The 67,913-nt window shown below is 30.7% G+C and overlaps 1 protein-coding gene across 5 annotated transcripts; it reads left to right on the top strand.

Annotated features, from left to right (window-relative positions):
• Nucleotides 1-13,560: 13,560 nt before the first annotated feature.
• Nucleotides 13,561-52,216, top strand: LOC143057736 (uncharacterized). 5 transcript variants are annotated; one of them, XM_076231112.1, is made up of 8 exons: nt 13,561-13,718; nt 39,768-39,800; nt 41,597-41,635; nt 43,637-43,762; nt 46,154-46,189; nt 47,807-47,833; nt 49,459-49,653; nt 51,553-52,216. In XM_076231112.1, the coding sequence occupies exons 1-8, from the start codon at nt 13,644-13,646 to the stop codon at nt 51,583-51,585; spliced, it is 564 nt and encodes a 187-aa protein (XP_076087227.1). In that variant the 5' UTR covers nt 13,561-13,643; the 3' UTR covers nt 51,586-52,216. The 5 variants fall into 5 exon arrangements, with proteins under 5 accessions (XP_076087227.1, XP_076087228.1, XP_076087229.1 ...); XM_076231113.1 differs by lacking the exon at nt 47,807-47,833; XM_076231114.1 differs by lacking the exon at nt 46,154-46,189.
• The last annotated feature ends 15,697 nt before the right edge of the window (nt 52,217-67,913 follow it).

Below are 67,913 nucleotides of genomic sequence, written 5' to 3' on the forward strand. Positions count from 1 at the left end.
TACACGAGCTAACGTTGTACCAAGGAAGGAAAATGTAAGTTGTTTTCCTTTCGTTTGATGATTTGAAGCTTTCGATTTTTTCCATTTGAATTGTCCTTGGAGTTTTGTTATTTGTTTTTTTACTCTTTATTTTTCTCTTTATATACAGTAATGTAACTTATATAAAGTTTATGATGAGTAATAACTAGAAATTCCTGTTCTGTATATATATGTTTGATTTGTAGAAATAGTGTACTTTTATTTGGTCCACGATAGTGTAATGAATTATTTTACATGAATAGAAGCGATTTTTTTACTTGTTGACAATCGTTACAGTTTAAACTACATTTTAAGATGCCTTCCTAATTAATCAACTATTTAAATTAGTACCGATAATGTTACATCATGGAATTAAAGGGTTTATTTACTGTATACTATTGCAAAGTCTTTTTAATTAGATATATACTACCTTTTACGCCACTAGTTATAATCCTTTTGTATACTATGCTTTAAAGAAAAATAACTTCTATCGATTGTTCGAATGTGCAATGTAATTTCAGTGAAGAATTGTTTACATTCCATATATTCAAATTTCATAAAAGTATAAATGATGTGTGATATAAATGCAATTAAGGCACCTTTACACCAGTGACCAAATGACGATAATGTTGACAACATTAGGTCACCTTTTGGTCTTCAACAATAAGCAAAACATATACAGTGCCATAAGCTTTAAAACATTGACATGACAAAATTTGTAGGAATTCAAAATAGCAAAAAAAAAAAAAAAAAGTAGCCTGATTAATGATATAAAATTTTTAAACATGTTTAAACTTCATGTTTTCCCCCACATACTCCCCCTTTTAAACTACAATAGGATTAACAGATGTTTGATTTCATTTCAAGGGAACAAAAGTGTACATACGAATATTTATAAATGTCATGTTTAATATTTGATCAACTACATGCCTTGAATAATTGCATTTGTGGAATTCTAGCACAGGGAATAAATATCATGAAATAAATGAATTTGAGTGTCTTTCATGATTAATTACATAAATAAGGTCAATGCCGAAACAATGACTAGAGAACAAAAGATTATTTAGCCCACATCGTTCGTACCAGTCAAAAGAAAACCAGTTAAACGTATTAAATATATGCGGGGTTAATTGAGATTAAAATTATCAGACACTCAGAGCTGTGTGTATACAGTCAATACCATAAGAGTGAATGAGATTGCTGCTGTGAACAAAAGTTAGACAAAATGAACACTTTCAAATTGGCACTGTACTATAATTTTAATTCTTCCCATACAACATGTACAACAGTTAAATAACTCATACTAGGTCTCCGTTTGTTAACTCATTTACAGTTATACCACTGCATAATTCTATTGTGGTGTTATATCGTAAAATATTGTTGTTATACTGTGTTGTTCTGTAAATTATTGTTATTATCCGTTGTTATTCCGTAGTTTACATGTTTTAATGTACTTTAATATTATCCAGGTATGTATGTCTCTGTTATGAGTGGTCTTGTATTGTACTGTATTCCTGTCAAGTAAAGTTGTCATTCTAGTGTATTGTTTTACATGCCATATAAGACGGATGTTTGGCTAGCCATGAAACAAATTACAACCCACCTCTTTTTCTTAAAATGTCAAATACCAAGTCAGGGATATGGCGATGTTATAAAATATTCCGTTTCTATGTATGTCATCGTTTGTTTTGGAGCAGATCAATGTTTATTTTGTTCCGTTGTTTTCGTCTTATAGTTGATGTGTTCCCTCGGATTCGCTTTTAACTCGGATTTGTTTTCGCTTTTTCGATTTATGACTATTGAATAGCTGTATACTACTGCTGTCTATATATACCAATGATACATATATAATCTTCATTATGTATACCATACATGTATTTGAAGCTGTAAATCGCATTTTTTTTTCTAATTGCATGGTTAATAAGATAGACGTCTAATATTTAACTTTTATAATTTACAAAGCAATCCGAACCTTTCATCAACCCAAGACTCACCAGACCGCTCAAACCACGTTGAAAGACTCAATCAATTATACAAATTGTTACAAATGTGAAGAGTATTGAAACGAAAACATGTATCAAATCTTCGGAATCCGATCTTTGCTTGAGGTCATAAATCCTTACTGATTGGAATAATAGAAGCATTATATGAATAGTTCAAGAGATGCGAAAGATACCAAAGGGACCATAAGACGAAAATAAACTAAGTGTCGAAGGCCGTATTTTGACCTTTAATTGTTTACTTTTACAAATTGTGACTTGGATTGAGAGTTGTCTCATTGGCACTCGAATCACATCTTCTTATACATTTTAACAACGCCATAGCTTAAACGAAACAGACAAACAGACATATAACATAACATAACACACAATATAGAAAACTAAAGACTTAGCAATACAAACCCTAGTACATAACACATAACATAGAAAGCTAAAGACTAAGCAACACGAACGCAATCAAAAACTTGGAGTTATCTCATGTCCACAATAAGCAGAGTAAGCAGATCTTGCACACCCGCAGTAAAACTCATGTAAGTTAAAACTTGGTTATAAGTCTAATCTAGTAGGTTGCATTGGACGAAAAGCTGGACTGATTTAACGGTACAGTTAACGAAGGGATGATTTTGACTTAACCTCTTGGAACTTTCGGTTTAATATCAGCCTTGTAAGCCGCAACCCTCTACCAAGGATATCTTGATATGAAATGCAGGTACCCCCTGGTATATTTATACTCCGTATGCAGATGCTGGTAGAATGCTGCTATTTAGAATGGGAAAATTCACAATCGGGAAGATGTAATAATCTCTTTTTTTTAAAGGTTTATTTCAACCGACCGTTGTAAATTTCTAAATGTAAGTCAATATATGAAGTAGACAAAGATGTACATGTTCGATGGTATAGATGCGTGCCGTATAGTCACCAAGTTTTGAATTATTAAGTGAGAGAATGTCATACAAATAGCGTAAAATGAAGTTAAAGGATATTACTATTACGTAAGGGAAGAAGGGAAGAAGTCGGCAAGACAATTGTTTGTTAAAAAAACACGTCCTCCAAACGTATCAAAAATCTTGTCAATCAAGAAATCAAACATATAGAAAACATCAGTTTCAGAGATTTTCTATTTGAATCAGAGGGATATTTTACAAAGTAAAATTTAATCCTTCCCCTATAAGACAAGATACGTGTAGTGACGTTGGTAATTCATTTTTATGAATTATTATAACTTTGGTTTAGAATGGAGAATACTTGTGTTAAGTGTAGAAAGGTCAAATGTTTCAATACTATAATAATGAAGATAAAGAAAGAAGTGAGGTTTTCTTAAGTGTTGATAACAACAGTTTTTTTTATATGACTATATATGTACGCTATAGATTTTTATCAGCAGATTTAAATTAAATAGTGTCAAAGATTTTTTAATAATGTTTTTTTTTCTATGGAAAGGAGAACTGATTTTCAATTGTATGAAATCATATACAATTGCTTTATCGATGATCATCATTATATAAAAATTGATCGATAACATGTTTTCTCAGAAGCACTGAATTCCACAAAGAAAATATGGATAAAACGATTGTCAATTTCAAAGACAAAAGGTCATTGAGTTCAATTTTAACAATATTTACCACTCTACTAAGGGTGATGTGTAGCTTTGTAGTTATAACAGGAGAATGACTTTCTGATTTTATTTGTGTTGTGGCTACATGGCAATGTCTTCTTGTACGTCATTTAAACGTCAAGTAATTATTGCTTATCATTCCCAAATCTCGTTAAATATCGCTTTAATCACCATCTAACTGCACACAGTGGTCATGTTTGTACAATGCGCATGAAATTAAAGGAAAGATCATATTGAAACTAGTAGTAGAAGATTAAGTGAATATCTTTGAAGGTTCAAACCGTTGAATTCGAAGCTTAACGATAAAGCCATATTTGAAATAATATCAAAAGCACGAGATCTCAAACATTTATGTTGATCATGTTCATTAAGAATTAACTGGTTTCTTCTAAATATATACATATTTATTTATTTGTAAATTTAGCATACGAAATTACATATATACATGATATATGTATATTTCGTTGTATGTTCTATAAATAAATCATTTTTGTAAGCTTTTTCAGTTCTGCAGGGTGTAAAATAATATAAAACCGAACTCCAAAGAAAAGTCAAAACAGGAAGTTAAATCACAAGATAAAAAAAAACCAAATGAAAACAACTGTCATATTCCTGACTTAGTACAGACATTACCTTATCCATACAATGTTGAATTAAACCTAGTCTATTAACCTAATAAACCTGGCACTAGTATGAACGTCATTCATGCTTAATGATATTTATAAAAAGTAAAATGAATATTATAAGAGAATGATACATAAATATTGTATTTAAAAAAAAAAAAACATCAAATGTCAAATATCAAAATATCAAAACTCAAGTTGTTATATGACTGCAGAGAGATGATGTGTACAACAGTCAATAGACGTCAACAAACATTCTAAGATATAGCAATATGGGACCAAAAACAAATTGCTTTACTTTTACAACAATACAATACAAAGAATAGAAAACAAGTGACTCGTCACTTATGCAAATTCCTGTCTGTTTTGTTTTAATCATGTTCGTATTATTTAACTACAGTTTGCTTTAGGATGAAAATAATTATTTTATCAATGAAATAAATCGCCGAAAAAAAATGATGCATTGGTGGTGCCTACAAGGGAGTAGGTCCAGTATGACCCCTTTTTGTCCTATATTTTGGTAGTTGTTCTAGATATGCAGACTAATACCTATGCCTCTTGATACCAACAACTTTCAGCTTTTTGATTGTCTGACACTTAACTCTTACCATTTGAGAATGTCTTACATTTATCAATAACCATATTCAATTAAACTCAAATATCAATTGCATGCTTTTTGATTGGCTGACACTTAACTCTTACCATTTGAGAATGTCTTACATTTATCAATAACCATATTCAATTAAACTCAAATATCAATTTCATGCTTTCCAAATATAGTTTCCAGTTAACACGTTTTAACAATGGAAAAGCTATATGCTGAATTCATGCTGTTTACTGTAGCTCTATTTTCTTTTACGCAGTTTAAAGTTTTTAACGTAGTTTTCAATCTTTTGGGACGTTTTTGTGTTTACTTGATAATATGACGATATAAATTATCTGTGTAACTGGTATATAATATTCAGTAAGTGAAAGATTAAACTTTATTTACCCGATAATGGATACTTATAATTAAGTCATCCCTAAATAAATATATTGTAAGTTTTGAAATCGAAGTACCATAAAGTTCTTATAACATGTACATTAATAATGATTTTCTGTACATTATAAATGTGTGTGGTGCTTATTTATGTAATTGGATTGTGCTGTCTCATGAACGTTACTCCCACATCTACTTTCATACAAAAATAAGATGAGACATTGTCAGTGCTGGTCAAATGTAAATGTATTTAATCAATCCGTCTCAGCATTAATTTTAGGCAATTCATATTGATAAAAACTGTTTAGAAAAGGAATATTGAATATTTAACCTAGACTTATCTTCCACAAATCGGTGGCATTTAGCAACAGTGATATTTTCTTCATAACAGAACATAATTACTGATAGAAAAGGGATAAATTCTTATTCAGTTTGTTACAATAAAATTTTTTTTGTTGTTTAAAAATATAAACCCTTTCTTAATATATGTATATATAATAATAAAAATAATAACAGTTTTTTAAAAGCTCAATGTTTGTAGAACAACGAAAACAAAATTATACACAATACACAAAGATTAAAAGAAATGAGAGAGTGTGGCTTCTCATTTACTGTTAAATAATGGACACTATTTCTGTAAGGAATACGATTTTCACATAGTTTTATTTCATTTTGTAGTTTATTTCATAGTATTGAGGAGCTGTTTATGAGTGATTCTTATTAGTATTAGGGTTCTTAGATTTCGGCTGTGTATGTTTATAATTGGACAACCGAGTTTTTTTTAAAGTAACTGGCTGCTTTAGTATTGAGAATTTCATTAACAGAATCTTTTTATGATAAGGAATTCTATATTCAATATTTAACCATTTCAGCTCTTAAAAAATACACACAGTAGGTCGTAGTATTGGTGCATCAAGTGTATTCCTGACAGCTCTTTTCTATACCTTAAAAAATCCTTGAATTCAATGTTTGTTATGATTTCCTAGATTAAGGAACAGAATCAAATATGGGCAGAATATAAACATTATATCATTCTAGATTAAAGTGCAATACAATAAATTATGCGTAAATGCAAACAATGTCAGTTTTAAATTTCCTAAATTTTGTCAATATAAATACTATAAGTTAGCAGTTATTGTGTTGCCACAGATGTTATTTGGGTGTCTTGTATTGTTACACGAAAGACACAATTTCTACCTTTTAAAGTCGTTTTTTTTTAAGTTTCATTTATTTTTAGAATATTAACAATAACATGAATAACATCAGTGTGAATTTTATGTAGGAAACAGTTATTCAATTTTAGCTTGAAATTTCATTTCAGTTATAATATATGTATTACCATTGTTGTAAAGTATGTGTTAGCACATATTTTATATATACTATCTGTCATGGTAGATTGAACTTCATTTTGAATCTTTGAGTTATGCTCAAATTTCATTAGATTTTCTGTTGATTTTGATATGTTTTGCACCACGAAAGAAAATTATTCTAGATCCCTTTGCTTACGTAAACAAAATTCTGAGCTTATTTCAACTCATATATACGCCCATCACGTGTTTTATTCTTTAAAATTAATTGGAGCATGTTTCTTAATCATTGGCAGAAATAATTGATACCACATGGCAGGTGGCTTATTGAATATCGCTAATTTGTTCTATTTGTGTAAAATTTGTTTTATTTGAGTCCTCCAAAAAAAGTTCTCATCACAGTTAGGAAAACATCGATATCTTATTTGTTTAACTTATTTAAAAGTCCATTCTTTTTTTTTGAAATTTAAGGAGTTAACACGTTTGCAATTACACCCCCTCAATGTTTGTATCTTGTTAAATTTCGATCTTTGTGTTCATTGAGAAGATCAAATCCTTTAATACAGATAAAGTTGTCCTCAATATTATTTATTAGAAATGTTTCCCCTATTCCCATAATATGCGTATTATTATTTTTATTCAGTTAATTAGTGCGGTTAGATGCACAACTACTTAATATTCTTGTAATTGTTATGAAATACATCATATAACAAAATTACAAACTACTCTCGATTTATAAATTATCTGTGACGTCACTTTTGATACATTTGTGTGACAGACACATAGTTCGTAATTCTATTATGCTGTTTTTGTGTACTGTACTAAATTAATTTTAGTTATTCGTTGTTATTCTGAGGTGAACATGTCGAAATGTACTATTATATTATTTATGTGTTTCTCTGTCCTTATTGTTCTTGTATTTATTTTAACAGTACTCGCGTCATGTAACGTTGTCATTTTAGCGGTATATCATAATTGTCATTCAGCACGCTGACTGGCTAGCCACAAAACCAGGTTAAGCCCACAATTAATTTCTTAAAATGTCCTGTACCAAGTCAAGAATATGGCAGTTGTTATTTAAAAGTACATTTCTATGAATGTTGCATTGTCGATTTTTTTATATTTTATTTTTTGTTGCACTTCAGTCTTCTGTTGTTACGTTGTTTTCCTCTTATACTTGATGTTTTCCCTCGGTTTTAGTTTGTAACCTGGATTTGTTTTCTCCCAGTCGATTTATGACTTTTGAACAGCGGTATACTACTATTGCCTTTATTTGAACTCAAATCAACTAATATGGTTCTCTACCCTAGAGGTTAAATGTAAACGTTTGTTTGTTATTATCATTAGAGATTGTTACATTTTTTGGTTAGTTGAGGATTGTTTTTGGACAGAACAATATTTCCGGATGTTCATTCTGTCATTATCATCAGTGTCAGATTTATGCTTACTACTTCCGCTTCCTCCATGAGTAGACAATTTTACATTGCAAGCTAATTAAGATATTGACAAAATAAGGTTCTGGAAGGATGGGCTTTGTGTTTTACACTCTAAGACCCGATCAGCTGCTCGCAGTAAAAGTCCAATAAGAGGAAACCACGCAGAAACGGTTTTTAAACATAAAGCTGTTGCAAGCAGTGCAAAACTGTGCACCTTATTAACTACGTTAAGATGACAATATTAACACAAAAAAAAACATCCTGCTTAAATAGACGCCACTTATTCAATTCAGACAAACGAGTACATAAAATTATACCAAATCTTAAATGTTGTAATGCAAAAAAAACCCTTTATTTAACAAAATTATACGTGTCAAATTAGAACTGGCCATATATACACGTTTACATCTAACTACCCCTGAATACTGAAGGTTTACTTTTATATGCTTTTTTAATAATCATTTTGTCTTGGGTCGCTGTCTTTTTAATATCTACCTGTATATATTTAAACAAAGACTGCCAGTGACCCTCGCAATTGAAAACAAACACTTGTACTTCCTAATATATGGCTTGCGTCAATACTGTTAATGCATACCCATTGAACTTAAAATATTAATTATATAAACGTTATCATTTTTTTAATTTTTACATAATACGTTCTTACAAGCACAATATACTCTAGTTAAAAACATATCCATATTACTTGGTCCATCTCCAGGAATGGAGGTAATTGACTCTATACCTTAGTCTAGTGATGACTGTATAATTAGATCATATAGTGAAGTAATTATATTATCGTCCATATGTTAAGGATAAACTAGTTAATACTAAACAAGAGCATTACACGGAAACCACAAAGCCAATTTGTTCTCTTTTATTACATGACATGAGACTAGAGTTATCGATAACCGTTCCTATAGCGTGTATATTACGATATTTCTATTGAGAATGCACCTATTGGAAGTGTAATAATTGAGAAAACTTTATATTTTAATTGATTTGGCAATGTTAATCTTTTTCTATCATGACAAATATTGCAAATATCAAAGAATGATATTTGTGTATCATGGCTTAGGCTTAATTAAGATACATGTGTGTTTTTTTTTATTGTAGTTTCTTGCTGATAAAAAAAAAACTCATCATACATGTAGATACCAGGATAAAAAAAAATAATTTACACAAGACGCGCTTTTCGTCTACAAAAGACTCATCAGTGACGCTCGAATAAAAAATTGTTAAAAAAGGCAAAATAAAGTACAGAGTGTAAGAGCATTGGGGACCAAAAATTCCTGAAAGTTTTGCCAAATACAGCTAAGGTAATATATTCCTGAGGTAGAAAAAGCCTTAGTATTTCAAAAATTCAAAATTTTGTTAACATTTAATTTATTATTAGGAACAATGATAACCCAAGAAACACAGAAGTGCTAACTTCTGGGCTGTTGATACCCATGGTGAATTAAAACTCCACCAGCAGTGGCATCGACCCAGTGCTTGTAAATAAACTCATCATAGATAACAGGATTGAAATTTTAAATCTTCGCCAGACGCGTGTTTCGTCTACAATAGACTCATCAGTGACGCTCGAATAAAAAACGTTAAAAAAACCTTTAAACACTAGTGTTCTCAAGAATTTAGACATCATTATTATGTTAAAAAGAAATACTTATTGATTGTAAGAAAGATGAACGAACGAATTACCCTGAACGTATTCTACATCCTTGCCATTTTCATAAAGTTTATCAATTTCTGTAGACCATTTTCAAATCATAGCTTCATATGCACTTTAGGGTTTCTTACAATATTATGGTCAATTTCTAAACGTAATCAAATTTCAAATACGTACTTTACTCTTTGAGCTTTACTCCAAAAGATTTCGGTTAATATTCAGTCTTAACTCAATCAAAACATAAGAAGAAAATTCTAAATGAGAAACTTTTTTTTTTTAAATTTTATTGAAAATCATTCTATGTTATTTTTAACATTTAAAAATAAATACATTGGTAACAAGTATCCTGCAAAAACAATTTTATCAAATCCTTTTATCAGCACTACGTAGCGCCGAATACCATTTTGGTTTGAGGAAATTAAGTAATATTGTTGAAAACTGAATGTGATACCTAGTATAATAAATCAGTGTTCCTTTTTTTACATTCTAATATTTTACATAGAGAGGGAAACAAATAAAGTTAAAATTACTGGAACCTCGTTAACAGCACTCAGTTATTCTTGTTAATCTAAATTTGTATTTAATTTATATTTCAACCTTCCCAATATAGTCTGTATGTTATCTTATTATGTATAACTGAACATACAGATATGTTTTATCTTCTTTGCTATCATTTGTCTGTTTGTCTGTTTATTTTTAGCGATGCCGTTGTCAGTTTATTTTCTATCTTTGAGTTTGACTCTCCCTCTGGTATCTTTCGTCCCTCCTTTAGTAATGTCAAACTTTTTTGTATATATATATATATATATATATATATATATATATATATATATAAAAGTCTATAAAAACGACCAACCAGCAAATTTACTATGTACCGGATCGTCTAGAATAGGCGATACTATGCAGATAAGGAAAAAATTATATCAGTCTAAAGATTTGCACAACGGTACTGATATAAGATGTTATAATACGAAAATGTTGTTATTAAATCGTGCTGACAAATATTTCGGCTCAACAAATGGCCTTCTTCAAGTGTCACAAGTTTTAACAATACTGATACACAATGTATAAGGTGTAAAAATAGATCAGTAATAATACAGGTAAGTTTTGGTCGATTGATTTTTAATCCAAAAGCCTGAATATCATAATATAAACAAAACACTATAAATCAATATACGTGACTGTGTATATTAACAATAAAAATGAGTGAAAAAACAAAAACGCTAGTATTTCTTATTGATGCCGTTTGGATGATGTACATTAAGTTCCTTTATCCAAAAGCTTTCCCGAACCTGTCGCTGGGCATCACTCCAGTGAATATTCTGTTCAATCACTAGAATTTTCATGCGGTTAAAGTCATCAGGTTTGTGACCCGACTGTCTGAAGTGCTGTGAAACTGGGAGAAGTGGCTTCTTAGAGATATCACTCCTATGGCCATTGAGGCGTTTGTGGAAAGGCTGCTTTGACTCACCAACATATTGGAGGCCACAAACCGAACATTCTAGTATGTAAACAACATTCATACTTTTGCAGGTAACATTGCAAAATATCTTATAGTTGTTTTCGGTTGCCTTACTGTGAAATGTTGATGAATGCTGCATCTGTAGGCAGCATTTGCAGCGTTTTTCTTCACACGAACGACATTCTCCAGAAGTACTTCTATTATCAGACACTTCAGCCCGCACCAGCAGGTTCCGCAGACTACTAGGTTGCCTAAAAGCTATCATTGGAGGCTCGGGAAAAATCTTGGATAGTTTGGAATTCTTTTCAACTGATTTCCAATGCTCACGAATGACACCAAAGCTGTTTTTGAGAGATGGGTGGTAAGTAAGAACACATGGAGTCCTTTTATTTTTCTTTTTAACTTTGTATTCCAATAGTTCACTCCTGGGAATTGATTCCGCTTTCTGAAAGCTTTTTTTGATATTTCTGTGTTTGTAGCCCCTTTTCTTCAAGCGAGTTTCAAGTTGACGTAGTTGTCTTTTAGTTGTTTCTGTGTTGGAACATATTCGCTTGACTCTAAGTGCCTGACTGTATGGAATACTCTTGGTAAGATGAGCAGGATGGCAACTTTTAGGGGACAAATATTGATGAGTGTCAGTGGGTTTAGAATATAAATCTGTAGATATGATGCCCTCTGTGAGCGAACTTGAAGTATCGAGGAAGGCGATTTTGGATTTAGACTTCTCATGAGTAAATTTGATACTAGGATGTATGTTGTTGGCATGAGTGATAAAAGTATCTAAATCCTCGTCGCTTTTATTCCATTTCATATCCACATCATCTATAAATCTAAACCAGGAAAGCGGTTTTTCGATGGAAGTTTCAAGGAGTTGTTTCTCTAATTTGCCCATAAATATGTTGGGATATGACGGAGCCATTTTGGTGCCCATGGCAGTTCCATTTACTTGCAAATAATGATCTCCATCAAAAGTGAAATTGTTTTTCTTAAGTACCAGCGTGAGCATTTTGACCAGGCATTCGGTAGGTGGATATTTCACTGGTCTGTTAATATACACAGTCACGTATATTGATTTATAGTGTTTTGTTTATATTATGATATTCAGGCTTTTGGATTAAAAATCAATCGACCAAAACTTACCTGTATTATTACTGATCTATTTTTACACCTTATACATTGTGTATCAGTATTGTTAAAACTTGTGACACTTGAAGAAGGCCATTTGTTGAGCCGAAATATTTGTCAGCACGATTTAATAACAACATTTTCGTATTATAACATCTTATATCAGTACCGTTGTGCAAATCTTTAGACTGATATATATATATATATATATATATATATATATATATATATATATATATATATATATATATTAACATTTATAACCGAAAATAGTTTATGTTTATAACTCTAGATTAATTGTAAACGTACACATATGTACTTCATTGTTCAGAGAAGAGACGAAATCTTTTCCATAGATTAAATGAATGAATGAAAGAATGAATAACTAAGTGAATGAGTGATAGACTTTATAATACATGATGTAACCTGCTAATGATATTAGTATTGCCGTGTTTCCGACATTATCAAGTCAATTTATTTTTTTATTTTTTTTTTTTATTTTGATTTAAATTAGTATAATTATAAAGAATTTAGCGTGGTTTTAAACGTTACATACATATATTTGAATTCAGAAATGGACCTACTTTTTGAAGTCTTTGAGATTACGGACAAGAATCAGTTAGATAGATAAGACCATTTAATTTATTTAGCACTCAGTGTCAACACAATATATACACCATCAATATTCTGTTTTATATAAATTAAAAGGGCACAATGTATTCACATATAATTGAGTGGAAGCAAAACATTTAGATAATTCTTATAAATCATCTTTACATGGGGAATGAATGAAATGTCAAATGTTATTTAAACCTTGCAAATGTCTGAATCTAGTTTTTGCGTCTAATGTATTTTTAGCTGATTGATATATACTTGAATTATATAATTTTGTTACATCAATTGAAATAGCCATGTAAGGGAATAATGAAGCATGATAAATGAAATTTCATTGTGTTTTTTTTTTTAAATTATCAGTTACTTAAACAAACTTTATTGAAGATTTTTCTTCGCGTTATACTGGATAAAATAACTACATTGATACGGCTGGAGCTAAAAGTAATTTCAGAGTGCAAATTGATTTCCACAAGAACAAATAAAGCATCTCATGCATCAATGACCTGTGTTCAGCATCTCCTATTGAAATATTTCGATCTACCTGCCAACATCAACATCGAACATAAAACAATGCCGTCCGCAGAGCGTTATTCCCTGACAAATATTTGTCAGATATTAGTATGAATTAATTATTAATATAATGATCTTTTTGAAACGTGGAACGTTAACTACGGGATGTCACGTGGTATGACGTAGATCTGGATAGTGGGTGTGTTTAAACGATACATATATAGGATAATATTAAGGACTTGGTCTTTTCAGTTTAAGTGGCATCAACAAGAGTGATACAGATAATTATGGCTTCGTTAACTTTTCCTGTTTTAGTTTTAGCAGCAGTGTGTATATTTCACACAGAAACGGGTGACGCAAAGGTAAGATTTTATCATTGTTTTTAAAATTAGTTTAGAACTTTTTTTTTAAATATTTTTTTCGTATTATGAATTTAACAGGATGGAAAATAGAAAATTAATTTATATGAGTAAACAGATTTTAAGAGAAAGAACACGATTTCCTGTAAACCAAGCATTTGATTATCCGAAAAGAATTGCATTCAAATTTGCAATGAAATAAATTTTCTAATTTCACTAAAAGCCAATTTACAGTTTTGGTTAAAATTGAGGCTAATCAAAACTGAGGATAAAGATTGTTTTTCTTCTCTGAAAATTGACAGCTTTCTATGTTTTATGTTCATTCAAATGTCATATTTATAAAATGAATGACGTGAAATAACCACTTAGCATGGCACATTAAATAAAAGTATGCTTTTGTTTACATAAAGAGATTCTTTTAGCTTAAAAGCAACAAATAAAGGCTGTAAATGCAGAATAGTCGAATGAAAATGTCAAATAAAGAGCAATAATCATTTAAATGATAGCTAACTACTAAAAGGCGTACCTGATTACTCTGACCAAATAAATCCTACAATATTTTACTAGTATTTATTTTTTGCGTCCACGGAATGAATAGGAAAATACTCGTTATTGTTCGAATTAGTTTTCTGTTGATGAAATAACATAAAAACAGAGCTGCAACAAAAGACTGAAGGAAGCAATTGCCTTTTTGAAATTAGATCATTAATTGTATAAAGTGTTAAGTGTCATTTCTCTTGCAAGTTCATCTAAGGATGAAAATACAAAACAATCTGCATCACAATTAAAGTAAAAAGATATTAAAGACGACCTTGCGAGCACTCACGAATGACATTGGTTGTAAAACTCGGTGTTAGAATATTTTGTAATGTACTCGAATGATGGTTATTTCAAAAGGTTTTCTCGGTTATTTCTCCGGTTTTTTTTTTTTATCGAATGAAAGACACATCACATGTTTCAATAAGACAATGCATTTACAACCTTGCTGTGAACAAGTACAATTAGTCATAGAAAAAGAGCCTTTTGCAAGCCACATATGTTTTAATGAAAAATCATCCCGTTCTAAAACACAACGACGGTGCCGGAAAGTAATTTCTAGGACATTTGAAACTGCATACATATATTTAATACTCGTCCGAAGATGCTTTTAATAGAATAACTATATATTTTCATAATTGAATGAATAAAGGTAATTCTCACAAACCAAATTACAAAGGTATAGAGATAGTTATACATATTTCAATACAATTACATAAATAAATAATGTACGAAAGTAGATAGAGGCATTCACATTTGTTCACCCAGAAAAGTTCAATATGTTATTGATCTCTTAATAAGTTTACATAATTCGTTCAGTTCTGTACATTTTTTGAATTCATCAAGTTATAAAACTTCAATGTGTTTGGTCTATTTCTATAGTAAAATGCAATACATTGTTTTCTACAGTTATCAAAAGCTGAACAATAAAAAATGTAATGGTATTCATCACCAATGGCATCTGAATTACACAATACACATTTTCTGTTTTCTCTTTCTATTTTTTGCCATCTTCCAGTTTCTATTGGAAATTTTATGTTCAAAGTTCGAAATTTAAGAAATAAGGATATTTGCCTGTCATCCAAAATATTTAAATATTTCTCAAACTCCAGAGTATCTTTAAATAAACGATAATTTAATGCTTTCGGTGATTCCTGTAGGCTTGCTAGCCATTTTTTGTTTGAATTGATCTATTAAATTCTGTTTGATGGTTACATGTAGCCATGTTTTATTTACAAAAAAAGATATTGTTCCATACATATGACAAGCCACACGTGTCTAAAATTGATTTGACTTGTTTTAACTATAAAATATTTGTACCATATTTGGCAGTTGCTAAGTTATACAAAATAAAAGACCATTTGTCAGGTTTTCCGGGTACCAACTTGAACTAATAGTTTATCATTCGTAACTTAATTGAAATATCTAATGGATATCTTCCCAATTCACCATAAATCATAAAATCAGGAGTAGACTTTTTTACTCCAAGTTATATTTTACAAAATTTAATATGAACCCTCTCGATTATTGAATTATTTCCAACAGACTTCACACCCATACAGAAGTATTCGTTTAACAATTTTGTCAAATAGATTAAGTTGGCATTCAATTGACAGATTATGTACTCTACCTTTTCGAATAATATCGTACATAGCATGTGTTGCTTTTTCACATTGCTTTTTTAGCTTTTGAAAAATTTCCTGTCCTATTCACTCACAATATCTAGTATTATATTATCATACTTAAGAACAATATTCTGTGGAAGTCTACCTTGTGAAAATATTACAATCTTACTTTTTTCCACATTTACTCTTAGTTTCCATAACTCACAATATTCATATAAGGAGTCCAGTTGTCTTTGTAAGTCTATCTGAGATTCTGCCATTAAGACAGTATCGTCAGCATATAAAATGACAAACAATTTTAAATAAACATTTAGCTCTATTTCTAACTCATCAGAGATAGTTCACAAACCTTCTATATTATTATTCTGTAAAAACAATTCCAGATCGTTGAGATATAAAATGAAAAAAAAAAACAAGGGAGAGAGATTCTCTCCCTGCCTAACACCAATGGAACAAGGGAAAAATTCAGAAAAGTCTAATCCAAAGTGAATACGTGATTTGATATTATTGTACATGTTGACAATAACGTTATACATCTTTCCGTATAATCGAATGTTTTAAAAGTTTTGACCAGAGACCAGACCGCCAAACAGTATCGAAAGATTTCGCAAAGTCAACGAAAGCACAATATAGTTTCTTCTTTTTCCTCTTTAGCAACTCAAATAATATGTGAATAACAAATATATTGTCTACTGTGGAATAAACCAGTCTGGTTTTCATTTAATAATAGATAATCCTCTAAGAAAGAACTCAATCTAAAATTTAAAACAAATGTGAAAAGTTTTCCCAGGCAGCTGAGTATAGTAATTGGTCTATAATTTTGGGGATCAGATTGGTCACCCTTGTTTTTAGAAGAGGTGTAATATTTTCCAGAAGCCATATTTCAAGCAAAGTACCGGAATCAAAAATCATAATAAAAAGTTTCACATAAACGGGTATAAATATGTGTGATGTGCTTTAAATAAATTCATTGATTATTAATTCATCGCCACTGGTCTTTCCGTTTTTCAATTCTCGTATACAGACGATTAGTTCTGATTGATTAAAATCGTCATAAACAGTAACTGTTGATAACCAACCATATAAGTTTCGTGTACATGCACGAACAATTGAATTCTTCTCAATCCTTCGAACTAACACACCGAAAGTTTTGTGGTCTTGTGTCCCTTTGAATTTTCAATTCTGACCACCATACTTTGAAGTTTGGTGATTCAGCCGATTTCGGTGTTTGATAAATTAAATGTGCCATGCAGTTACAAATGCAATTCGTAGCTAAAATTTAAACATTTAAATGTATTATACTAGTTCACGGTTGATAAATTCGTCAAAACCATTTGTTGCTGCAAGTTCCTTTATCAATGGCTCTTACATACCGTATGGTCAAATCTTTGTCACTTGAGAATAAAGAATTGACATAACCAACCAAATGGGGAATAGTTCTCAAATTATGTAAATATCTCCGTCACTTGATGTATATATCTAAAGTAAGTGTGTGTGTGCGTACAACATACTGAATTACCAATTATAGACCAACAGTTGTACATAAGGAGGAAATAGAATATTGATAGATTAACATAGGCATACAGACAAACCGTAAAGCTGACTATGCGATATGGGCTTTGCTCATTGTTGAAGGCCGTACGGTGACTTATAGTTGTTAATGTCTGTGTCATTTTTGGTCTTTTGTGGATAGTTGTCTCATTGGCAATCATACCACATCTTCTTTTTTATATTCACTGACATTAATACTGTAATAAAGAATGTACAATGCAATAGTAAAACGGCAATTAAGCTAAATTAATAACACATTCTAAGCCTGGTAATTATCATTATTTTTCTTCTTCTATATTATCATTAATAAATTTGTCAACTGCATTTAGGACCTAACTAATAAATAAATGAATAAATTTATGTATTTCTTCTTACAACTGATTTCCTTATTTACTTGATAAATTTGTTTAAAAATAAAAGAAATATAGTGTTGAAGGGTTTCGTTCATCTTCCATTTACTGTCTTTTCCGTCAGTCTGAGCACCAGATAAGAATGATGAATAGCGGAATAATTCAATAATATTTACTAAAGAAGATTTTATATTTCCTTTTCTGAAGTATTCGCTTGCATGTTTGAGTGAATTACAATACATTTTCATTAAAATAACTAAATCAGTGAAGAAATATAAATACCACGGCGTAGAAAAATTGTCTAGTGTTTTTATAAGTGTCAAAGCACTTTCTGTGTTTTTTACTATGTTGCTTTAAGGTTTATAGCATGAGTTATGTGCTTTGTCGCGAACAAAAAACTAATACGTTTGCCCATTTTCATCTTGGGGGATGTCGAACTAACAACTATTGCTACGATTTATCATCTGATTCTAACAGATGATTTGCCCACTTGGTATTACTGCTATTTATCATAGCGCACTTTTCTTGAAAGTAAGACATTTCTATGAAAGGATGAAAAATGTTTATTATTCATCTGACAAGCAGTATACTTACGACCACTCCATTTTTCTATAATTACTAGTGAAATGAAATGTTGGGATTTCTGCAAATAGACAACAGCCTCCAGTACCTTTAAATAATTCTAAAAAAAAGTATCGTCGGTTTTTTTTTTTTAGATTTTCATGTCATTGCATGTGCAAGAATTTGTTAAGTTAAGAAATATTGGCAAAATCTTACTCAAACAAGCAAAAAAAGATTTTAGTCAAAATGTAAATAAATGGTCCGGATCGTTTAAAGTTTTTGCAAGTTTGGAGACACGTTTATCACTATCACTATCACTTTATGTGACTTTTCGAAGTTTATGAAAAAGTTGTTTTTGACTGGAAATGTTAAAAGTAATCATGGTTAAAAAAACAAAATTGAAATCAATTTCAGTGTGAATCTCATGCGCTCTATTGATAACTTTCATGAAGCACACTTGAGATCTCAGTTAGAAAAGCCAAAACTTCGAAAGACTGGTATGGACGTTCTGTTGAATACATTTTTCAGTTCAAACTTGATTTTCTTTGTTTCTAAGTAGACATTTCTCAGTTCAAAATTGACTTTTTAGTACGATCGAAAACGAATGTATAGAAAACAATAAGAAACTGATAAAATTTAGCAATTAACCGTCTCCTTTTTCCTATGTGTTTTAGCTTAGTAAGACATCTATTTGGTAACGATGGGTTGCTGTGGTAATGAAATATATTCCACATCTCAATTGAATAATGACCAATTGCAAATAAGCAAATATAATTTTTTTTTCACTCTATCTTAATGAAATTGAGTTAAGCTTTTATTATTATTGTCCCCACGGTTTATGAATAAATAACTTCGGCATATGCATTATCTCCCCTGTCTTCAAAGAAACAAAGATGGACATACTGTTTCTGTTCTTCTATCTTTAATTTATTTGGTATTCATTAAATAATTATTTTTTTAATTTTCTTTTTTTGGGGGGAGGGTGGGATTATTGAGTGGATATCGGTTTTCGGTTATTTTGTTTGTTTGATTAATTGCTTTTATTGTGTGGGGGAGGAGTAATTCCTTACTCTATTGGCATATTTCCACTGAAAAAGTAGTCCATCACAACAACTTGACAGAGATGGATACAGTGACAATAAGTGTGGTCCGTCTGGAAGAAATTCTTTATTAGTACTTAAGAATTCATTCCATGGAATTTAATCTCTTTTAAAATTTATTCCATTAAAACAGAAGTTGACATCTAAAACATGATAGGAGTCGCTTCACAATTTTGAAAGAAAGATTAGTATCAAAGTAACGTTATTTCCCATGAAGTGAAATCAAATGCGTGAGAAGTATGCGAAATGCATTATGAAAGAAACTTTATTTTCAAAAGATCTCTCAGATTATTCCGTTTTGCTTCATTATTTTTCTATAAAATGTAAAATTAGCAATTCTAACTACACTTTTTTTAAATATCAGTCTTGAATTCATGGGTGTATAAGTGGCAAGAAACTAAGACAACTAACAACTTTATTTCAAGTGTACATACAGCTTTCAAACAGCGAAAACGAAACCATTCCCTATCTATTGCACTAGCATTGCTTTCACTTTAAATTTCATATGCCACGGTAACAAATACAGTGATTGTTTGTAGTTTATCCATTTTGTGAGAGGACATACATCTATAAATCGGTGGCTAAAGTATGCATGAACACGTAACAAAATTGGGAAGCATATCAATAACCATTCAGTAAACATAACTGTCAAATTGGGTACAAACATGATGACCAGTTTAGAAATTATAATTCAGAATCACTGCCATGTCGTCCAACCTTCTTCAAATTATGACTTTTTAGTACAGTAACTTTATTATCTTTTTACTAGTTTTACCATATAATGGTTTGTAAATACGCTTCAAACCATTCCGAAAAGCTAGGTACTGTAATAAAGCATGGAGACGTAACGTCGTTGCAAAGATAATTTAGACGAAGTTGTATTAAAACGTGATAGTTGTTTAAGAGAAAAGAATTGAAGAAAACGCTTCTTATGCTATGAAAAGACTAATTCATATGTAATTTTTTTTAAATAAAGAGTATCTTTTTTATCTCAATTCCCGTAAATTATGACGACAATTTTAACTATGAACATCCCTTATGCATTCATTTTCTTGACGTAAATAATGTCAAAAATATTATTAGGTTGAATATTATTCATAGTGAACAATTTATTTTGAATGAACTCCTTTAGAGAAGTACAAATGTATGTCAGTTCATTTTTTCATAAACACATTTACATTAATTGGATAAAAGAATTTTCGATACTACTCTGCATTTTCCTTCAATTTGACCGCCATAATTTCTCATCAAAATCAAGAATTGGTATTGGCATATCCGTAAATAAACTATTCGTTTCAAATCAAATTATTTATATCAAATCTTTAAAAGTAAAACAATGACTGTCATATCCTGTCGCCTAGCCTCTAAACTTTAAAACCATTTTCCATTCATTTCTATGCAGACTATTCATAACTCTAGTGAATTAGTTAATATTAATTTTGATTATTCAGGCTCATGTTCGTGATTTCAATTGTAAATCACCAGCTCACAGCAAAGTTATCATATTATAGCGATACCATGTCAGCAAGAGGCCAATAGCTCGTGAATAATTGATCAGATCATCCAATCTTGTTACATTTACAATACAATTTTCCGTTTCCTTAGAGAATAGAATTATTGCGAAGCATTTAGATTCCACATCTATATGTCATATTCATCTGTTTATATGGTAAATGAACAAATATTGACCAATTATACAGGTGTAGTTTATGTGTCTGTTTACTTCAGACACCAACAGTAAAGTAATCAAGCTTTGAAAAATGGCAAAGTATTTCGACGGTAAAAGATCAAGATTTTGAAATCACGCATTCTTTATTTAAAGTAAGAGTCATCAAAGATTTCTCTGTTGATCCCTACTACACATTAAGACAGACTGTAACAACATTTAGAGATCTTCAGCGAGACAAGAAGTCAAGGATATGAAATTAAGTCCAAGAACTACTTGATCACAAAAATTGTTGGTGTTTTGATTATCGTCAGGAGTAACAACGCTTTGGTTATTGATTCAATTCCAATACTTTACACACTACTCAGAGATTATTGGATAGTCAAATTTACATTCAACACATAAGGCAGCGACGGATCAAAAATGTCTGTTACGACGATATTCTTTTTTTTTTACTGTTACCTTTGACGTCCATGACAGATGAAACACCTGACAAAATAGGTTGCGTTTACCGTCAACGTCTGTGACTGTTGAAGTATCTCACAAACTAAAGTTACGATTACAGTCTACTTCAATGACGGATGAAAGACTTCAGAAAATAAAGTTACGTTTGTCGTCATTATAAGTGACAAAATTAAGTTACTTTAACCGTCAACGGTTGCAACATATTTTAAAACTCATCTGTCCCCATAAAGTTTAATTTTATAAACCCCGTCAACGCTTGCGACAGATGAAACACATCTGACAAAACAATGTTTTACCAAATAACCTACCTTCCACGTAAGGGACAGATGAACACGTCACAAAACGATGTTTTATTTTAACGTCTGCCACCAATAAATAGGTTCCCATGTACTACATAAAACAAAATAAAAACTCTTTTCATATCGCCAATTTCTTTAATATTATTGAAATAAAACGTTTTTTTGGACAAATGTTATAAACACTTTAAACACATATTATCTTTATTTACTCGCCTGTTGTGTGTTTATTGTGCTTGAAACACTATACTAGATACGGTTTTATATAACGAAGCTTTAACGTATATAAAGTAGAAGAGCGCAGCTAAATGTACCATAAGAATTGAATTGTTTGTAAATATTTGCTGTAACTTTTTTATTTATCTTCCAAACAGCTGGATATGATAATCAAGGGTTAGCGATGACTGCAATAGAAAAAAATGGACCTAAACCTTTGATCTTTCATGGACGTTTTGATACCAATCGCTTTAAAAGGTTCATCCTTTCTGCAGTGTTTAACAAATTATGCAGAACTTTAAGCAATTAAGTATCATTGCTAAAGCGGTCTTCTGGAATCATGATCGGATTTTATATTAATGTAACATTATATCTAAATTACTGTCTAATTCAATTTTATTTTAACACTACCGGCTTTCTCACGTTTTGGGTGGTTGTTTCTTGTTTAAACATCAAGCGCAGATTATGATTAAGCATAACATATTTACATAACTATTACTAAGAGCAACATTATGATATCTAGTTATTTTACCCACTCAAAAAGCAAACATTAAATTGTGTTCTGATAGCTTTTTCGCTTTGCCCATAAACTAACATTTTCAGATTTTGATAAGACTTAGATTTACGTAGGCTTTGCTTAAAATAATCTCCTTTCTAGACACATTATTTTGTTCAAGTGGAAAGCATATAGTTTTAGAATTCTGTGTATTCAATACAAGCGAATGTCTCAATAAAAGGAGGTACAACTGTTAGCTTCAATGATAGTAACACATGGCATACAAACTTCCAGACATTTAAAGTGGGGTTCGTGTTGTTTATTCTTTAGTTTTCTATGTTGTGTCTTGTGTGCTGTTGGTTGTTTGTCTTTTTCATTTTTAGCCAAGACGTTGTCAGTTTGTTTTAGATTTATGAGTTTGACTGTCCTTTTGGTATCTTTCGTCCATCTTTTAAAGCTTATAGGACGTTATTCAACTATTTGTAACTTCCCATGTGATCGGATAAAGTCTAAATTCTACCTCCTCTCAATCATGAACTTAAGACTTGTGACAGAATTCAGAAGACCTGTGCATTACATAGACAATATACAAGATGTGGTATGAATTGCCAATGAGACAATATCAATCAGAGACGTATTTTCATTCATCTATATGTCCACTAACGGCCTTTACAACAGAGCAAAACTCTTATCTTATAGTCAGCTATAAAAGGTCCCGACGTAACAAACTGTAAAACGAGGAAACCTGATTTAAATACAAAACTATTAACTAAAAACAATGTGACAGACAGCAACCAACTACGACCACTGAATAACAGGCTCCTGACTTCGGAAAGGCACAAACAAAATGTGGCGGGTCTTGTATACATATCGAAACTAGCAGTATTTGGACGTTCAATATATATCTGTGGTTTCAACGTACTAAAATTAAATATAAACGATTGTAGTTAGAATGTCACGCTTACTGGTGTAATTTAATAACCATTTTAAATTTAAAAACAATAATCTAAATAGTTTGGGCCATAAATATCGATTTATTTGTTGTTATTTTTTTCCTACTGCTTTTTTCTCCAGAAGCACTTAAATTCCCATTAACCGATTGTAATTGAATACGTTGATAATTGACAATGGGTAATATAGTATATTTAATCATTTTTTAAACAAATTAAATGTCAACCTAATTTTTATGTATCACGATGAATAAGTAAAACAGAACACACGTTCAAATTATCTTGCACTCCAAATAATATGATGACATATTGCCGATGATCAAGCTCTATGGAGGTGGCATGGAACTTAAAAATCAGTCTCAACACTTCTTTTTTAATTGTTCAAACTGAATTTAAATTGGTTTAATTATTTATATCAATAAACTCAGTGTTGACATTTGACGAGATGAGTTTGAATTTTAAAAAATACAATACTTGAACTATAATGATTCTTTATTTTAGATATAGGCTTATTTGTTTTCTACCTTTAACCCACTCAAATATTGAGTTGCTCGTTTTATAGTACACGAGTCATTCACTTTGATCTTTATAAACATAAGTAGTCTTTGATCTTGCTTTTTTTCTCTCGTGAAAACATGCTTGAGACACTTTTTAGGAGATTCAATAACGCCATATTTGAATTTGAATAACTAGAACAACGTGTAGCTGTTGACATTTTGCAGTATAAAACTTCAAACAATACCCATGCTAATACACCTGAAGTGCATTTGGTCGAAGTCGACATTTGGGGAAAACGTTGGATATTCAACATAACGAGAACAAGCAAATAAATTTAGTATAAAAAAATGGCGGAAAAAAACCAAATTGTAATCAATAATAAATATACAACGACAAAATCTGGACAAGAAGATAACGACGAAATTGCAACAGTATACCAAGCACTTCACTTTAATACAATGGTTATCGAACTATAATTCACATATTCTGATTCGAAAATGACATGCCAATGGAAAAAAGGGGGAAGACAACCAACAGTCTACAAGATATAACTTAAAAAACTAAAGACCGAGCAACACGAATGTCACCTATTCTGGGATTATCATCTCATATGCTCTGGAAGGGTTAAGAGATCCTATTCCACATATAATTAACTCGTTCTGTATCTTATGCAAAATATTATCTAAAAAAAATGCTCAAATCCCTCAAGTATCTTTTAAAAACAAGTAAAGTGTCCATTTTATTGTACCTTCAGTATAAAGCCCACTACTCTACCAAACCATCAATGAAGAAAATTGGATATTTGGGAAATTAAAGAAATAAAATGATTTAATGAAAAACCTATAGACGCAGTAAAAGAGATAAACAAAAATGTTCAACAGTATTTATTAAAATAATATAATATTTGGGAATATATGCTTGGCGTAATGCGCAATTATGTCGTAAAACTGAGCTGTGTAATATTTGACCAAACTTTCCGTGCTTAATATCACTCCCCCTTTTATTACAGGCGTTTTATGAACTATAAAACTTTATTAATGAACTATACCATGGAATTTATTGCCATAATGTAGATTACAAAATATAAAACTTGGTTTGTGAAGAGCTAATTTGTAATTTTTGAATTATAATGGAAATCATTATAGATCATATATCATATTGGAGACATTATGTGTTGGTACAAGTTTATTTACACGTTTTACTATTGAAGAAGTCTCTAATAGATTTTACGTGATTAAGTGGTATTTTGTTATTTAGTCTAACATTGAACATATTTGTCTGAGAACTCAAATAAGTTATTCTATGCATGTTAATAATCTAATCAACGTCATCTCCTCAGTTGGAAACTTTATAAAAATGAGTACACATAGCTTGTATTTCCATAATTCAGTTTCTTCAATCGATAATATAACAACTAAAATTAATATAATAAAGAAATTGGGACAAAATTAGTACAGTTCGAACCGACCTCTGACGTAATTAATTTACATCTAATTGAATGAACGGAAACATAATTGGAAAAGTATAAAGCGAGTATTGGTACTCCTTTGAATAATTCAGCATTTCGTGGTATACGAGTTTGACAGCTTGCTAAACTAATTAGAAAAAATACGATAATTGTGAAATTTTATCATATTTTTAAAATGAATTTCCTCTCAAATAAAATTAATGTAATCCTGGTTCTCGATTATTCCTGTATGTTCTTTTTTCACTATTTAATTCAATATGTCTAAAAACTTCAAAGCAGATCCCAACAAATATTACTTTGTATACTGATATCACACATTGGTGAATTCGTCGTAAATTATTTACATTTTTTAACCCTGTCCTTCTACCAATAAGGACTTATATGGGAACTTCAGACAGATATTATAGCTGTCACACTGATGGTCATCCAAAAGGGCATTTCATAGTAATGTTGACTAAAAGACATCGCGATACACATATTGCAATACTCTATATATACGAGGTCGAGAAAGTTTGATAGCAAATTTTATATTATGAAAGTATCATAACTTGAAGATTCACAGACAGGACATGGCAAAAATAAAGACAATGAAACGACAAACATGCATCACTGAGCTAGTACACATTTTTGTTAAGGGTCCAGCTGAATATACTCATTTCTATAATCAATTTTATTAGTCTAAAAACTATTAAACATATTTTGTCTCAAAACGGTTTTTATTTCAGGTTATCATTAAGAAAACATTCAAGTTTAAGTTGATTACCAGGAAACCTTGGTAAATTAAGATAAACCTAATGATTAATTCAGTTGGACCGACTACGTGTTAAGCCTGTAGGTATTATGGTCATTCAAAGTATATTGATTACATATATTATACAAACAAGAGTAATAAATCATATTGTCCGGTGGGGAATCTGAACAAAATGACCAACGGTCTTTCAAACATTGAATATGTGATGCAACTGTAAAACAGGCTTGTATTATTCTGAATGATTGTACTTAAGGCAATGACAATTAAATTATACTGTCGTGCATAATTCATTAACCTTTTGTAATTGTATAATTCATTGACCTTTTGTAATTGATAAGCCAGACTAATTGTCATATCAGACAGAATTCTACGCAAGTTGCTGTATTTCCGATCTTTGGAACTTTTCAGTCGCATTTTCACTTTAATAAAGTTGATAAAAAAAGACCTTCCTTTTTATGAAGTCGCATACAGTTACGTAGCGTAAACCTTGTGTTACAAGTATTAAACGTGTTGCGTTTTGAAGTAAAAAAAACTTATGCACGCTCCATACTAAGATCTAAATTTTTTATACAGTCTTCTTTTATGATCCCATCTCATCTGATTAAGTTCATATAATAAGACTTAATTTAACCGTATCATGTTTTTTTTTCATACTAGAGATAAAGGAAAGATTTTATTATAATACTGAACACAGGAAAAAATAATGATATTTTATTAAAAAAAACCTTAATATACACGAAAACATCAGCAATTAGCTACTCTAACTTTTGATCAATAGCTTCTTTAAAGACATCCTTACATACACCTTCTGAACTTAGTTGATGTCACGAATGTAACTCTTTTGTGAACTCACTAACCGATAATTTAATATAATTCATACACGTTCATATGTCACTTTCAAGTAATTCCTTAAGACTGTTTAACACGTAAAGTCAGAAAATAGAAAAGTAACTTGTATAATTATGATTTTCCTCCCAGTTTTTGTTCACGCGTCTTTGCTATGTGAGATTTAAGTAGAATATTATGATTTATAACCCAAGTCTTGAATTTTCAAAGTATCAAATATATTGTGTTTTTAATGAAAAGTATCAAAGAGGCTACGCGTCTTTGTCACGTTTAAAAAACATTAAAGTTATATTGAGTCAAATCTTATGGTTTACATCCTAACTCTTGATTTTTTCAAAATATCAAAGATATTGTGTCTTGTAATGTTAAGTATAAGTATCAAAGAGGCTACATATACGTATAAAAGTAAGAAGATGTGGTATGATTGGCAACAAGAAAACTCTCCGAGACCAAATCACGTAACATGATTAGTCTCGTTAGTTACAAGATAGGTGATAAATTTTACTATGACGTGTTGAAAAGCTACATCATGCGATACCAAATCAACAAGACTCGTGCAAACTAAGATATATGAGATCAAGTCTACAATGACGTGTTGAAAAGCTGCATCTTGCATTACAGGACAAACAGAAGTTGTGTACATTAAGATATATGAGATACAGTATGCCATAAAGTGTTGAATCGTTAAATCTTAAGTCTACAGAACCTTTCGGATCTAGACTGAATTAAAACGTTAAACCACTTTCTGCAGAAGACATTAGAATCTTTTAAAAACTTATTCCAATTTTGGAACATATTATTTGATAGATATATTATATTGTCCTTTCGATGCTAATTGACAAAGTTTGAACTTTCAGTACGGAGAACACTGTTATACACTATGGATGGTATTAGTACTTGAAATATAAGATATGCTGACACCATTGATTTGTAGAAATTGTAGACTTGATTAGTGCATTGTAGTCGTTGCACCTTACTTCTGTGACCATTCAATGTCAAACACAATTTAATTACAGTTATCTATGACTTTGGTCTGCATCGTTTCAATTTTAATCGACTATAACTTAGATTTTTATGTTCAACGCAAAAACGATCCTATATTTGTAATTCGTAATATAGTTAATTTTGTTAATATAAATTGTTTGAAACAGTAGTCTAGAAATATTAAAATTTTGATATAAATTAAGTCATCTTTGTTTTCCGATGCAATGTAGTTATATGTCGTTTCAAATTCTTATCATTCTATGCTAGTTTTTTTTTTTAAGTATTAGTTAAGAGGGAAATTGTACATTAAATGTGTCCCTTAAAACTATTATTGCAAAATGATTTTGTAAACATTTTAGAACCAATTCACCAAATGCTTTCTAATAAGTTTACAACACACTGTTTAATTGACATTGAAGATTGCTTTGTTACTTTAAGATTTAATTACAACTATTAAAAGCTGTAAAACTGGTCAAAATAACGTTTAGAAATGTCTAAGTATAGTAACATGGGACGATTGGGATTGATGGAATGACAGATCGATCAGTAGATGGTAAACGTCCAGCGGCAAATATTATCTCCATATCTTGTATTGGACGACGAAACAATTGCAACGTTGAATTATTGATTTTTTTGTGGAATTATTGTTATCTGAGGTAATCAAAATGATTGAAACCATTGTCTACTATTAAGCGACTAATTTAGCAATGTATATATATTTGCAAGTATTCCAAATTGTAGTATCAATATCAAAAGTTCGAATAGTAGAAGAATGATAGCCAATGAGAAGACAACTATCCACTAGAATGCAAATGCCGTCCCTGCACGCAGCTGCGGTAGGCCCGCGAACGGCTTGCAACAATGAGCAAAACCCATATATATATAAATTCAGCAATAAAATGCCATGGCATTTATCAGCGTGAAAACCATGAACAAATAATAATCGAAAAAAAATACTCATAGAAGGCAACCAACGACTACTGCTGAAAAACTTGCTAAAGACTTTCTCATGGTTTTTGAGCGCGTAACCATCCCAAAACTAGGATAGTTGGGTAACAACAGAACTTAAGTACTATAGATCAGTCCTTTTCATTCAAATTTCTGACTTTGTAATGAGGATGGAGTTATTGTTTTGGCAATATATATCTTATAACTAGTCAGCGAACACTTGTTTAGTGTCTTATTACTAGTCGACAAGTCCTTGTTTATCTTTAGTTCTAGTGCATTGGTGCACTGGAACCAACTATGTACACTTGAGAATTGCGTGAGATCTTGTTATTTCGTTAATTTAACATCTACTATGTTTACGATTCATTTGTCTATATATATAAATAAATTGTGGTTGATCTTGTCATCATGTTTTATAACCTTTAGAATTCATCAATGGAAAGTGGGTATATCCTGATTAATTTTCAGTACGGTCACTGATACTTTGACTCTTTTTCTGAATGTAGACCATTCAGACGAGAAATTATGTTTTGTATTACAAATTGTGCTAGAAACGTTTCGCTATGGTTATACATATCATATCAATAATTGAATAACTCATGATATGATTTATGGCTGACCCCTAAAGTAAATTTCATAAAGACTTCACCAGATTAATTTGGTGATCGTTGGATGGGTCAGTCATCAATTTTCTGAATTAAAGATAAAAAACAGTAAGTTACAATTTGTTTGCCTGTCTTCTGATTTGTTTTTCTTTTTTTTTTTTTTTTTTAGTATTAATGAATTGCTGATCAATTTCTTTGATTTGAGAATCTTAAATATAAAGAAGTCATAGATCCTGAACATACTATATGTAACGAATGAATGAAATGAAGAATATCGAATTCTATATGAAATTTCACACCATTCATTTATCAATTTGTATTATTTCCGAAGAAATACTAGTTTGCGGATGCTCATATCTAGTACCAAACAAAAACGCGCAGAACAAAAGCTAATTTTATAGGAGCGAACTATTTTCTGTGTATTTGGTGACATTGATATTCGAAAAAAATAGACCGGATTGAATTTTTTTGTCATACTCCACCCTTGCAAACACCATTGGAAGGGATTGTTGCCTGTTACCTTCTGTAATTTCCTCCTCTAACAGGATAACCTGGTTGAACGTCCGACGTGCACTAATTAATTTTCTAATATTCTGTGGTCTGTTCTTAACTAATGCTGATATATAAACTTCATCTTAGCATTATTTACTGCCTTGATATAACATTTAAGATGCAATATATTATCTTTTTATTCTAGCTGTGCTAATAATTATGCTGTTACCTTCTTATCTTTATAATTAAAATAAGATTATGTTGTTGTTCTCGTAGAATGGAGGCTTATTTGGATATTAGCGGTCAGTAATGTTTTCATTACAGTGCCAGTCATTTTCTTATAGTACAAGATATTTTGTGGTATTATTAGTGCTGTATCCATATCAACTTGGAAGGGAGACATTTTATGATAATACATCTGTGGTAAAATAGGAAATTTATTACTTTTTACGCTATAAGGAAGACATTTCAAGTCACATTCATTCCGTCGAGTTATGGTCTATCTTTGATCTCACTTGTTTCGGGACTTCTTTTGTGAAAGAGAGGTGTGTTACTACAAACCCGGTAACAAGTCTAATTCGGTAGGTCCAGGCCATGAAAAGGGGACGGGATTATAACAATGTCAAAATAATGGTAACTTTATAAAACTTCATATACTTTGCACGAAGTTAAAAAAAAAAGATGACAAAAAACCATAAAAATTCACTGAAAATGAAATGTTATGTAGTAGAAAGCTATAATTAAAATGGTTCAGTATATAGGCATATATATATGTGTAGGTCCGTTATTATGATAGAAAGTGGTGGCAGGAATGTTCCCATTTGCTAAATGCTGCACTTTTATAATTTGTCTATACAAAAGTCTGATATTACATGTCAGTTAGTTTAAATAACGCTTACATTTTACTCCTTAGCTATAACAAATTGTTCTCCATTTTTATCGAATTGGAATAAAAATGCCATGTTTCAAATACGTAAACAAATTTTTGAAACAATGTAAAATACTGAATTCAGGAATTGTCGGAAAGGTGCTTGAATAGAAACTTGTCAAAGACACCAGGCTCATGATTTGGTATGCCAGACAAGCGTTCATCTACGCAAGACATCGTGGCCTCGAATCAAACCGAAGTTCTCACCAAAACAGATCTTTCCTAAGACGTAAAAAAGTGTTTGTAGGTTTAAGAATACAAGTTTTATAATTGTCTTTTGTTTAAACTGTCTGCCAAAATGATTTTTTAATTCAAAGCAAATATCAGAGGCGTAATTCTTTACATATGCTTTGCAGCGATATTCGGAGATTCAATGAAAGTATATTGACAGTGACACCGACTTATCCGAAATCGACATGTTTTACATATTTTATTAATCATATTTTTGTTTTGAGTTATAGCTGAGAAACTGTTTTACTCATAATCCTATTTAAAGTAATTATCTTTCTGTGAATAAGAGTTATTGGTTTCTTCTGAGCAAATATTGGTATTGATAAACGTTAATGCCTATTTGAAGAAGCTCAAAATTGTAATTAAGTCGGAATTCATTTTTCTAATTGATACGAGGTAATATTATAATGAAATATCATATGGAAAATGTATTGATGTTTTCACTGGACTTTTAATTACTTTTCATTGAACTTTTATCATTTAATTTAATTACTGGTTTAAATGATAATGTTATTTTTCATTTAACGTTCCAAGAGGATTATAAATTGACATGAAAAACGTGTTGCAAACATAAGTACTCGTAAACATGTCAATGAAGACTTTATATTGATTAATCCATTCATTTGGAGATTGTCAATTCTCTATTGATTGTCACAAGAGCTTCTCCAAAATTGCCGCAAATAAATGTCGATTGCTCAGACAGGACTAGCTGTTTGGCAAAACTACCTGTTGGGTTAAATTCTATCTGAAAGTCAAATATTACCTAAAATTCAAAATCCTTAATTTTCAAGACGTTTAAAAATATTTTTAGTGTTGCTTTACTGAAATAAATCGTTACCTTTATCAACAATTTTAGTAAGCGACGTTAAACAAAAGAACACATAACTTTGTTTTTATATAGCAATTTTTATAATCATGTTATAATGACTTGTTCACTTTTTAAATTAAGTACTTTATTGGCACGTTAATCATTAAAATTCATAACAAAATTCATTATTACATCAGCAAAAGAAAACTTTACAGATATAGTAAATTCATCAACGTTCCATCGTCATTATGCTTGCGTTCAATGAGCTCTGTGCAGTCTATTTTTTTTATTTTTTAGTAGATATTATTTACATTGCCAACAATAAGATAAACTGAATTGCCTGGAAAGTGAATAGACATATAGATCTGCAAGTTTAATGCGTTTAAGATAAGATAAATACATTTGAAAAGTGCTATAAATTTAATGCTGGTTTGATGTTTCAGACATTTGGGATGGTTTAGATCAATGTTGTTGTTTCAGACGAAACATAATTTACTAGTCTAATTTTTTATCTGGCGGTTTACGAAACACATCCAAGAATTTGATAACATTTTACTTATATATATACCTACACCTCTCATAAAACACACAGAATGCTATATTTTGTAAAGGTTTTGATTTTAAACATATGATATCGAAAATGAAGAAATGTTTATACTTATGACCAGTATGTCACATTTTATGTTGATGAACAAAAACAATTTTGTTTTCAGCAATTTTATTATTTTGATACATATTTACATTAAAAACATGTACAATGTATATAATTAACATCCGAAAAAAACGGCGTCTATACATTTGTCTCTTTACAAGAGCATAAGCAGACACCCGATTCAATTTGTTAGCTTATTACTACCAATTCATCCTGGTATGTATAATGCATTTATTTTAACCACTGAGTCGATTCTACTTCTGATAGAGGTTCCTCCTTTAGTGTATTACAAGCCAAGTAGTCAGCGCTTCTACGTTGACGAGACCTATCATAGTTATGGTCATAGTTATGAATAACTACTTATGATAGTTATCAAGGTACCAGGCTTATGTTAAACTTTTTAATACTGAGAATCACCTTAGGTTTATAAGACAAAAAATTAAGAAATTTTGGGTCAACAATGATTTTTAACTTCGTAATTTGATTGGTAATTTTGATGGGTATTTTATAGGAGCAGCATAGGTGCGCCTTTTTAACTCGAAACACGCGTCTAGCGAACCAAATGTTAATCCTTTTTCTATAATGCTCTTTGGTGGGGTTGTACATGTAGTCTCTATGACACATTTCCCGTTTTCATGCTCAATTCCATTACTTAAATGTAATTGCGGGGAAACATGCCCGTTGACTATATTTAATTAACGATAATGAATTTGAGAGAGGGACAAACAATATTTTATTGGATGTTATAAGTTTACATTTACAATTCGACTGTAGGAAATAAAAATATTTCTGAATAAAATGCTTTTTTTTTTCTTCAATTTTGTTTTTACTTGATACAAATCTGCCGGTAGGTATCCGTTATTGCCTCGTTGTATGCAAGACATGAACTGTTTATGGTTTCATTAAACCAATGTCTACATTTCTTTGTGATATTTATCAATGTGTATGGCAAAATGTATTTGCAAGGTCAAGCATTGTGCAATTGTCATTTTTGTTACAAAGGAGTTATTCGCAAAACTAAGAGAGTTGGGAAAAAAGCATAGCCAATACATACGAGACTTTGCTAATAAATCTTATGCAACACGAAAACAAAAATGTAACATACCATATTATTCAACATGAAAAGATATTCAATCGGTTTAATCAAAGTCTGGAGCTGGCATGTCAGTTAACTGCTAGTGGTCTGTTGTTATCTATGTATTATCGTCATTTTGTTTATTTTCTTTGGTTACATCTTTTGACATCAGACTCGGACTTCTCTTGAACTGAATTTTAATGTGCGTATTGTTATGCGTTTACTTTTCTACATTGACTAGAGGTATATAGGGGGAGGGTTGAGATCTCATAAACATGTTTAACCCCGCCGCATTTTTGCACCTGTCCCAAGTCAGGAGCCTCTGGCCTTTGTTAGTCTTGTATTATTTCAATTTTAGTTTCTTGTGTACAATTTGGAGTTTAGTATTGCGTTCATTATCACTGAACTAGTATATATTTGTTTTGGGGCTAGCTGAAGGACGCTTCCGGGTGCGGGAATTTTTCGCTACATTGAAAACCGGTTGGTGACCTTCTGCTGTTGTTTTTTCTATGGTCGGGTTGTTGTCTTGTCTCTTTAACACATTCCCCATTTCCATTCTCAATTTTTTCAAATAATGTATAAATTCTAAGGCTTGCAATGAAGTATGACAATAACTATTGTGGTCAATCTTTGGCATTAATCGTCTCTTTTTGGTGTCTAAGTAAGTTCTATGATCACATACTGGTAAAGGTTGTTATGACGTGTGCATGCTTGAATTTGTGAAGTTGGATATATTAGCTCACATTATCAAATGCCTGTTAAAAAACTTAATAAGGATACAAAGCTTATACTTTTGTACGCAAAACGAGCGTTTCGTTCACGATAGACTCATCAGTGTACAAAGTTGAATACCCGTAACATTGAGGACCCACAATTTCGAAAGGTATCGCCAAATACATGTAGCCACGATAGTCTAAATGTATTCCTGGGGTAGAAAATCATAAAAGATTTATAGTATCATAAATATATATGGAAAAAGTTAACATTGATTATGAAATACAGGTTGTAAAGATGAGAGTAATTCAATATCAACATCAGCTTTATGCAAATATAGCTTTGCTCCTTAATTGATTGATATTGAAAATAATATTAATATATTCCTATTTATTGATATCAACTTGGCAATTTGAAATGTAAATCCGAAGACCGACACTAATCAATTGCAGTAAAGGTGCAGACCACGGTGCAGTAAAGCTTTGTGTGGTTGTTTTATAAAAATCTTCTCCTACGTTTTCGTTACTCATTTCAAAATATGTATGCAAACTTAGCAGGAATAACTTTAAAAACAAAAACTCCAATGAATTGAAAACTTTGCATACAGAGAAAAACAACAAATGACAAAATTTTATATACATTGTATTAGACAATACTCGTCAGCTGGATCAACGATTTTAAGGTGTTAATTTTTTACTCTTTTTGTTGTATTATTTTATTTACCCCATACCCGGCGTCCTTTATCTAATAAACATGCTTCTACAAGCGCGAGGTGTTTTCTCCTTGTTTTTTTTTTATGTACGATTGTATGATTTCGCACAAAGACTTTTAGCTAGAATAAAACGTAGGAGATTAACAAGTGAACAAAAACAACGTTGTATCTTGGAATAAATGATTCAGTCATACTGTGCACCGATTAGATGACAGGATTTCGTTATGGTAATCTTTGACGTCAAATTGAACGTCGATGAAAGGAAAGACCTTGGTCTCAATTTGAAAGTGGTACACCATATATCGGATACAATGGTCTGAAATCTTAGTCAAATGCATGCCATTTTTACTCTAAATGTAGCCATATAAAACAATATTTTACCACACTTTTTAAGCGATAGGTGGGGCATAGGCTCAGACAATGTCAAAGAAACTGCATTTAAACTTTAAGCCTTACTTGTTTACTAGATCGATCTTTTCAAAACATTATTATCCCTTTGCTTCTTTGTTCAGAATTTAAATTATATAATTTAAATTTAAAACACCAAATCAACGTTTGAGCATTTTGATAAACTTTCGTTACAAAGTAGTTCAATTGTTATTCGTAATGCAATGAAGATAAATATCAATACAATGTGTTGAGTATTTGGGTCAATCATATAATTTTCAAAGTATATTGCTACATAAGTAGACTTTTTAGAAAATGCGTAATTCCTCAATATAGATTAAGAAGGTGTTGAAATATATAATAATGGCCACAGTGAGAAAAAAAAACTGAAAAATCTATCTTATGATATATAGAAATATTAAAAGAATAGAATTATTAATTTTGTCAGTTGAAGTGCATTATAATATTAATTCTGTAACAAAATGTAGTTCCAAATGTTTCAGAATTTGTGTTTTTAACTGACTTCTATTTGGAAATGAAATATATGCAATTGTTGTCAGGTTATGTACCATGAATAATTGACAAGATGAACACAATATGATGATTTCGGTTACACATTGCTGTTATTATTTAATTAGCAAAATGCCTACACAATTAGATACTTTCCCCGCATATCTTAGTTTTAAAATCCAGTTGCAATTTATTTTTTCATAAAGCATGTGGTTCACACCGTTATTTTTTAAGTTTTGTATAGAACTTATTATATAATTAGGAGTTATAAAGCCCAAAAGCGAAAAATGCAAAAAAAATAATAATATCTTTATATATGTCTTTTAATCTCTGAAGGAGGCTATTTGATAGATAACTAATACTTTCTTTATTTTGAATTCGAAAGGAAAACAATGTACATAGCCTTACAATAACTTCTCTTTTATGTAAACGACAATTCCATATAATTGATTCATGCGCCTTCTTTGTTCATTTTATCCACGCAGTGCAAGTTTTATTGTAAATGAAGTCAATTTAACAAATTGTATCTTCCGTTTTGCTTTCTAAACTCTCTAAACACTCTTCAATAACAATGATGTTAAAAGACATATTACATAACAAGTGTGTTAAGAGATAGATTACAGTTGTGCATGTAATGATTGACATATTACCAGATGGTCGATTCAAAGTTTCACTGTTCGAGGATATGTTTCTGTTTCTTATACAATCATGTAACTTGACTGACACATTGATGAAGTTGGTTTGAGTGAAAAGACGAGTTAGGTTAGAATATATATAAAATGAAAAGAACACTAAAAAAATTTGATACGTCCGAACAGTTTTTCAAGATTAACCATCATCAAGAAGGATATAACCCCTTCAAAAAAGGAAACCGAAGATGTTTAATTACCTAAAGTGCTAAAAATGTATATGACTACAAGTGACCCATCTAGAAAAAAAGATAAATAAACAACCTACTGTCAAGTTGCCCTGCATGGGTTGAAACCTTAGTTTCTTAATCAATAAGAATATACATTTCCAACTGCTTATATTGGGGATTTTTTATTATATTTGACAATTTGTCACACAATTGGACACAGCTAGGTTCTTGCCTCTAACAACAAAATAAATGATATGCATATATGTCGATAAGTATAGTTCAATTATCATACGTACAACTACTGACTTTACCAAATTTCTTAATCTTGCAAAATTTAGTATACATGGGTCTCATTCGTTTTTGATTATTCAGATTTGAACACAATCGTTATTTTGTTTACTCCAAACCCGAACCATGTCACTTTGTAACATGCATAAAACATTGGCTGTTGAACGTAACTAATAAAAAATCTGTCGATTAAGTTCGCAAATTTCAAAATTCCTCAACAAACTGTGACATATGTATACAATGTATGGCACTACAGTTATATATTGTACGTATTTAAAAATGGAGAGTTATATATTTGTTTCAATCTTGAAACTTTGCATAACTGCCATATGTTAATGACTTTCTCGTTGTCAATATACCATGATGTTGGAGTTTCATAATATATTAATACATAATGACAAAAGTTTAATTTATTATAACTGTTATATTCGTAGAATAGAAAAAAAAACTTTTTTCTTTTGTATATGATGAGATTGGGGAATATAGTGTTACATTTATTAGGCTGGTTAAATGCCGATCACACTTAAAAATTGAATTGATTTTACTAGTAATCGTCGTTTTCTATGTGTGTTGCAACATGTAATTTGATGTCTTGTTGAAATGTTGGTCAGTAAGCTGATACAATAACCGTTACAGCAAAAGTTACAAGATAATAAATTGTGCATATATTTAAAATATTGATGTTTTTGGTTGTCTGTTTCATATAACATGAATTTTCCCTTTAGAGATACGCACACAGAGCTTTAAATGGCTTTTATCTCAAATCCGTTTTTTTTTTTTAATTTTAAAAGCTATGTATGCTAATGTTGCTTCGTTTAATAATAGCTGATAGCAGTAACTTCATCAACGTTTATTAATTTGTCCCGACATAAAATCATTTCAGTAAATTTTAGCATCGTGCATCAAACCTAAAGTAGGCGACGATATATGAACATTTCAGATATAGCGTTAAGTGTTTTACTATCAATGCTATTCATCCAAAAAGTTATTTATTTATTTTTCTTCTACACAATATACGATTGATTGTGACATCACTTGAAAATGACAGTGAGATCGGGAAATTGATAGCATGTAGCAATGAAAGCAATTTACTCAAAACATTCTAGATTACTTAATTTTGCTTTGTGGAAAGCCATTTCAACATCCTAGAGTGTGTAAAATGGTTGCTGCTTTAAGAAAACAACAAAGACATCATTGTCATTATTGATGAAACTATTAGAGGCATAATTAGTATATGATTTCCGGAAATTTTAAGGATCCATTTAAAAAAGTGTTTGATTATAATGCATCAGTTGTTGGTAATGGTTTATGTAGACAGGCTGTTATTACATACCAACAGTAAATGATTATCATCTTTTGAAAGTAATCAGAGTAATTGGCCTATCCTTTGGAAAGTTAATGATGTTTGAAAATTAACATTTATTTTTTCAGATTCATCCTAGCTCTTCAGTTAAATAACTATAATGTTGTTAATGTCATTGCTTCTCTTGCCGGACACATGGAAATTGTTACCCGTTTTTTATCTTTGATACTTATCATGCGATCTTTATCTATTTTTCACTTCATGATGCAAAATGCGAAAATAAAGACAACAGTTAAATACCGGTGTTCAAAAGTCCCAATTGATTAAGAGAAAACAAATCCGGTTTTCAAATTAAAACCGAAGAAACACACAAACTATAAGAGAAAAACGAATGAACAACATAAACCCTGAAGTGCAAATAAAACAAACACCAACATACATTGACACGTTTGATAATAACTGCCATACTCCTGACTTGGTACAGGACATTTCAAGACAAAAGGGTGCATGCAATCTCTAACTTTTAACAATATTTTCACAATGCTCTTCAAAATAATTTTCATGACAAAGACATTATGGAAGGGCAAGTTTATAATTATTTGGACTACACACGATAAGACAGATTGTCCAATCGAAACCATAACTGAAAGATCAAAGATAAATACCAAATGTTTGATGTGCAAAATATCGAGTTTTGTCGTAAGCTTATAACAATGGAAATTCACACTTGGTAACAATGTTTCAACTTGAAGATTAAAAAAATAATATATTCCTAATAATATACAAAATCTGCTCATTTGTTTATATTATATAGTGTTACACATATCTTTACAGTTCCTTGTTCCCCGTTAGCTAATATGGCAACACATCTATTCATTTTGTCGAAAGCTATCGTTTAGATATAATATCAAATTTTGACTTGTTTCAATCTTTGATAATGATAAATCATTACGTAAATATACGGGGGACATATTAATTTGTCAAACCGAAAGGTTTTCGAGTCAGTTTTGTTTTTGTGTCTGCTCGTACGTCCGTTTGGTAACTTGGGTTTATTTTTAGGTCGAAACAAGACACTGAGTGCGCATGATCATTAGACTTTGTTAATTTTGTATTTAGAAACGATAAGTAATTGCAGAATAGTGTATTGGTTTTGTTTTAATTTTCATGTCTTATTTTCCAGGCTGTAGTACAACACAGAGAAAAAAGAGCACCTGTGAGTATATTTAAGAACCGTTATCAATATTTAACATTTTGTTATGCAAACGTACATGTATTGGAATATTCATATCTCATTTGTATTTGAGAGTTTTTGAAAATTTGAGTACACATTTTAGCACTTTGTTTTCGCATTTGAAACTTAGCACTACAACATATAGCTTCTGTAGTGAGTGGAAATTAGTGCATACATATGAAACATGTTAAAACTGACTGCTGTTATGTCCAAATTTATTTAATCAAGTTAATGGTATTGCATAAGAGGATGATAATCACCTGTTTCCAGTGCCCCGATGAGTCTTATGTAGACGAAACGCGCGTCTGGTGTTTTAAATAATAATCCTGGTACCTTTGACAACTATTTACACCACTTGGTCGATGCCACTGCTGGTGGATGTTTCGTCCCCGAGTGTATCACCAGCCCAGTAGACAAAACTTTGATTTTTTCGAAAAACTAAGGATGCTCTTATCACAGGAATAGATTATCCTAGCCGTATTTGGCACAATTTTTTACAATTTTGGGTCCTCAATGCTCTTCAACTTTGTACTTGTTTGGCTTTATAACTATTTTGATTTGATGGGTCTTTTGTAGACGAAATGTGCGTTGGGCATATTAAATTATAATCCTGGTACCTTTGATAACTATTTCCGCCCATACCGTACTATGTTTGATATTGGTTAGAGATCCGAAACTTAGTACGCATGATTAATCCTAAAGCTTAAGCGTTTCACCCACCTCTCATTGTTCTCTTAATATGGAATTGTAATAGTTCTTACAATAGTTCTAGTGAAACATAATTTCATATATATACATAAAATTGTTCATTACTAATTTCATCAAAATACTAACATTTGTTTTGTAACTGACACAATATACCCATCTTAATCTTATTTAGTATCAAACAAAAACACAAGCTACAATATATTTTGAAAATAATTGCAATTTCAGTCATTAAAACATTTGAATATGAGGATTTATTTCAGATAAAGAGCTACTATTATTAAATAACTGTATTACTGTCTGCTTTCATCAGTATCATGCCCCACTTATAGCTAGTAAATTGGTGACAATTTAATGAACTGGTAATATCTAACTTTATTATGTAATTGTAACACTGAGCAAATTGAACGATAACAGGTTTAAAACATTTGTGATGTAAGAACTGAAGTGCATTATTTAATTATGATATAATTGTGGTATCAAGTGTCGTAGATTAGTAAGGTTTTTATTAGCAGAGTTAATGCAGATAGAATAATGTTCGCTTATACAATTTCGTAATGTAAACTGTCTATAAGAAAATTAATATGTTAGTTCAATGAAATGAAATTTACGTAGTTTCTAAGTTTCTTGTATGGTAACAATTTACAACGCAAATTAAACGCCTGAATTGTATTTTTATTTAAAGTTTCGATGATAGCAGAAACTCAGTAGAGCAAAAGTTCTTGAAATCTTGCATTACGTGTACAAACGGTGACAATTAAACAATATAGTAGAACCAGCATGCAACAACATATATATTGTATAATTGTTTTTTAGTTTCAGCAACATAGTCTAGTAATCGGAACAAATTACATTCATAATCAAACATTTAATCACAAACCATGCGCAACATCTGTTATCTGTTCTGCATTTCCATATTGCGCATCTTAAAACATTGAATGACAGGAGCTTGCGCTGAACATGCTAGCAAGGGCTTACATAGAGCGAGGAGAATTGCATTTGGATCTGATCTATGCTATCTGCCGGTATATTTTAATGTATAAATACTCAAAGTAATCATGGACTTTTATTAGGGTCAATATTCACCCAGACTCGGGCGGCGCTCAAAAGAGGTAGGTTTTGCACTGCGCATTTTCATTTATTCGTAGCGAAAATACAGTCCTTATTCTCCAAAATCGTATTTCTGTCAGTCTAGACCCATCTGCATTCCTAGCGCAATTATTACTATGCTAATACTCCTGTTTTCCATTTCTTAGTGTAAACTGTAGACCGTTCTATCAAGCAATATTCTTATACTCACATAGAACTGAACTTTCTCTTTACTGATTTTTCAAATTTACTTGACTAATGTTTTCATGTCTATGTAGTTATAGTATTTTTTTGTAGAAATTCCTTGGCGTCATTTAAAGCTCCATGTGAAATATATAATACATAACACAATTGTAAAAGAAATTTTGTATCAAATGTCATAACTTATCCATTACAATCGTAAGGAGTAGATATGAAAGATTATTACTTTTAACTGTATCTGTATTTACATCGATACAGTATAGAAGAAATATTACACACAACAATTCGCAAAATGAAAAACAATAAAGCAAAATATTGGTTAAAACATAATCAAATTACTCTAAGCCAACAATCAAAGATAAACTATCCTACCATTATTCATAAATTGTTATACAAATTTCATTTTAAATACTGCATTACCAAACCTGTTCAATTCCGATAGATTTTTGTCATTTGAAACACTAAAATAACGTCTGCATATCGCTCTTCTGCTGGATCTATGTTTATCAAAATAAACTAATAAAGATTTGTGGAATATATTCACACCTAAAAACTGAGTAAGTAGCAACTTTTCAGGTGCAATATAAACTAAAAGAAAAGCAGAAATGTAAAAGAGTTGACATAATACTTTGATCATAAACAACTACTTCATCGATACAAATTGTATCTGGTATATTAAGTTAAGGTATACATATTCATTTCTTTTGTTTTTTTAACAAACAATATCATAATAATATTTCTAATTATAATATTCCGAGAAGGTTTACTTTTCCAAATGTTCTTTTACCATCGCATTTTGATTTTTTAATGTTGTATCTTCATGTCATTTCTCTAAAGCGCTTATGCGCTCATAAGTATTGTAACCCTCTGCAACGAATGGATCGAAAACGATAACATAATCATAACACCTAACAACATTGGTTTAACCTTAGAATGCAATTGCCCTGACCTTAAATTCAGCATTGTTTAGTAGCATTTCAGACAATTCAGTATGTTGTTGATGTGTACAGGTTAATAACGACTACTGGATAGTCATCTACATTTCGGAACAGTACTTAATTTTAAGTATTCAGAGTTCTTCAGATCAAAATGACCATTGAAGATCAACATTTTGGTTAACTGTGATATACAGATATATATTTATGTTATACGTTTGTTGGTGAAAAGCAGCAGACATCAAAGTAACATTTAAAATTTTAATAACAAACCGAGAATTAAAAAAAAAACGACTTCACAAAACCTTACATGGAAACATTAGACTGAACAACATAAACTCTGTCAAAATCAGTAGTAGCATCATGTTCCTAGATCCTGTTTCCAACGTTTCACCCTTCGTATTGGTTATTGCAAATACAATAAGAAAAAGATTCATGCGATAAATTCAAAATAATTCAGTTCTAAGAGTTCTGCGTCTGCGAATGAATTTTTTACTTCATTTTCACTCTCTGCGCTGCATAGCTATATATCCAATCTGCATCCTTGCTGGCTTAGTCCATTTAAACTATAATTCAATAGGTGCGTGCTGATTTTGTAATTTTAAAAAACTCACACATAAACAACAGTAAACAGCACATTGCAGAACATAATTGACCATTTAATATGTCTATATACTGGTCTGTCCCATCCTGTTCTTGTCGAAAATGACTTATGTAGTAAATAATATAAATGAATAATTCAATATATACAATTTATATGTTAAATATCTTACCATTTGCGTTCGCGTTTTTATTTTCTTCATTTGAATTTTATGCAGGCTTGCAGTTTTTATAATTATCAATATTTATTTTGTTTTCTTACGTTTTATTTCGAAAAACTGTTTACAGACTGTTCCAGACGCTGACCAAATTAAAGAGCTCTTATCATTAGATCCTAGACTGAAAAAGGAATACATAGAAGTATTCCTTAAACTTTTAAAAGAAAAATTAGGTGACAATAAACAGTTAGCAGAGGTTTGTCAAGCACACCATTGTCTACGATGCCATGGTTCTCCATTGTTCTTGCATATTTATTGTAATTCTACATATTGCGTATAAATCTTATGCTCAACTTTATCTCGCACGATATGATTGTGGATAAATGCTATCAGAATGTTAATGTATTCTTGTAAACTAAATCATTGGTGGTGTAAACCATACTATGAGGTCTCTATGAAGGACCTTACTCTTCTAACTTTTTTATATATTTCTTCTATATTTGCCAGTCTTTTTCATTTCATAAAAAACTTTTTCTATAACAGTTTAAAAAATTTCAATTCATTGTGTTGATATTTTTTTCCTTGCTCGCTCAAAGTTCCAATTAAAAGCATCATCTTTATCTTTGATCAAATTTCTGCAAAAAAGCAACGATTTATAGTCGTTTTAGTAACGTTGAACAAACTGATAATATTTTCGAACAAAGAAAGGTTATAAAATGCATATCAACATGCATGTGTTAGAAGTACTCCACAGGTAAACGGGGGTAACTTTGTGCCTGCTTTTTTTCTATACAAACATATCTTTGCATTGAACATTTTCTCTTTTGTGACTAAATGATGTGTTTTATCATTCTTAACATTTATCTTGATGGTATCAAACGTAAAATCTCTATGACGCATGCGTCATTCATTTTGTACTTGCATAGTATGCTTATTGTTGATTCTTATAAGTTTATGAAACAATCGCTGTTATCCTATGTACAAAAATCTTGTATCTCAGACACCGGACTAAGAAATTACATATAGAAATTATTTTTTTAAATATTGTTACATAATTGTGATTAATACGCAAGTGTTTGATGTAAGTTCATGATGATTTAAATTGAAATAAAATGATACTCTTTTATCATGATTTTTAAAGCTTTTTTAATTCTTGACATTTTGCGTATTAAATTTTTATAAATATATATCAGACTTTAGGTAAACAATTATTTGCCAGAAGTTATAAAACACTTAATGTTTTCATTTATTTATTTTGTTAATATAGGAGCTGATGTATCATAAACGTGTTATATTACATGTTTGTGTTAGCTATCCGAGTAAAATTAAATTCATATCATCACAATCAGTCTATATCACTTTATACCTAGTAATTTTCTTCATTCATTATTTATATGTAATAGCAATATTTTATATTAGACAAAGCATGCTTAATTAAAGTAATCTTTGATCAAAGATTTTTATTCCCAAGACTGTCATTTTCAGTTACCTGTAAATTTAATCCTGGCAAATATTCCAGTATTGCCCCCTGCAGGTTCAACAGTCAGATTGAAATACTCATATCATCAACGAGATGTGTCATTGAACCATATAATAACAATATTGTCTTCTCCTGGAGGATTTATGGTGATATTAGTTTCATTTCAGCAGCCATATTTCAATATTAAGATGACATACCCTCAATGTTTACAACTCATATTGACAGGCTGAATTTATATTTGGTGTGATCAGTTAATCATTTTTGTCCTAAATCCTAAAAGAACAACCTAGTTATTACCTAATATATTTATTTATTAGGTGTTTGATTGAAATTTCGAGAAAAATATAATTTATATTTAACAATTGAATGCTTCTTTTTGTAAATTTATTGGGGTGTAAAAGCGTTGACCGAAGTACATTTTGTATGAAGCACGGAAGCGCTTCATTCTAAAAATGTACGCACGGTCAACGCTTTTACAACCCTATAAAGTTACAAAAAGAAGCATTCAATACTGTTATAATTACATTTTTTAGCTATGATCATGAAAACACGAATTTTATATATTTTATTATTTAATCACCTGTGCACTTTATTGTTGGAGCACGTGTTATCATGAGTGAAAAGTTGTATTGAGCAATGCAACTACTTGCGGAATAACACGTGATATGCAGTTAGCCAATCAGAATAACATATTATAATGAAACATACATCTAATGTAATTATTAACGTTTGATTCCTCTTTAAAATACAACACTTATCCATTTTGTACATGAGCATCTGATAATATTCTAGGGTACAATAACTATATTAATTTTACAGTGTTTCAATAATTTATAAGGATATCTGTATATGAAAAGTCGTTGTGAACCGGAGTATTACATTGAAGTTGGACATCAAGGGCCTCAAAGTAGGTTAGCGAAAACTATTTGAGCCACCCTCTTTAAATAAAGTCATTACTTACCTACTTACTATCAATTGTTTATTTTATCTGCATATAATTTTCATTTTATATCAACATTTAAATGCAGTTAGCCTTTCATATGGTATGAACATTTTCACTTTATAATAACAGATCATAAGAAAGTATTTGTAAAGATTAAACAAAGTTTTCGTCGTTTCTAACATCTTTAGCCAAGTTTATAATGCCTGTTTTTTTCTGTCTTTCAGAATTTCTTAGCTTATCCAAGACTAGGACGAGCAATGGTAAGTTTAATTTGTTTCGTTTATCAAGTTTATTGTATAACCATATACCTTATGCCAAGTAGTCCCGTTTGAATGGTTTTACACTAGTAATTTGTTGGGCCTTTTATAGCTTGCTGTTCGGTGTGCGCCTAGGCTCCGTGTTGAAGACCGTACCTTGACCTATAATGGTGTACTTTTATAAATTGTGACTTGAATGGAGAGTTGTCTCATTGGCACTCATACCACATCTTCCTATATCTATATTATGTAAATATTAGTACCATACACCTTATCCAAAAGTAATAAAGATGAGAAGAAATTATGTCAATATTAGTAGCATCATCAGGGAGTAAAATATATATATATATATATTTATATTTATATTTATATACAATCGTGTTAACCAACCCTACTGGAAATAAAAACAGCACAGAGGAAGTGGTTATTTTCAGACAACTATCACATCCCACAACCTTGCTCGATAATATTAAATATGCAAATGCTATATACAATTCTTTGCGACTCACTATTCAGCATGTTGTTATTATAAAGACAAAGAAATTAAGATATCAAATACTGATCGATTTAATGCAAATTAAAACGTTTTTATAGACATACTGTTTAGAGTTTTTTTTAAAGTAAATTTCACTTCATTTAGCATTTGAAGAATTTCCAAAAATCAAAAACATATGCTATTGTTAAATCACTAGATATCAGATGATGATACATGTTAAGACCGACTATACTACAGTATAAGTACTGGTCAAGCATAAGATATGTGGCGTGTCTTCCAGATGGGACAATAGTAGATTAGTTTACATTATCTGTGTGTTTACTTTATAAGCATTGAAGGATAACAATCTTATCTAATTTCCTTATAAAAAAGACGTTTAGCATTATCATAAAAAGAAATTAGAATCAGCACACTACATTAAATTCATTTGATCAATTGACTTTGATAATAGGCATATTTATGGAAGCAAGCAGCTTTAAATTGGTGTGATCAGAATATCATATCATTGACAATATGTACCAGTAGATATGAATATTTTTAATATCATCAATACATGTACTTTCGGAATGATTAAATCATCTTGAAAGAACTAAAAACTTAACTGGTTATACAATTTCAAATGTGATTTCCCTATACTATACACGCAGAGATTTTTGTTGTAATTTAGTATTTTTCAAGCTGAATTGTAAGACAAACCAAAGATACGTAAAAGCCTTGATATGCTGTTATGGAGTTAGGGATATGATAGTTTGATAAACGAAACAATTTCAGCTTAACATTGCTCTTCTTAGTCATGGATAAGATACTTTCAAGAATCGGTTGTTAAACATTCGAACAATTGTAAGAGTTTGATCTATTATCAAACCTGTTTTTTGTCTTTATTTTGCGCAAAAAGTGCATTTTAAACTTGATAAAACGATTGTAAAATCTTTCGTTCATGAAGTCTTCTTGAATGTCTTTTCAAAATATTTCAAATACCATAATTTTATGTAAACCCTTTTTGTAGTCATATTGCTTGAAATATTATTTAAAGAGTAATGTAATACTTGTTAAATGAAGGGAACGAGAGTTGTTTTAAATTTTTGAACATGTTTTGATTTTTAAATTCCATAATTTGTCACCAGGATCAGCATAGCACGCGTTCAAAGCAGGTAGGTTTATGCAATCTGCGCTATCACAGCGTCATATTCTTATTGTATCTATTTTTCAAAGTCTATCCAATCTGTTGTGTCTCATGGTTCTGTGGTACTTTTAACCAACTTTAAATTATCATCACCATCATCATCAATGTTTGCTTTCGATTGATTAACAGCCGTGATTTCTTTTTAGATTAAACGAGTAAAAATATAACCAATCGCATTACAGTTAATAAAAAATAATTCCATCCATATATTCTATACCATTTTGATCTTTCTACTGCGGTAAACTGCTTTCACTTCTAGAAACTAACCAAAGCCTAAGAAAATCCTATATCTGCTGCATCTTCCCTGGGATTATCGCTGTTGTATACAATGTTGTGCCTCTTTCTCTAAGGTGACAATCTAAACAGAGGTATATACAATATTTCTGAATTGCTATGCCAGTGTAAAACTGTTTATCTTATCTTATTATAGAGTTTTTTTTTATTGAACCTAATGTGAACTTAACATTTACTTTTATTTACGCATTTCAATTACATACGGACTATAAATCAAATCAATGAAACTACTGCGAAATTGCAATTATTTTGCTGAATTCTATCTCTTATTGTATACTATCTTTTTTTTTTCATTTTTGTATGACATAATTTACATATAGGTGTGGAATACTGCGCACATTATATTTAATGGGTTTATGGTACCGGCAAAGTAATAATCTTATAATGGAGCTTAACCACAGAACGCTCCTTAGGATAAAACATAACGATCGTAATAAAGTTTTCTGTGTTCATAACTGTAACAAACTCTTTAATGTGTATAACTATTGACGGAGCTTTTCCTAATGGGCATATCCGACAAATTATAAAGCAATCTAAAACGATATCGAAGAAGTAAAGAAAACATTAAAGGCTGAATGCGTGTGAAAAAAATATACTGAAATGTACACGAAATAAATACAACAATTAGATAAAAACAACTGAGACGAATTTTGGCAAAGCAGAAAGAAAACAAATAAAATTATCGGTTTTGCTCCTTGTTGAAAGCCGCACGGTGACAGATAGTTATACATTTTTAAGTTAATTGCTTTCTTTTTTAATTGTATGCAACTGTCATACAAATGAGAGGGTTAGCTAGCTACAAAACCAGGTTCAATCCACCATTTTCTACGTAAGAAAGTGCCTGTACCAAGTCAGGAAAATGACAGTTGTTATTCATTCGTTTGATGTGTTTGAGCTTTTGATTTTGCCATATGATTAGGGACTTTCCGATTTAAATTTTCCTCGGAGTTAGGTATTTTTGTGATTTTACTTTTTTCTAATGGAGAGTTATCTCATTGATAACTATACGTGTATATGTAAAGCTAACAAAGAGGATTAACAATCACATTTCCAATTATTTGGTGTAAATTAAGAGGTTGATCATGATGGTGCGAAATAAAGTATACTGCTGTTCGAAATTCATAAATCGATTGAGAGAAAAACAAATCCGGGTTACAAACTAAAACTGAGAGAAACGCATCACATTTAGGAGGAAAACTACAATACAAAAGAAACCCAACATCAAAATGTAACACACACAACGTTAACTATGCATCTATGAGAACAGTATTATGTAATTTTTGTTATAATATTTTGCAGAATTTTTTCCATTGGCCAAGATCAGGAAAACGAGGGGATGCCGAAATGTGTTGTGATGGTCTTATAGCTTACATGAACGATGATGATATTTTTAACACTGTATGTAATGCACCACAATGTTGCGATGGATATGAAGAAAAAATTAAAAGACCACATAACAGTAAAAATATATTTTTTGTCTGCGTAAGATCAGAGGTAAATAATCTCTATTTCTTATTCTCTATGTAAATTAATCAAAGTTTAATATATCTGGACTTTCATCTGATATGTCTTTCGTGTGCATGTATTCATATATAGGCCTTAGTATAAATGTGTCTTTTATGCATAGGTGAAACAATGAACTTTTGATAATCATACAAAATACTATTCATAGGTGTAAAACCAGTCGCCGAAGTAAATAATATTTTCAAATAGAATATCAAAATTGCTTTGCTAACTGCCTTATGAAAAAGAAGTAACCCTATGAAACATTGGTTTTAATTTTGCGGAGGCTTTGTCTGTGTTTCTTCGACTTCCTGTAATTCGGGTACAGAAGGTACATTTTTTTTATATTTTCGCAGTTAGTTTCTACAGAATTAAAATTTTTAAAAACTTTTAATAACACCAAAGTTTTTATATCGTTGTTGTACTTTCTTCTAATAATAAAAACGTACACGTTGTTCAGCTCAGTCATTTATGAAAAAAAACAGCATTGACGAAAGATGTTTTAATATCTATTTTTAGATATGTTTATTCTTTTAAGGCGACTTACGAATATTGACCTGATTTTGGTATTTCGAATGATTTTTCATATCAAGGGTTGTCGAATTGATCTCGATTCATGTAGGTTCTTTTCGCAATAAATATACGCATTAAAAAAGATAACGAAATTGTGTCGCATAAGTGGTTCTACATATATTTTGTCAGCCAAGAGACAAATGGCTTTTAATAAACTGTCACAACTCATTTATTGTTTTATTTGTAACTTACTTTGTAATTTTCTATGGAAAATCTTTAAAAAATGACGATTTCTCATTCGAATACATCTAGTTTTTAACATAAAAATTGCATGGAATTTTAAGAATTTCTTTTTCAATTGTTACGCATTGTTAACTACCGGCATATCTGTTTGTTTTATTGAATTAAAATGCCTGCTTTACTGTTTCATGTTCAGTCTGTATGATCCGTGTCGCACTTTTAAGTCCCATGATTGTGATGATAATTGACTTTTCATGGTATTTATATTGACAAATGCAGCAGTTTATGATAACAGGATACATCCAGTTTTCAATTATGAGATTTAAATATTGTTTGAAAAATGTGGTTCCTTAATTAAACTGACACGTAAGTTTATTGCTTTAAAAAACCAATCCGAGCACACGTTTCCAAACCAAATGGGACAAACACGGATCAACGGTACTGTTGTATATTGACAAAATGAGTACATTCAGCAATACTTTGTATTTGGTTAGTTGTATCATGGGAAGTAACAGACACAGATTTCTTTAAAAAAAAAAAACAACATACATTATTATCTATAAATGCCAGGTTTACGCCATTTCGCACTCACATAATGTAATACACCAGTAATAATATTGCCAAATAATATACAAACAAACAAATTCGCTTTAACCAAATGAACAATCAAAATTCATACAGTCGAATAAACAACTAACAATGCCAGCAAGACAGAGACTAAATACGAGGAAAATACAAATAACAATTATCAACACTTTACATAGAAAAACTGAGGCTAGAGTAACACCACACTCACAAAAATACTGGTGTGGATCTCATGATCTAGGAGTGACAAATTAAGTACACGTGTGACACTTGTCGTATTACGCTAAAACATTTACTGGTCTTAGTTCTGAATTTTTGCTTAACATTAGGCGATCAAACTATATTCTGAAATCTTGTGTACATTATCGTTATCTATATTATGCTTTCTTACTGACTAAAAGGCCCTCGCACGGTCGGTATCTATATACATTGCAGTTATTATAGACATATTGTACAACGGTATTCATAGAATGCATTCGTTCGATAAACCGATGCTTTACTTTTCATTACATAACACCGAATATTTCTAATATATTATTTTCAATATTGCAGTATGATGAGTCACAGGGGAAGCTTGAAGCATAGAAACGTGTAAATACAACCTCAGAAATCATCGCACCTCATCGTCTATGCATATGGCTGCAGAACAGACAAAATTCGTGTTAACAAACATGTGATCATTTTTCTACTAGTTTACTAATTTACAAGGTCTGGTGTAAGGACTACAGTACCTGCGGTCATTATTATGTATATGTGTGTATACGTTTTGTTTAGATGGTGCATTGTTTTGATATGCATCATTACACACAAACTATTATTGAACTATCTACATCATTCTATCTTTGGTATGAAATTCATTTTGCGAATACATTTAACTTATTCATCATAGTGTAGTCATTATTTAAGGGGGAAATGTTATAAGTTTATTCATATTCTAACGTCACGATTCCAGTTATCTTTTTTTTATCTACTTAGATTTGTGCACATATTAACATAGTCTGTTTTAATTATCAATGTTATACTATTTTTTTTGTTTTTTTTCCATTTGACAAACTGTCCAAGGGATGATTTTAATTACTTTTGTCTGGTATGCGCCACTTTAGGGCAATTATAAACTGTTTAATCTTAAACAATAGTTCAAAGTTTTAGCTATTTCATATTTTGAATAAGTGATCAACTTTTATGGTTGCAATTAAATAAATTTATCTTTATTTGATGAGTTTTATTTTATTCTTTATCAGTGATGGCCCATTTTTCCTATTAGCAAGTACAATATATGTAAGGATGTACTTTCGATAAACACACACGTACTTTGTTTAACTCCCGTCTTCTCCGGTTTGCATAATCTACTAGTCTATCTGTTTTTATGCCCCATTAATTATGCCCCATTTATTTGCATTATGTTTTCTGGTCTGTGCGACCGTTCGTCCGTTCGTTCGTCTGTCCCGCTGCAGGTTAAAGTTTTTGATCGAGTTAGTTTTTGATGAAGTTGAAGTCCAATCAACTTGAAACGTAGTACAAATGTACCTTATGATATGATCTGATGAGATCCCCCCCCCCTTTTCACGGTATATTGAACATAGAAAATGAAAGTGCGGATGGAGCATCCGTGTACTATGGACACATTCTTGTTTTCTTTATTATCCCAAAAATGCATACAAAAGGCTCAATTCATTAAATTAACAATTCTGAAAACTGGTGGTTAACATTTTAAGAATAACTAAGATATTATTCGTATGATGAAGGTATCGAATCAATATTTTGTTTACTTTGACACTCATACTGATTAAAATTGATTCAACACTAAAGTGGTACAACTAAAAGTAAAATCACAAAAAACTCAGAGGAAAATCAAATCGGAAATCCCAAATCACATGGGAAAATCAAATGACAAAACATATTTTTTCAATTTTGTTATTTGAATATACATTGAAATGAAAAGTGTCTTGTTTCAATAATGTCGAGAAAATTGCTTAAAAGCTTGTCACCGGATATTCAATTAAAATTTCTAAAGCAAATCATGCAATTTTTTATAGTTTCAAAAACTGCTATAAGACGGTATTTTGCAGCGTATCATTCAGTGTAATGTCGCTAATAAAATTTGAATATTGATTTACATTTTTAATCTCAGAATGAACAGCAAGGACATCAATTTCATATTTTGGTTTGACTTCATTAAGCCTGTAGCATGAATGCTGTTCATCATTCTTTTTAGTTCCATATAAATATAAGGTTATCTGGAATATATATGTCCTTGGTTGTTGTTTATCGTTGCTTAATTGAATGTGCGTCATGATGTCGTTCGTAAACCACTGAAAGGGATTCAATTTTGATATATGAACACTTGCTGCAAAAGCTGTCATTTCAGAACCTCCCCTCGTTTAAAGGTAGCAATATTATAAAAGACAACGAAAGCTCTGGAATATAGTATTGACTAAAAGGGAGATATGCATTCAAACATCTGTCGATGTTTGATAGTTGCAATATTGAAATAGAAAACTCTAGTAATATCTCATGTCGTATTTTAAGTTCTGAATCGACTTCATTGTCTATTTCCTAAATGGATCAAAATATGGTTCTTATTTTAATTTATATACGGTATCCTTTATTTCAAGTCCGTTTGATTAGTCCATATGTGTCATTATAGTCATCAAGAATTAAGTGATTGAGTCAGAGAAAATCATTGGAACGATAAGACAAAAACATTATGCTACATTATTTTCAACGTTATTGAGAGCTCCTGTATTCCGACCGGTGCATATAGATATAGAAATAAGTCGACACGAAGAGGAAAATAGATTTAATCAATAGGAAGGCCGATTGTTTGTTTAAAAAATGTCCTCCAAACTGAAAAAAAATATGTATTTATAGTCTATACAAAAACCAGCATCTTGAAGGTGTCGATTTTAGATAAATAAGGAAGTTGCTGCGACTGTCGTACAGGTGAGCGATTAAGCGCTATAAAACCAGGTTTAATCCACCATTTTCTACATTTGAAAATGCCTGTACCAAGTAAGGAATATAACAGTTGTAGCCCATTCGTTTGATGTGCTTTATCTATTGATTTTGCCATTAGATTAGGCACTTTCCCTTTTGAATTTTCCTCGGAGTACAGTATTTTTGTTATTTTACTTTTTACTGCGTGAATCAGAGTCTTTTTTTACAAATTACTGTTTATCTTTTCGTGAACAAAAAACTGGTCTTCTTCTAGTAATCAGTCATTAACTTCTTAATGAGAAATGCTTATTGAATTGTTAGCTATTACTTTTAATACTACTGTCCGAGGAAATAGACCTTTGGAATTTGTGTCTATTTCTGATTCACACCGCACTGATGTAGTTTGGTACACTGTAAATCTGACGCATTACTGACTCCAAAGAGGCAGAAAATAACAAGGTGACGGACATTAGCCATAAGTCGCATAAAAAAGGGGGAATACCATAACAACAACAACAACAAAAACCGACAGCATGGCGAACATCAGTCTACAAAACAACGACGAAAACTAAAGACTGAGAAACACTGACTGCACCAACCTATAATCTATAAGGACTTTAGGTTATCTGAAAGGGCACATACACTCCTACTCAAATCAGTAAAATCTGTCGTGGGCTTTATTGTGAAAACCTAATAGTATCTGCAGATATGCATTATCTGCACCAATCCAGTGTTTACTAAATGTACAAATGAGAGGGATGTACCTCAATCCATTTAAGCTAAATTGATAATAACATGTACCAGTTTTATTTTATGAAATGAGATAAGAATAGCTCATAGTTATATACATTTTGTTTTCGCTACGGAGATCCCGAGTATCGTCAAGGTATTACAATTTCAATGAGAACTGACTGTGTACCATTAGTTTTGACCTGTTTCTGTATTGTAATGAGTTCATTTCATGACTTTAATCAGCAAAGACCCCACACCTGATTTAAAAATTTAATAACAAATTTAGATATTGGGATGATATACTAGCTGTCAATAACGACTTTAGTATGTACAATAAATAAATTATTCCTGCTGAACTGACTTTAAATAAAGATTAGAACTGTTCTTTCCGGGATCTTGATATCTATATTTTTGAAGGAAAGCTTAATACCCAAATTTATGAATAAATCGACGATTTTTCATTTCCTATTGATAATTATTCATTTTTAGATGGTGATTGTTCATCTTATGGTGTGTATGTATTTCAAATTGATCGACTCGCTTGTGTATGAAACAAAGGGTTTGATTTTAAGAAATAAATCTCTGTATTACTGAAAAACTATTACACCTAGGTTTTCTATATCACAGACTAGTTAAAACATTGACATGATTTACTCTATCTTATCGTCAGCACAAGGACATCATTTGTAAATATAAAACAATATATAGATAACAAGGTTCATGTATTTTACATACAATAGTTTATTGTAATATTCTATACAAAGCACAACAATCACTTTATTCACCTCAAAGGCTAACAAAACCTTTAAATCGACTTATTCAGAAGGGATATTGTTTCGATATTGTTACTTGTTCATTTAAGATGGCATAGTTTGGTATCAATATTGATTCACGCATAGGTTCTTTTATCTGAATTCAACACATTTATTCTTAAACCAATTATTAGCATGCTACGGGTCATTCGTATGTTTTGAATTTTATTTTGACGTCCATTGTCACTGAACTAGTACACATTTTAGTTTAATAGCCAGCTGATGGTCGCCTCCAGGTCTAGGATTTTCTTAATGTGTTGAACACCCATTGGTGACACTGTTTTCTGCTCATTGGTTGGACAGTCTCTTTGACACATTCCCCATTTTTAATCTCTATTCAATTTTATACTAAAATATTAGATAACAGGTTCACATTTCTTCTCATATTTTACTTTTTACTTTTCTTGGTGGTGTTGATATTTTTTCGTATTATCAGTGAATATTTATAGAATTCTTCGATATAAAAAAGAAGATGTGGTTTGATTGCCAATGAGACAAATCTCCACAATAATTGTTTAATTGCAGTTTTCTTTCAGAGGAGGATTGGAGATGAGAATTATTTTTGGTGTCCAGGAAATTAAAAAAATAATTATTCTATTTATGTATTCCTAAACAAAAACTATTTTCCTGATACAGGAAGTGGTTGATATATTTGAATTTTGTTTTGCATTGAATTCATAGTTTTTCAGCAACATCAACATGGACAAAACTCCGACAAAAAATATTGTCTAACACATTTTAAACATATTTGTAGAATACATTTGTTTAGCAAAAATAAAAACAACAAGAATTCAAATCTGAAAATTCACCAATCAAATGGCAAAATTAAACACTAAAACAAATAGACAACACATGTCATATTCCTGACATGGTACATACATTTTCTTTTGGAGAAAATATTGGATTAAACATTGTTTTATACCTAGCTAATCCTCTCACTTGTATGACTGTTGAATAAAATTCCATTTTATTTGACAACGATATGTAAAGACAACAAACAGATATAATAGGAAAAAATGTCAAAAATAGGGGTACAACAGTCAATCTTAATCACTATAAAAACACAAACATGTCAAAAAAGAAACACAAAATTGCATAAAGATAAAGCACATTAACAAAAATGAAAGACAGGAATATAAAAAATTACCATTGCACAATAACACAATGACGTGATGTATAAGAACCGAGCCTCATCAAATTTTAATATAATCAAATATAGACTAAAAGTAATAAGTAATATTCAAAAAGAAAAATAAAGGAATGATATAACTAGTTGTTAAGAAGACAAAACAACGACAGCACCTAGAAACTGTCCATCGAGACCATCGTGTATTTTTTTTGAAGTTGATACGGACGATTTATTAGCAACGACTTAGTATCTTCCGATGAGATTTTTAAGGAAAAGGACAAGACATTCTGTGACATACCCTTGGTTCAGACAGAAACAAAATATTTTCGTGAAAACATGCGAATGGTTATGATCGAATCTAAATAATGACAAAAAAAAATCTAATTTTCTTGACAACTGAAGCAGTTTTACACCAAAGAAGAAAGATCATCGAGGATATATTTTTTCTGATTTGATGAAAATTAAAGATCTTCCATAATTTTAATTTCAATGTTTAATAACATTCACATATTGTATAGGTATATAATTAGAGTAGTGTACTATCTGACCCTAATGAAGGTTTCCAAAAACTGTCAGACAGCATGTAAAACAGACGGAAATTAAATCCAATTTGATACATATTTGATTTATTTTCATAATTAGTTGTGTTCACGTGCCAATTATCATTGTCATCATCGTGGCAAAACAATGTACCCGTTTCATTAAGATATTTTATACATTTATTTAATCTGACGAAGACATAAAACATTGCCAACTTACATTTCCGTTTATATAACTTAAGTGAATAGCATCAATTGATGTTTTGTCTGCAAATACCAATTTTGTGGATGTTAGTGTACAGTGCAGTTTAAATTAATTATTGTTCAATGTACATTATTTTCTATTTTTCCTTTTCACTTACTTTTAAATATTTTATAGAGCCACTCAACTTTAGTTATCATGGTTATGTGTCTACTCTTTAATCCTGAATCAAAATTTGTCATCACAAAAATTTCCAAACTCTAAAGTAATTTCAGATATGTGAATTCTATAAAAGCTGAAAATAACAAAAAGTTTGACTATATTTATTAACAGAATGATCGCAAACACACTTATCATATGCTTGACTAAGAAAAAGGCATCCCCGAAGTAAATATTTCAACCTGGAATTACTTTGTAACAATTGTTTGGCTTTGCAATGGTTTTGTTCGAGCGTTGCGTCACTAATAAGTCTTATGGATTCAAGTCTCGTGCATGGCGTACCAAAATAAAAAGCCGGGTGCATATGATGAGTTTGTAAAACCCCTGGTACGATGCCGTTTACGTTTCGTCCCTGATGATATCACATGACACTACAGGAGTAAATAGTATAACAGTAAGCATGTGATCCTTCTGTAAGTGTGGATGAAGTTCCGGTCAATCCAATGAACAACTATTATATATAGCTAATTTTGTTAAGCTAGAGTTACAAATACCAACAAGGTCAGTCCTTAAATTTGTTAATCAAAAGCAATAATTACAAAAATACTGAAATCCGAGGAAAATTGAAAACGGAAATGACCTATTCAAATTACAAAATCAAAAACTCAAACACATCAAACGAATGGATAACAACTGTCATATTAATGGTTTAGGACAGGTGCATGCATATATGGAATATTCAATGAAACAATAAATTATGTGTGATTTGCCAAGAATTCATCCTCATTAAAAGTTATGTTTGTTTTTTTTTTCTAAATGGAATTACCAGAGTGTTCATTTATTCCTCATTCTTCTATATAATAACAATCGTATTACAGACGAACATATTGTGTTGGTATCCTTTCCCACGGGAACAATAACATATTTATTGGAGAGAGATTTAAGACATTTCAAAGCTTCTTTAATTTTAGTCTTGTTTTGCTTTTTGTCATGATGCTGTTTGTTTATTTACAACTAAAGAGTTTGGAAGTCCTTTTGGTATCATTCGTCGGTTTTCTTTGACTCAGAATTAGGACTTAGTTCGCACATTAGCACATATTTTTAAATTGTTGATTCGATGTTGTGTTAAAAAAACTAATTGCTTTCAGCCACTGTGACATTGTGCTCAGTTCTTCCTTTCCTGTTTAGAACTTTATATGGTTCAAAGTAATAGTATTACTCTCTTTAGAATACCCAGAACAACACTCACTACAAAAGTGCGGCTTAATTATGTAGTTACTTTTTCTCCGTCTCATACGTTTCTTCTTGAAGATAAAATGTTCCTCATATATATACAATACAAACTGTGTCTAGAAACATATGTCTTCAGACTTCTCAATAATTGTTTTTTACAATATTGATAAAAGAGACTACCATATCCGTATAGTTTTTAATATAATTGACAGTATAATGATCAACAATCACTAAACAAGATATTTTCTGTTGACACGTTATGGATTATTTATGAATATAACAATTCTGCATAGAGGACTAAGTTTAGCATATAAAAAGTAAGATCACAAAAATACTGAACTTAGAGGAAAATCAATTCGGAAAGTCCATAATCACATGGCAAAATCAAAAAACAAAACGCATCATATATGCACGCACCTGTCCGAAACCAGGAACCTGATGTTCAGTGGTTGTCGTTTGTTGATTTGGTTCATAAGTGTTCTCGTTTTTCGTGTTTTTTATTGTCTATACCGTTGGTTTTCCTGTTCGAATTGTTTGATACTAGTAATGTTGGTTGCTTTATGGCTAACTGTTCGGTATGAGTCAAGACTCTGTTTTAAAGACCGTACTTTGAGCTGTAATGGTTTACTTTTACAAATTGTGACTTGGATGAAGATTTATATCATCGTCATTCATACCACATTTTCTTATATCTATATATGTTATATAATTGTCAAACGTTATTATATAACTTCGCAAAACTCTTATCAATGTGATTTTAATACACACATTTGTGAACAACATAAAACGGTCCCCACATATTTTATGTTGGACAAAGCGTTTTAAAAAAAATGTAAGGTACGCTTACAAAAAATACTCTGTCGTATTATATGTCATGAGAACATTTGAATGCTCTCAATTGTGTGTTAGTGTGTCAAATATTAATGTATAGCTTTCTGGCTTACTTGTAACAACATATTGTTTTCACTCTTTAGCTTTTGTATCGAATCTTTAAACTGGTGATGAATAAACTCATTACTGGATCAAAATTCTGTATGCTAGACGCACGTTCCGACTACAAAATATAAATGATCTTATAACAGAAATTTTTGTGCTTTAAAATACAACCCAACTTCATTTGATCAATATCATAATATGATGATTCGAATTATATACTTACCTTGATTGTTGCCAAGTTTATTTCGTTGACTATTTCATCATTTTTTATAAGAAATAATAATACAACTTTTATTTAAATTTTGCTTTTGCAGTATTGATAGTTTTATGTATGTTAGTAATTGTATAGTTGGAATCGATATTTCTAAATTGCAGATATGGACCTGTGATATTTCGCATCTATCAAAAAAATGTATATACTAATTTCAATTCTATATTAAAAATCAAGTTTTTAGATTGACATGCACATCCTTTGTATGACATTTACAAGTCTCAATTGATATGTCACGAACGTGCATGTTCACACTACATGCCTTTAATTAGCAAAGATCATGAGGATGATTGACTAAAATTGACAAAAACTATGTCTTATACCTTTAGAATGCTCGTCATTGTGAGATTTTAATAGAGTGATTTATACATGCATAGCAGGCAACGAGACGCATCAAATCTTGCAACTTATTAAGTGTAATACCACCATTATTTTCCCCTATCAGCTTTTGTTAAATTTCCTCTTTTTTTAACCTGTGTACAAGCTTGTAACCTCAAGTTTCCAAAATACCATATAAAACCCCCAGACGTAGCGCGTCTAGCGTATTAGATAATAGGCCTGGTACATTTGATAACTATTAACATCAACTGCTGGTCGACGTTTCGTCCCCGATGGTATCACCAGCACAGTAGTCAGCACTTCAGTGTTGTCATGAATATCAAATATATGGTCATTTTTATAAATTTAAGGATTTCCTCATCCCAGACATAGATTACCTTAGCTGTATTGGGCACAACTTTTTGGAATTTTGGGTCAGCAATGCTCGTCAACTTTGTACATGTTTGGCTTGCTAACTATTTTGATCTTAGCGTCACTGGTGAGTCTTAAGTAGACGAAAATCGCGTCTGGCGTATTAAATTATAAACCTAGTACATTTGATAACTATTTTAATGCATATAAGAAAATAACCATCACTGAAAGTTAACCAATCAAATATTCCCCCTTTTTTACCCTGTGTGCAAGCTTTAGTAAATAAAGGCAACAGTAGTATACTGCTGTTCAAAACTCATAAATCTATGGACAAAAACAAAATCGGGGTAACAAACTAAAACTTAGGGAAACGCATTAAATATTAGAGGAGAACAACGACACAACATTAAAATGTAGCACACACAGCAATGGACTAAGCATTAGACAAAATCCGATGAGAATAACCAATATAATATCAAAAATGGTAACCATGTAACCTCAAGTTTCCAAAATATTCTATAAAAACCAAAAATAGAAAAATAATGATGCTTTGAAATACCAAAGATGTACGTTTATGACCCAGAAATGTTTTACTGCAATGGAATGTAGGATAACTAACCTACAACTGTCAAATTCAAGGGAATATTTTCCCCGACATATTTCTAACCGGATGTGACGTACATGTACTATGATTTGGTGGTATTACACCTCAAGTTGAGGAGAATCCCTTTGTCTTAGTTTTATATCCTTAATCGGTATATAAGGTTTGAACTGCGGTGAAAATTGAAAATGGAAAGTCCCTTATTTTACCTGATAGCTAGCTATTCATCTCACTTGTATGACAGCTGCATACAATTCAATTAAGTCTATAACGATGTTTAATCAAAGCAAACAGACATAATATGTACAAAATATCATATAGCAGTCATCATTATGTTTTAATCGTAAACCCTATGTAAGCTACGGTTGCATAACATTTACGTTAAAAATTGGGATTGTTATTATTTATAAATCTTGCTTTATTTAAGTAACACTTGCGTTTGAAAGTTATAATATAGAAATCTCTAAGAAAAATAAAAAAATAAAAGTTCAACATTACTTTATTTAGTATGGACGTTATCGTGCATAATTTTTCAAATTTCCATTAAAGATGTACATAACCTTAAAAATGTACATAACCTTAAAGATGTGCAAACGATACAAAAGGGATAGTCAGACCCATTTGCCGAAAACAATTTACATTGACCTGAAAAACAAATAAAAAAGATAAAGAACTTTTCATTGTTCTAACGGACACTTATTTGCATATTTGCAGGTCATAATATTATACATTTTGTGTAAACGTTGAATTCATTTCAGAATGTATTGTATAGGTAGCAACCACTATGACAACTAAAATTATCTGATTGACTATACAATCTCCATTTTTCCAAGGATGCAAGCATCTCGGTCTTAGACTAATCCCGTAGAATAATTTATGATTCTAATATAATACAACGAGACGACAACCCAGCGTAGGGTTTAACCTTTCTTTATGTAGACACTACTATAATCATCGTCTGTGTAAGTTATCATCTTATGGTTATCTTGTGGTCAGCAAACACATAAAACTATATTATGTATCAGAGTACATCCACCTAGTAATTATCTTGCGATGTCCAATTTTTTTGACCTGTTGATTTGTGTATATTTGATGATCATACTGAATGGGGTTATGTTTAGGTTGCTTTTTATGTAGCTTTTTGAGATATTTATTCAGGTGAATGCAACAGATGCTAATTTGGACAGTTCATACCTTTTCTGATTGCGAGAGGTTAAGTTATTTCAAAAGAAAAATATGTTATATTAACTATGAAGAGCTGATCAAAGGAAAAGGAATTATATTACATTGAATGGAATTTTTGAAGGAAAATTTATCGTTTCAGGCTTTTAAGCTAAAGATTAATAATCATTATCAGCTGAGAGTTAATTCAGATACACTTGGGGATGGTATTCATACATATCTTTGCATATTTTCGGTCAGTTGAGGGGGCTTCTGTGGTATAATTGTCTTAATACTTACTACTGTAATCCTTAGCCAGCCAACAATGAGGTTGTGAGTTTGAACCCCGTCGTGTGGGTGCACTCGACTCCAATCTTAATTGAATAGATAAAGGCAACAGTAGTATACCGCTGTTCAAAACTCATAAATCCATGGACAAATAGCAAAATAGGGGTAACAAACTAAAACTGAGGGAAACGAATTAAATATAAGAGAACAACGACACAACATTAAAATGTAACACACACACACACACACAGAAACAGACTAAGCATTAGACAAAATCCTTTGAGAATAACAAATATAACATTAAAACCAAAAACATGAATTTTGGATAGATAAGTACCGTAAATAAGATTGTCAGTTTTCCTATCAAAGTAGGTGGTATTTTCCGGGAACTCCGGCCTCCTCCACCAATAAAAATTGGACGTCACGAAAGAGTCCAAAAGCGGTGCTTAAAAGAGGCGTCAAAACAACAAAAATTAAAGCGATAAAATCGATTATATGTATCAAATTAACTCAATATCGTTCAAATTAAAAGCACTTGGTTATTTCAGTTTTTTTAAGAAATGTAATTCGTGTATTCGTACGAAAGTTCATAACCTCTAGTAATTCTGAATAGATAGCAAAACTGCGTAGTTCTGTATTTTTGTGAGTTTTCTATTTACAATACTGAGATCTTTTAATATGGATATAAAAAGATTGAAGTATTATTGTTTATACTTATCATACATGTTCACTGGAAATGTAAAAGGTTAATTAAAACACCAAAATCCGAGGTGCTTAGATTTGCAAATACATTTGACCAACTGTATTGTATGCAGTGCCATAAAATGCTCATTACATACAATACTTTATGTCACTCAAGACAGTGCTTAAGTTCAAACATTGGAATGAGAAAGAGCTACGGTTAGATCATAAACGGTAGACGACTTATACTGTCAATAGCTCAGGTGATTTTTCCGAGTCAAGACATGGATGTTTCGTAGAGATTCAGTGGTATAGTGTGTTATAACGTTTTGTGAGGGATTTCGGTGTTTGCTAAACCACTGTTCATTTCAACACACTTTATGACAATACTATTCTTCCAATCAGAATGATTTTTTTTAGTGTTTTAAGAAATGATTTTACTTTGTATTGACGTTTTATTTGTGAACCTTAAAATGTTTAAAAATGTTTGTATAACGTCAATAATCATGTAGACTTTTGAAACCCAAACTTTCAATTATCTTAAATACGCAAATGGGAGATCCAAGAACTATACCAATACAGAATGACATGTTTATGAAATTATAGAAAAAACCTTTCGTTCGTAAATTTTTATTAGTTATTGCGAAAATTGCGCTTAAAACATCTGTCATTTTCTCCCTACCCAGTTTAACCCTATTACATTATGAGGTGGACCGGTCATTTTAATTGAATCTCAAACGATTTAATGGGATAAAGTTATGTATTAGTTTTCCTTCAAACTGTTCAAGCTTTTCATATATGTATTTTAATTGAATCAGAACGTGCATGCATGTGTTCAGTAAATTAAATGGCCTTCAAATTGGCCATTTGCTCGAGAGCTGATATTGACCGAGGGCTGATAATACATGAGATATGAAAAATGACATGTTATGATTTTTTTATCATATGCTTCAACAATGGAGAAAAAATAACAGATTCATATATTGATCCTTTTACTTGGTTTCAAAATAGAAGTTCAAAGATTGGAAAGTCCACGGACGTCGGACCCCAGATTTAGTACATTCGATATGAAATCTTTCTCATCATATGCCTCAACAGAGAAGAGGAAAAAAATTATTGACGAATCGACAAAAAAAAATAATTCAACAATATAGCTAATGAACACTGTTTGAAAAAGTCAACGTTTTAAAGTAACTTTCTAAATTATGTTTGAAACTTTTTATACAATAAAAAATGCATTTATTTAATATTTTTGTTTTATGTTTTTTACTATTTTACACAATATACTTTTCAGTATCCAAATAATTGTTTTGTACCTTACTTTTTAATGTTTTTCACTGAAAGCGTAGCATTGAGGTGTATTTCTGGAATTTGCCGAGTATCACCGGAATGCCATGCGATAACGTTACGGAAAGGCATGTGATAGCAATCGAAGCATTTGATAAACTTTTCATATCAGCCCGCTAAGCACCAATTCGTAAAATATGGAGTTTACGTTAATTTAATGTTATTATCATACAGTAAACATCATATGTTATTTAGTCTAAGTATATGATAATATGTGTTATCAATGAAACTAAAGATATGAAAGTCTTATTCTTATTCACTTGTTACATTTTCACAAGATTTTCCCGTTTTTATCCTAACAGTCCTTATAAATGAAATTGGAATGATGGGTATTTTGAAGAAGGAAATAGGTTTTGATTAATGAATGAAATTGGCATTTAAGTTTTTTTTATTCGGTTAATACTACAAAATTGTCCAATGTTTCTGTTTTGATCTATCTTAAGTAATTTATGACGGGCACAAGAATAAGTTTAAATGGACGTTGTATTGTTGTCTTCAGCCATTTTGAAACTTGAAGGTCGGTGAACTGCATCATATCCAAATATCAAAATCATGTACACAAGTGAAGATTTTATTTCATGATGTCGCATTCTTAATGTTCGCTAGTAACGAGAAATTTAATGAAAGTAATTTTGTATCGAGCTCTCATTAGTAATCTCTATGTAAAACTGATCATAAATGTCTTTTTATAATAATAAAATCGCCATCCCAGTGTCACAACGGTAAATATCATTATAACTTAATTACAATGATTGTGTACATACTTGTACAAATATAATAGGGAGAGTATTTAACCTCTATGATGAATGTCTTAAACTAAATGAAAATTGTCAGTGGTGTTAAGAATAATTCCAAATATTGTGAAAAAATAATCTGTCCTTGATTGTATAACTCCAATAATGTTCAATCATTTACATATTTTATGTTCACAAGAATAATCTGGGATGAGAGAAAAATATTGTATTCCTGATAACATTATTGTGTTGTTTTTGTCAAAGTATGATTAAAATTCAGCAAATGCGTCAACTAATTTTTGTAAACAGAATTTTAAAGTATATCTGAAAATGTTGGTCTTTTATTTTCACACGTTGCGCTTCAATATTTGTTTGTTAGCGGAAATACGCTTTGTGCTATTTAACCTATATATTTGAAACTCCTACTTCAGAATTTTCCCTTTCATAAGTTTTATGAATTGAAACTTCAGTAACAGGGTAATTAACAATTTAACAGTTTCATTGAATATTTTCACTCTTTAATTAGAAATCATCACGAGCAAAACCATTTTAGAAAAAGAAGTATTTTGTATGATGTTAAAAGTAGAATCATGTCGATGAAACAATTTATTTGATACAACAACCATAACATAAAGTGTAAAAGACAATTTATTGAGGAACAATAAATGTTTCAAAACAGCTTCAATACCTCTAAATTGTTATTGCTATGTTTTATCAATTTACGACTCGGAAGTGTGACACCATAAATAGGATTGATTTTCTCACCGAAACATGACTGAAATCTACTTTATTTACTATTTTCTTTTAATCTTTTTTTTTTATTTTTAAAAAGACAGTCTGAATTAAAAAAAAATATGTTTTATTCTCTCGTTTGAATTATTCTGGATTTACAAAATCATGAAAAATCAATTATCTCTATCTCACTTTCTCTCGATCGATATTGAGATCGAAAATGAATCTTTTGTTATGAAACCCTTTGGTCTAGCTATATTTGCTTCACAATTTATTACGATGTATGTTGATTTTGATTATATTAATTACTTGGCAAAACATTGATGCAATCTAGAAACATTCCTAGCTAATTACTTAAACATTTTTAGAGGTAAATATGTGAATACTGAATCGAATTTGGAAATCCTATCACAGCCATATTGTCGAATGAACCGTGTTTATTAACACGATGAAATAAGTGAATGCGATAACCTTGCAAATGTTCTGATCAACATCTTGAAAAAATCTCCGAACACATCGACGACAAATTCAACAAAGACACAATCTTTATATAATGTAGTACACTAGACTCGCGTTTATACATACCGCTCATATGTGGTCCTTAAATATGTATAAGGCATTATAATAGGCATTCTTCCTGTCTGTCTTTTTAATATGTGAATAAAAACATTCGAAATATGTCGGTCAAGTAAATGTCAACCAAAAGACATACACACACAATCAATAAGGAGGATTTTTAAAAAGTAACGTAAAACTCAAGTTTCTACACAATTAATCTAGCTCTATATGTCGCAGTGTTAGAAATAAACAATACCGAAAAAGATAGGCTCCAATGAGTAAAATAACAAAAATACAGAAAGTCTCATATCTTGCTCGTGGAATGGCTAATTTAAAAGCCCAAACACCTAAAACAAATTTTACTCATTCGGCACAGTAACTTATAACAAATTGTCTCGTTTATAAATTTTGAAATTATACAAAAACTAAGGTTTCAAGTTACTCATGCAAAAGTTGTCTGTAGAAGGATTTTGTTACTTTTTAGGTATTTTTTTTTTATGAAAGCCCTTCAATTTTTGCGGTCTCTATACATCATTGGCTTTCAAATATTCAACTTTAAGCGTTCCTAATGAAACCAAATCCAGAAAAGCGCTTCGGACGCGTCAAATTAAATCGTGTAGTTTTCATTTTTTACAACACTGAGTTTATACATCTGCTAGTGGACTATTAGTTTCAAAGAGCATCACCATGTACGGAAGTAGGTACTTCCATACCGACATGATTTATAACAAATTATCTAAAATTGTCCATTTGTCAATTTTTAAATTATACAGAAACTAAGGTTTAAACTCCCGTTTGGAAAGTTGTCTTTAGATAAATTTTGCTATTTTTAGGTCCTTTTTGGTTTATAGCTCTTCAACGTTTTCGGTCCTTATACATTCTTGGCTTTAAGATATTCGGCTTTGAGAGTTACTGATGAAGTTTAATTATGAAAAGCGTCGAACGCATGAAATTTATATCGTGTTGTTTTCATTTTTTTCATACGTAGACAAATTGTACACCTTGAACTCCGTAAAAAAAATCACATTTAGTATTAATATTCACATCAAAGCGTTTGATATTTCTAAACTTCATAAACAAAACATAAGGGGCATCCATCAGTACATGCATAGAAAACACATAAAAATCAAACGAACCGCTTTTTCATTGCTGTACTAAGTTTATAAAAGAA

Source organism: Mytilus galloprovincialis, chromosome 13 (genome assembly GCF_965363235.1).
Source record: "Mytilus galloprovincialis chromosome 13, xbMytGall1.hap1.1, whole genome shotgun sequence".
Classification (NCBI taxonomy): Eukaryota; Metazoa; Mollusca; class Bivalvia; order Mytilida; family Mytilidae; genus Mytilus; species Mytilus galloprovincialis.

Bases quoted from the DNA above. Each gene is read 5' to 3' on its own strand.
- LOC143057736 (XM_076231112.1), top strand. From the start codon at position 13,644: ATGGCTTCGTTAACTTTTCCTGTTTTAGTTTTAGCAGCAGTGTGTATA. The intron at 13,719-39,767 runs GTAAGATTTTAT...CTTATTTTCCAG, and splicing joins CAGAAACGGGTGACGCAAAG to GCTGTAGTACAACACAGAGA. The intron at 43,763-46,153 runs GTTTGTCAAGCA...TCTGTCTTTCAG, and splicing joins ACAATAAACAGTTAGCAGAG to AATTTCTTAGCTTATCCAAG.